Here is a 62,247-nt window from a genome sequence, read left to right on the forward strand (position 1 = left end):
TTAAACAAGGGAATTTTGAGTTGAGATTTGGTGTGTGGGCATGGATTAAGGTAAGGCGTCAAGGGGATGGTTCTGATCTGAGAATGAAATGGTTGATCTTGATTTTCTATCTCTAGTCATTCAGGATTGTTGAAAAGGAATCTTGGTGTTTTTAAAGTTGATTGTCGTGAATTCAAGGTGGGACTTAGGGGATAAGCGTATTTAGTGTCCTTGGGACAATGAATATTGCATAGATCATGGCCATTAAAGGGGAGATTAGCGTGATGAAGTGCAACTAAGATTTAATTTCCAAAGTCTAGGAGTTGTATCTAATCAAATGATATTGATTTCAATGTTCTCATTTGTTGTGTAAATTGCATCAAAAGAGGGAATTTTGGGTTTTGGCATGTTTTAGGTTGGTTTGATTGGGTTTTCCAAGTTTTGGGGTTTAGAAACACCTAAAGACTTTTATGAGGAATAAGAGGTTAGAGGAGGAAATTTTACTATAGAAATTTTAGCTAAGGTCAAATTTGATATAGTGCAATGCCTTTGCTTGGAAGGTGTAATATGATCCCAAGTTTATGAAGGCAAATACAACTATTAAGCAATCATGCGAGAAAACAAAGTGGTGTCGTCCGAGACATAGCTAGCATTAATTGATGTTCGACTTTGCCTTTTGATTAATGCTTGCATTAGTGGTTGATGTATCGATTTAAAGGGCTAAATACTTTCATGGGGTTGGTTATTTGATGAAACTTGTTACGTTTTTATAGATTTTGATTTTTGATAGATGTTGATGTTGAAAGAAATCTCATGGGTGTTTGATTTCAAAACCTTTTTGAAAACCATTTTGAAAGCTAATGAGGTCTTATGATTGTTATAGCGCATGCTGTCAGTTTGATAGGTAACAAGAGTCCTTTAAATGGGAGTAGCTTGTGCATTGAAACCTTAATAAATCAAACAATGAAAACTGTGTAGTGAAAAATGTTGTGGTGTGAAAATAAGTTTAATGCTCCTAGTGATGATTTGGGATTCATAAGGAAGGTTTGAGGATGAGGTGGATTGGTCACAAATTATCAAGCTTTTTACACTTATAGACATGATGCCATGTAACGTAATGATATCGAATTTAATGCCTAGAGATGTCTTTTGAATTTTATGATTATGCATGAATGGAAAACTTTTGAAAGATTTTTTTTTTTTTTGCATTTTTTGGATTAGGATGTGAAGTGATTGATTTTTTTTATTGATTTAAGGATTATGCTCGAAGGTGAGTTGCTTAAGACAGATGATTTTGATAGATTTTGCATTATGCTTGAAGGCGGGTCGCACATAATGAGAGATTTTGATAGACTTTGAATTGTGCCTCAAGGCAACTCGCATGAAGTGAGAGATTTCAATGGATTCTTTTGTATTTAAATGATTTTTGTATTTTGATTACTTGTATAGTTTTTGGATGATTTAGATGAAAGAAATTTGGATGATTAAAAAAATTTGGATTTAGATAAATTATATAAAAGTAATTGATGAATTTATATAAGAGAATTTTGGATGAAAGAAGACTTGATACAAAAATTTTACATAATTTTGGATTTTGATGAAAGAATTTTGGATGGATGTGCAAAGAACATTGGATGAGGTGTATGTCAAAATTTTGGATGAAAGAAAATTTGATTTTTGAATAATTTTGGATTTGGATGAAAGAATTTTGGATGGGTGATGCAAACAACTTTAGATGAGGTGTTGCCAAAATGATTTTTTTTTTTTGTGATAATTTTGGATTTGGATGAAAGAATTTTGGATGGATGATGTAAAGAACTTTGGTGATGTGTATGGCAAAATTTTAGATGAAAGAAAATTTGATGAAAACATTTTAGATTATTTGGATGAAAGACTTTTGGATAATTTTGAATTTGAATGAAAGAAATTTGTATGAAAACATTTTCGATGATTTGGATGAAAGACTTGTGGATAATTTTTTATTTGGATGAAAGAATTAGTTGATTGGCCAAGGTTGACTCCCAACAAAAAAATGGCATTCAAAAGGGGTCTGCTTATCCTTAATGGAGTGTGAGAGTTGACAATTGAAACACTAGTGATTTTAGAGATATTTGTCTTGAAATGTTAGATGGTAATTGTAAATTCATTTAAGGAAATATTGAATACTGATGAGTTGTTGAGAAGAAAGTATTACTTTTCCTTGCAGTGAGGCAATCGACTTGAATGTCATGTGTGTCCCAATTTTTTAACAATGTTTAGAAAATCGGACTGGCTGGTTGAATTGTGACTCATGACTTTAACCGATTCGATCATACCCCAATAACCAGACTTGCTTAAAATCCACTAAAACTGGTTGACTGACCAATTGAACTAAAAAACCGATGAATTGGTTCCAGTTTCATGAAACTACTTGGGTCCATAAGTGAAATTTTAAAATGTTGTTAACAAGATTGAACCAAGACTTCTTATTTTCACAGATTACTTAATTATCACTAATCCACCTCTTTTCTTGTATACATATTACATTATTATGCATATATTTTAAAGAAAATGTAAGTTAAAAGGCTTGAACCCTGGTAATTTGTTTTAAAATTTAAGAAACTTACCATCCATCCACCATATTTAAGTACATTAAAAGTTGTAAAATATATTATATATAGTATTTATATGAGTCATAGTGTATATATGTATATGCCACATCATCACAGTTTGAACCCGATCAAACCTTTGACCCATAAACCTCTCCCTTCTTCGGTTCTATGCCTGGTCTGGTTCTCCGAACATTGGTTTTGAAGTGCCTTTTTGCTTCACTTTTGCCCTTGGTTTAGCACTTCCATATTTGGATTGCCTTTTATTTTCTTCTTTTTCTTTAACCTTTAGAGGTGTCCTTGCAGGTTTTGACCATTGTACTTGGTTTTGTCATTATCAACGAAATAAGGTCTATCTAAGGCCATTTTTCTAATCTTTCAACGATCGAGGAGGTTTTATTAGATATGATGAAACACGGCTTAGGGTAAGGCTTAGAATCAAAGGATGTGGGGCTCAAATGCTTTTTTGATATGGGTTTCAAATGCTTGAGTCGACATATAAGGCATTTAGCATATTCCTGTCCCTTCTTCATTTTTTCTCTTTTTTTTTTTTACTTCCTTCTGGTTGTAGGGATTGAGAAATGCTTTTCATGTTTTTCAATGCCATAAGTCATACATTTTTCTTAATCTAAGAGAACTTTATGATGGAGTGTGAATGAGTAGGGTTAAGATGAAATTAGAGAATAAGTGTCATCTCGAAAAAGCCTTACTAGCTTAATTGCCCTTGTTTTTTCTTTCTTCCCCCCCCCCTTTTTTTAAATCACACTATTGCCCTAGTTTTCTCCTTTTGATTCATATTTTTTGTGTTTTGGTGTAAGGGCATTTTAACATTTGAAATCCGTCCCTTTAGAGGCTTGATAAGAAAGTGATTAGCATAAAGGCTTAAAGGTTAGTTAGTGGATTAAATGAAAGGCGTTGGAATGATTAAATGACTAACAAATGGCCTTTCTTCATCTCTTGATTGTATGCATGATTCATGAAAGGAAATACATGTCAAGATTTTTCTTTATTGGTTGCTTAAGGAAAATTATGGTTCATAGCAATGCTAGAGCCCTTTAGTGAGTTTGCATGTAGTTTCTCTCTACTTTTTTCTCATTTTTTTTGCCCATTGATTTTTATATTATTTGAAACTTGTGGGCTTTGTCAAAGGAAGGCTTTGACGAAATGCTTAAATGGATTAACTATTGTCTAAATGAATGATGAGGGACCAAGGGGAAACGATCAGCCAAAAAATGGCCTCTAGTCCTTTGTTTAGTCGATAGGTTTTGCCCTTCGAACGTATCTTCAATGTCTATGCTACCTGGGTTGTCCCCTTCTTTGAACATTTCCTTCTTTGAATTTCCAATTAGTAGTTAATTTTTCTCAAGAATATATTCATGGGACTTGATGCAAGTCCTTAGTTAAGTTCAGTTTCGATCATTAAATCTTGATATATTAGAAGGAAAAATGGGACTCAATTGAATTTACTGTTTTTTTGAGATTAAGCAATGGGACACAAACATAGATTAACAAAAGACACGAAAAAAACAAACTTTCATTAAGTAAAAAAACTAAGTACAATGATTTTTAAAACAAAGTTTAGTGTAAAGGTGTTTTAGGCAAATGTCCATAAGTTCGAACTCAAGGTTGTATTGGCCATCATCAATGAGGTGTTGGATAACATATTACAATTGCCAGCATTCATTAGTCTCACGTTGGGATGGCTAATAAGGTAACAAGGTAAACTTTTATATTACCATTTAGGATGGCTGAATTGATGATGTGAGCATTGAAACAAAGGGTGGCATAAAATCTGGTGGTGTTTCTCCTATATGAGAGATTATCCAATCAACTTTGAAGGTTCATTGTTTTTCGAAGTTCCTCAATCTCTTATTGGATTTTCAGCTGATCTCTAGCATGTGTGGTCATCTTTCCTATTAAGAGAATTAAACTTTAGATGGAATGTAATCACGTGTTTTATGAATGTAAAGTTTGTGTATAATGTGTGTGCATGTAATGTGAAGATGATGCAAACAATGCCTAAACGATATGGGTTGGTACCTATAAGGTGTCTAGGTAGAGAGCCTTAGGTTTTAGGAGAGGATATTAAATGATGTTTATTTGAGAGTCTTAGGGTTTTATTTCTATTTTATTATCTGAGTCACACCCAAATGCCATTGCCTAGACTACTTACATACCCTTCGTGAGAAATCAGATTGATCATAGTTATTGAAAATGTTATAAATTTAATTACATATTTTAGTGATGCTTTGAAGGATATTGTCTGGCGTCGATGAAGGCTTGGATGTTGACTTTGAGAATTGTGCAATCATTCGTTGAGTGCCTCGGTCCTTAATGATAAGCGTAATACTCATCTGACTTGAATATCTTTGATAGATGGTTAAGAATTGATTTTGGTGACAAATGTATTAAATATCCATTCCGGATCAGTTGAGAAAACAATTGAGATTGTAAAAGAGAATGAATCACCTCTTGACTCTTATTTCAAAATTATCAATTAAAGTTCGACATTTCTGTGTTGAAGGTTGACGTATAATGGCAACTATAACAGAAGGAACTCATGCCCTCTATGTGTACGGAGGAGTTTATAGAAATAAGATAGGGTACCTAGCAGAATTATTTTTAGGTCCTGGTAGTGGTGATTCTTTGAAGCCTAGAGTAATGGAAATTATGGAAGGGTAATCGGAGCAAAGGAGTTGAATGTGCACAAAATGATTGTAGGGAACTCATAGTTCGTGATCAAGTGGAAACTAAATAATGGGACTGATATATAGATGTGCAAAAATGAATATAATAAAAAGGGGGTGGATTATTTCTCTTTACAATCAACCAAAACAATGGTAGTTCACTTCATCATATAGATGCTTTTCTGATTAAATAGAAGTAGTCTTCCCTCATTATGCATGATAGAATCATACATGCTTCCTAGAAAGAATCTAAAACAATTAGGATCATCTTATTTTATTTTATTTTTTGTTTTTTGGTAACATTTAATCATCTAAAACCGGGCCATTTCCTGACTTTTAAAAGATGGAATTGAGTTCATGTCATGACTCCTGAATCCTGATACAAGGTTATTTCTATATTCTCCTCCATTTAAATGCTCAAGTTATGCTCTCATATGCAAGCAAGAATCGGACAGAAATATTCCCATATGACAATGCCTCTAATTTGATGTTCCTATTAACAATAAATCCCTTTTGAATCGGCCATTGAACGTCTTTCCCTGAGACAAAATTCTACGTGGAAATTAACCTGAGCAAATTCCTTAAAGCCGAGAGTTGAAAAAAGAAAAGAAATGGAAGAGACAAAGATAACATACAGAAGAGATACCTCTGATTGTTGTTGTCTCCACTAGCGCTTATGGTTTTGTTGGTGATGGTGCTTGAGCAAATTTGGCGAAGGGAGAACATCGTAACAATTCACAGCCAACCTAATACTATCCAACCAATACGATATTTGAGCATTGGGATCTCTCTCCACGAAAACATCTGAGACCGTGATCTGCAATGCACCTCTGTAAGAAGTGATCCGGCCTCGAACTCTAGCCAAAGCACCCAATTTGATCTCCTCAGCAAAACCGGCAGCCATATCGGCCATAAGTCGAACATCTGAAGGATTGCACCTGGAGAAGTAAGGTGAGTTGAGATGGTTGAGCCAGAGGATGCAAGGAATGCAACCGGTGCCATCGTCGACCAAGAATTTGAGGAACTTGTCTCCCTTACGCTCTCGGCTTACTACCACGCCCACTGTTTCGGCTCTCGAGACTGATCTACCCTTTCGATAGAAACAAATGGGGTCTGAAGAAGATTTCTGGGTGAGAGAAAGGAAGTCGAAGGCCAGGAGCTTTACATGAGTTCCGTAAGTCGGGTCCATAGACAGCTCTACCTTTTCTCAGCGTCTCTCTGCACTTTTCCTTTCGATGGATTTTTTTCCGTTTGTTCCTTTGGAGAGGTGAAGTTAAACTAGTCAGTCTGTTAGAAGTAGTTCTTGGGTAACGGGCTAAGAACTTCAGATCTTGCTCTGTAGAAAATAATAGGAAGAAAGGAATTAGGAAATAAGCAGAATACTAGCCCTTGGATCTGTAATCTCAACTCTCACCTGTATCAAACCCATCTGTTCTTACTGTTCTTCATTATGATATATGGGAAATTTCTGAGAAAGAAGAAAACTGAAAACAACAGAGAATAAACAAATAACCGCCAATCCAGCTGTGATAGTCCCCTATTTGAATTTGAATTGGGATATCGGCTACAAAGCCACTAGGAGAAAATCAAAGTAAACAGGATTCCAACAGAACTTGGAGCGTACACAACACAAAAGGGTTGAATAGGAAAGTATCCACTTACGATTTCCGTGTGTCTAGACTAACAGAGACACAGAAGAAGTTAACAAATGAACAAAACATGGAGTAGATCAGCTGATAGCACAAAAAGGCATCACCAGCCTTGGAATGATTTTTAGCTCAGGGAAAGATCAAACACTGCACTGAAATTTTTGGCATAGGATTTGTCATGGTCGTTCAATACTCCAACATCATAGGTTGGAAACAATGAACAATGGTGTGTAAAGCAGGATCGAAGAATTCCTCCATGCCATGAACAAGTGTACGCCCATCGTTGTTGCTGTGGCTTCCATTGCGTAGACCTTTGAAGTTCAGTTTCAACTTTCAAAAGCGCGAAGAAGAGAGAGATAAAAATAGGGTTCTCTGTCACCAGGAATAAGAAGGGAGTTTTGGACTGCAATACCCAAATTGATTTTGCAGCCCCCTCCTGGTCTATTATAGCCTCCCCTCTAAACTTTGCGTGAAGTTGGCATCAATCCACGGGATAGCCTCCCCATAAACGGCATCCTGTATGTGATTTTGGCATGAATCCACGGGAGGATTCAGTCCACCCCTAATCTACCTACTAGTAGCTCCACCTAGGGGTGGACTGAAGGGTAAAAACCCCGTAGAAGAAAAGGGGTTAAATACTTAACTTAGGGCTGCTGTTCATAACAAGACCCAAACTGATCAAACCGACCAACCCGGTCCGATTCAATCCGAATTGGCCAGTTTTTCTTCAGCACCGATCAGTTTTGGGTTACAGAAAAACATAAATCGATGGTTCGGTTTGATTTCGGTTTTCGTGTGTGAAAATGGAAACTGAACCGACTTAGATATATTATATATGTTTGATATATTTCAGTTTTAATATATATATATATATATAGATATATATATATATATATAATTTCATCTTTAATCCATCAAATCATTTTTAATTTCCAGGCATCCAGCCTTCGCTTCTTAGACTTGAACATTTACTGTTCACACCGGGAGAATCATTCATAAAACCGACCCAAATGAACTCAAACCAACCAGGTTGGTTTTACTTAGTATTGGGTTGATTTCGATTTCATTTCTAAGTAAACCAACCAGGTCGGGTCGGTTGGAAAAACGCCAATAAACCGACCCAACTCGACCCGTGAACAACCCTACTTAAACCTCCCTTCACATTTCTCATAAATACAAACCCCCACCCGTATGTTAATAATCTGTTATGATCCATTTGTTGGTAAAATTTTATAAGAATCCAATTTTGCCCTTACCCAAAACCGAAACCCCAATGTAATCTGGCTGTTTTACTTATGACCAGATTTTATAAGAATTCAATCTCAGTTATAAATACGTAGAGTGCAAAACCTTGTATTTTGTATTGTATTGTATGTATTTGCATTCTACATATTTGTATTTGTACTCCTTTCAAATCGAGCCTTATTCGTTATTTGTGTTGTTCTTTATTTTAAGCTAGAGGGACTCGTGCGATGCATAGGCTTTGTTAAAACCATTTCAAGCAATAAAGCCAAGGGTGCAAGTTGGGTGTATCCAATTCAAGCCAACTTGATTCAATCAAAGCTTTTGTACAGGTTGGATTTGAGTTTTTGAACTTTAAGATAGGCTTGAGCAAAAAAACTTGGGTATAAACTAAATTCAAATTGAACTTACATTGAGGCCTCAGGTATTGATTCGATTATATATATCTAGAAATTGAGCTACAAAGCTCAATATGCCCAAGCCTAGCCCAAGTAGGGATGGTAACAAAATGGGTTCAGGGAGGGTTTTGTAAATTTTAGACTCTACCCACTTAGCGGGTTGGATTTTGAGAATCCAAACCCTCTCTGCACATGAAAATGCAAAACCCTCCTCGTATTCAAGGGTAGGGGTGGGTTGAGTTTAAAATCTACACCTAATTTCTTATTATTTCTTGTTATCTAAATGCAATAAATAAGTAAAATAACATAAATAAACAACAAAATCTCCAAATTATTTGATTAAGATGTAAAAGAACACATAAACTATCAATTATCCTTTGCATTTAATTCAAAATTTTATTAAATTCAACACCTATTACATAAAGTTTATATACTTTCCAACAATATGCAAGTTGAAGGGGTTGGGTTTAGCCTAATATCGTACATTTCCCAACTTTCCCCAAAACCCATCATTCAAAAAAAAAAAAAAAAAAAAACCTGCCGCATCGAGGTGGGTAGGGGTGGATACCCATTGGGTATGGTAGAAATTGCCATTCCTAAGCCTGAGATGCTTAGTTAAGGTTGAGTTGGGCCTAGGTTGGTAAATTCCGGCTTAACCTTGAATTGGACCAAACTTGAGCTTGAGGTTTCAGACTTAGGATTGGATTGACCTTCAACCCGACCCAACCCAATCAAGTTGCACCTAGTAGGGACCCGTGCAATGCACGAACTTTGTTAAGCAAAAGCTAAACAATAAAAGCACATAAGAGTAGACAATTGTTTTATATTTTAAGCTTTTAAATAATTAATAATCAGTTATATTTTATTTACTACTTTTAATAAATTTTTACAATACAAAATAACAATAATTAATTTCAGTTAGGTTGGTCATTAGATCGATGAAACCGACCAACAAGACCCAACTTGACTCGAGTTGGTCAATTTTCTAGTATTTCTGGTGGGCTTTGGCTCAACAATTTCCCAACCTAACCAGGTCGAGTTAATTTCGGTTTAGCTGTTTTTAAATCAACAAAAACCAAACCGAACCAACCATATATATATAATTTTTAATATAAAAAAGTGGAAAAATTCTCATATTCCTTAGTCTAAAATATTTTATATTGTAAATTTAAAATTTTTAATAATACCACTGTAATTTTTAAATTTATTTCTTTTAGTTTAAATCTTTTGAGCCAACCAACCAAACCGAATATTGACCCAAACAAATATAACCAAAATTGGGTGGTTTTCACTAATGGTTGGTTGGTTTTAGGTGACCAACTCCCCAACCTGGCCAAGTCAATTTGGTTGACCAAACAACCTACAACTGAATTGAACCAACCAGTTAACACTCCTAATTTTAGTTAAACTAATAGTTTAATCTCTAATAAATAATAATATATTAATCTCTAATAATTATTGAAAATTTTCTATTAAATAACAAAACAAAAATAGATTTATACATAACTAATGAAAATATATTTATCACAAAAATAAATTATTACTAATAAATAACAAATATAGAATAAGATTTTAAAATTATTATTAATAAATATCAATTTTATAAAAGTTTTTGTATAGAATTATTAATTGATATAAATGAAATAATGCTTTTATTGTTAGTACATTAATAATTGCAATTATTATTATATTTCTAATATCTATTAAAAACGTTTTCGAAAGTTATTATGTATTTTTTATTTGAAAGCTTCAATACCTCTAACTTATTTAATCTATATTTTATAAAATTTTAAATTATTTATATTTTATATTTTTATTATCAAATATTATTAAATATTATAATTATTTTTGTTTTTCTGATAAAATATTTAAGGTTATTACATAATTTCTTTGTTTAATATATTTTATTTGTTTTTAAATAGTATTTAAAATTTTATTTAGTTATTAATTTTTTTAATTAGTTATTTACAATATTATTTAACTATTTGAATAACATCAGTATATAGTTTCGATATTACTTATTTATTGAATTTCATAATCCATAAATAATTTTGTTATTAATTTTGTAAAATATAAAATTATTATTAATTCAAATATTATGAAATCTATTATAACAATTTTCTACTTTTAATGATTTTTTTTAAGTTTATTACATAATTTCGTTATTTTAACTATTTAAAATTTAATTATGTTAAATATTTTGTTGTTGAAAATATTTAGTCATTTAATTATTTAAATAAAATATATAATATTTAAAAATTTCAATATTTAAATTTTATTTATTTTAAAGTTATTACATAATATTAATAAATTATTGTTGTTACATAATTTCGTTATGAATTTTATAAAGTACAAAATTATTAATAATTTTTATATTATTAAATCTTTGATTTTTTTTTTTGTGTTTTTAATAAATATTTTAAAGTTGTTACATAATTTCATTATACTATTAAAATAATTATTAAATTTTTTAATTCAAACTTTCTTTTGACAGATATAAATGAAAAGTGGGGGATAGGATAAATAGGAATTATAGATAATTTAGGAGAAAGTGGGAGAGAGTGGTGCCACTCGTCTAGATTAGATTAGATTTTGGTAAAGAGAAATTTGAAGAATAGTTTTAGGAAGGGATATCCAAAGGGATAAACATAGAGAAAAGAGTTATGAGTCATGCATGTTGAGATGTGAAAATGAGACATGGAGAAGAGATTGATGAGGTGGCTTCATAAGGGAGCAAGTAAGGCTAAAATGAAGAGGGACTGAGAGTTCTCGATTGGGGTAAGGAGAAAGCTCAAGCCATGACATGACATGTTTCTACTTTAGTATATATATATAGACTAGCAAGGATTTGTGTGATGCATGGGGTTTGTTAAAAGGAATATGAAGAAAAAGGAGTTGAGGGTGCAAGTTCGATCTAAGCCCAACCCAACCTTGCTCAATCAAAGCTTTTGTATAGGTTGGGCTTGAGTTTTTCAAACTTCAAGTTAGGATTGGAACAAAAAATTCAAGCATAACCTAAATTCGAATTGGGCGTAGGTTGATGGAGCTATAAATTCGTACTTGTCACAGCCCGCCACTATAGCACGTGAGCCGTGTCGAGCACGGCACGAAGGTATGGACTGTGCTAGGCTTGGGTTTTTAGGTCCACAGGCTAGCACAACACAACAAAAGTACGGCACATGCAGTCATGAGCCTATGGCCTAGCATAACATGGCCCGACATGACCCATATATGTTCTGTATATATTATATATAACAACTATACAATAATATATAATATATTAATATATAAATTTTTATTTTCAATGTTATTATTCCATTTATAAACAGTTGTATACGTCAAATTTCATATAAACCAAAATTTATGATTTTTTTCTCTATTTTGTTAATTTACTTTAAAATTTTCATTAGTTTTTTGAATATTTTCAAAAAATGTCTCTCATGGTCTGCCCCAACCCAAGGATCGATCTGTGACATAGGCTCGATTTACACCTCCATAGGTTGAGGCCTCAGGTATTGACTTGACCCATTCTAAGCCCGCCCAACCTGTGCAAATTAAATATTATCATATTTAATAATATTCAATAATTATTAAATTTTAAAACTTATGATGAATAATAATAAATATTGTCATATTAATATTCAAAAAAAAATTCCATGAAATAAACATTTTCAATACTTAAAATTTATTATTAATAATATAAATATTATTTTCAATAACAGTAATAAATTACCTTAGAAAAATTAATTACCAAGTATTAAGCATTTTCAATAATGATTAAATATTAATGCTTCTCAAGAATTATAATAAATATTATTATTTTAGTAATAAAAATAAATTTATCAATTAAATTATGTAAAATAATTTCCAAAAATTAAATAACAAAAATAATTTCCATGAAATAAACATTTTCAATAAATCAATGAAGAGCTCCTCGAGGAATGACTCCTCAGCACAACCGAGTGCTGGTCAGGATTAGTGCTTAGGGTAGAAAATTGTGGCAGGTCTATTGTAGAAGATATTTCATGAGAACCAGGACTTAACCGATGAGAAAATAATGTCACATTGGATCGGGTCAGATCGAAAAGCCACAGGAGATATGAGCCAAACGGCCCGAGCAAAACCCTTTAGAAATGTAACATAGACATGACATTCACATGGAGAATCTTTTTAAAAGTTAATAGATAGAGATTCAAAGCGGGCTTTTGTCCAAAATAAAGGATAAAGGAGAGCTAAGCATCACTACCTCCAAAGTAGAAGGTGGGAATTTGTAATTTGGGCTCAGTATGGAAAGAGTATAAAAACAAATTTATAGAGTGCAAAAACTTATATTTTGTATGTATTTGCATTGTACATATTTGTATTTGTATTATTTCCAAACTGAGCCTTGATGTTGCATATTTTTAAAAGCTCATTGCCGCATTTTATGGACAGATCCCACAACAAGGTAGAAAATAATATGGTTTTCCAACTTTCCATGCTAATCTTTTCTATTGTTTTTTGCAAAATGCCCTAAAAAAAAAATGTAGCCTGAGAACCTATCAGCTTAGTTCCATTTTACATCAGAACCATTATTTCCCCTAAAATCATTGATTTGGTCAGCAAACCATTGACTTGGGCGGTCAGACCATTCAAACTGTTTGAACTGTTCAACAGTTTGGCCGGTTCTTTTTTTTTTAATTTTTTGTTAGAACGGGACATCCGTTTGACCCAAGAACTAGACCCTTGACCAGTTCATTGTCCGGGTTGATTTTAAAAACCTTGGTTGGTTCTCATGCTAAGCAATTGATTTATGTACTTATAATATATAAGCTACATAAAAAGTATATAAAAAGGAATAAGATTGAAGCTCAATAACTAAAAGAAAAGGAAATTATTTTTTCTACTATTTCATATGTAAATAACTGGAAATACACAAAACCTTTAGTGAATCACTATTAATTCATTCTTTTCTTAAAAAATACATTTTTAATCAGGGCAATGCATCACATGGATCAACTACTAGATTCCTCCCCCACCCTTGACCCCATGGGCCAAAGAAAAGAAAAAAAAAACTGTGAAAAAAATGGTATTCTAAAACATAAGAACCATTTTATTTAGCCTACTCTAGCATATTAAAAGAAAATATCATTTGGTTTGGTGCATTGTTGGGAACTGGGTCACTGAAATTTTAAAGGAGAAGCTTTGAGGCACATTTGAAAGCATTGTCTTTAGAACATTATTTACTCCCACTCAGTTCCATTGGATTTGCTGTTGGGTTATATGCAAATTCGTTCCTATGATACAATAAAGCCTTGGGCAAGAATCTGCAACTAGTAAAGTTGAAGAGTCTTCGAAGAAACCTTCTATGAGATAGTAGTAGATCGGACTGAGAGAGATAAAAGTGATTTTCGAAACTTGCGTGTGCAATTGATTGATTCACGCTCCTTAAATAATTTTTGAAGAATAATGGAGCAGATGAAAATGCTAGTTCAGAAAAGGCTCATTGAACAGTCACAATTTAAAAAATTGTGAATGTTAAAATGTAACTAATAGTTAATGACTATTAACTTTGAATAGTGCCTCTTGATCACACCTGATCGAATCGTGACTATTGAAAACATCAATTGTCAGCCTTGCACCAAAAGTATGAGCAAAATGGACATCTAAAGTGCCTCATTGTGCCACACATGCATACGTGCGTGTTATACAGTAGCAAACCTCCATATTCTCCTCTTTATATCTAAGGAATGTAAATGGACTCCTATTTAAAACCCAAAACATGTCTTGTAATTTTCCAATATGGGAAAAGTTAAAAATTGGTTTTAGTAAGGGAAAATGTTATTTTGCCAACTGATGGTGGCTCAATTGGTAGATTCTCTGACTCATCAGAGTAGAGAGACCTGGGATCAAATCCCACTGCCACCAGGGGTTGGGGGGGTTAAGGGAAAGGGGATGGGCTACCCCCTCTTGTGTAGCTCCATGAAGCGAAAAAGAAAAAAAAATAAAAGCTATTTTTCAAGACGTGTGCAGGTGCATTTTCCATGTAATTGATCAATCAAACCCGATTAGATTTAGTTTCTAATGAGATTAAAATCCAACATGCATTATGTCATATTTAGTAGCAAATTCTCATGGGGAAATTTTAAGAGAATTGTGATTTTTCAGAATGAAAAATCAAAGGTTGAATATATTTTCAAGATGGGTAAGATTGGATCATTGGAGTATGTGCATGATATATTCCTATAAAAGGATTAAGTATACTAATTCATTGATTCCCATTCAGAGCTAATACAGATCAATTCCATTCATGGTCTCACTTCTGTCTGTAAAAGGCAATTTCTTGTCCCTGGGCTGAAATTTTGGAGAAAGGGCCGAAAGGCCATTTAGATATAGTCGATGGGAGGTTCACTCTTGCTCCTGCCATTAGCTGCTATTCTTCGTCTGTGATTCAAGTTGGGTTCTTTTCTAGCTTCACTATTGGTTGTGTCTTTCTTCACCTTGGAAGAATTATCAAGCTCTCTTTGGAAATTCATTAAGCTTACCAGTGCCTCCGCTCTGCAGCAATGTGTCTTCCTGGTTCTCAGCTTGCATTTGAATAGTTTCCAGTATCTCAACTACTTGACTCATGGAAGGCCTCCCTGTGGGATCTTGACTAAGGCATTGACATGCCAAATTGGCGACCTTCTGGGCAGCACTAACTGGGTACTGACCCTCCATTCTTGGGTCTAAGATCTCCAACTTATGATCATTCAAGAATGGGCGTGCCCACTCAACCAGGTTTCGCTCTTCGCTTGGCCTAGTCTTGTCCATTGCTCTCCTTCCAACAAGTAACTCAAGGAGCACGACCCCAAAAGTATAAATATCACTTCGAGCTGTTAGATGACCTGATGGGGCAATTATAAGCCTTACTTGAAAACTACTACAGCGTATAGCACTACCTAGTAGCGTGTCAGTAGACTCACCAGTCATTATGTACTCTGGAGCTGCATATCCATATGTGCCTATTATTCGTGTAGACACATGGGTCTGGTCTCCCGTAGGCCCATCCTTTGCAAGACCGAAATCTGAAAGCTTTGGATTGTACTCCTGTAGTTTATGACCAACATTAGTTGCCAGGACAAAAGGGCTGATTTAATAATAAAAAAATAATAAGGTCCCAGCAGAGCGATGGGATTCTCTGCAAGGAAAAACTCTGCATAGACTGTAAAAGCATGGGAATCCAGTTCTACATTGTAACATCTCCCCATGAATTTGGTATACATGTATGGGAAATATTCCCGATGTATAACTCGATGGTATGTGAGCAAAGTCTTTATCGGAAAGACCGACGGTTTGACTTTTTAAAATTTCTAGTTATAGATATAAATTTAAAACCAAAGGCGGTCAGTTTACTAACTTCATCCAAAAGAATGTTTGCACTCTTCAAGTCACGATATATTATAGATTTTTCTGCTCCATGAAGAAAAGCAAGTCCTTTCGCTGCGCCAAGAGCGATCTTCATTCTGGTGGACCAAGGCAATGTTACCGATGCCCCTACCAACGAAAAAAGGAATGGGATAAATGGGGAAGACCGGAAGAAATGCATTTCACCTTTTTAGGTTTCTCCACAATCAGATTAAGTTTCTTTTCTGACAAAAACTCATAATTTCCTATACCCCATTCTGAAAAATAGGCCATGAGTTTCTTTTACTTGGACAGGTAAAATATCCAGTAATTTTTCTCACCAGTATATTCAATATTTTTTCTCATTGTAGCCAAAGATTAGCAAGTAAAAGCTACCATTAAGTTTTGTAGACATAATCTTTTAAAACTGGGGGTATTTATACAAAACATGTTTGAAAAGAAAAAGGTCAGTGGTAATTTTTATGTGCGCATGCTTCTGAAAATATATAAATTTATGCTTAAGTATATGTTTGGCATCAATGCTACAGTTGCAGCAGGAAACGGTGCTGCTGATGTGTGGCTTGGAGCATCGTTTTCTCAGAAAACAATGTTTTGTTTTTTTTTTTATATGGAATTGTTGCTGTCAAATAGGACGTTTCCTGGAGCAACAACAACTTTTTCTGTTTGGAAGCAATGTTCCAAGAAACATTTTCTGCACTTTTATCCATTATCCACTGCCACATCACTGCCCTGTTGGCAGCAACGAGCTGCAGATCCAGGAAACGCCAAATTTGACATTGCTCCAAGCCATGCCTTCCCGATTTTCAAGGCATGGCTTGGAGCACCATTTTCTATGAAAAAATGGTTCCAAACAGAAGGTTGTTTCCTGGAGCACCATTTTTTCCTACATGGCACTGATGTGGCACCGTTTTCTGGAGAAACAGCAATGGTTCCAAACAGACGCTAAATGAATCCACCTAACTTTTCTACATTTTCTGTTTGTAAATTCTAAAATGTTGTCATCATTTTATGATATCTAGAATCAGAGTGGTCAGGTTATGCCAATGCCTAGCTAGTTCAGCTCAAACATCTCTCTCCCAGAAACCACACCAAAGCTTTTGGGGGAGGGAGGGGCGGTGTGCCAAAATTCTAATATGTTGGCATTTCAGTAACTGGGTGATGTAAAGAGTGTGGATCAGAGGGTAAGGTTATTCAATATTCATGATCTAAGAACACTGATCATAGCATAACTGGAGTAATATAGTGTGTACCATGTATGTAAGATATCTGTCAATTGTCAAAAGATTGTCATTGTTAAAGTCCAATACTCTTTAGTTTGACATACTTACGGCAAAAAAGATGTTTTTCCAGGCTCCCACAGGCCATGTATTCATAGACCAATAACCTGTGCTCATCCTCACAGCAGTAACCAATGAGTTTCACGAGATTAGGGTGATTGAGCTGCCCAAGATAGTTGATCTCTGCCTGCCAAAGGAACAGATTAGATATGCTTTATAACTGTAAAAAATGCTAAATATTACTGTCGAGTTATTCAGATTTTAATATGTACAAGGAGTAGAGGTAATTTAGGAAGAAAATATATATTCAGGGACATACATAATACTAGGCCCATCACTTTTTTCTTTTTTACTTTTGAAAATTTGAAAAGTTTTCATATTAATATAATAGGTTCTCATTATAGAGAGAGAGAGAAGAGATAATTATATATATGATATTGTAGCCTCAACATTTTCTCTTAACTTTTATCTCCTTGTTTTTTTTTTATCAATTTTTATCTCCTTGTTCTCTCTTCTCTCTTACCTTATTTATGATAAGATAGTAGAGCAATAAGAGAGGGTGGGCGTTGGTGCAATGGTTGAATTGCTCCATTGTGACCTGGGTGACGGTTCAAATCTTGGAAACAGCCTCTTTGTAGGTGCAGGGGTAGGGCTGCATACATCTATTCCTCCCTTGCGCACTGGGCTGCCCTTTTAGTAGAGGAAGAAAGAAAACTTCAACAATGATGAAAATGTTGATGAGGGTGTTTCAAGATCTGTTAGTTACATTGCTTTTCTGTCTAAGAACATTTATTCCACTAGTTTTGATGCAGGATTTTCGTGATTCGGCACTTTTCTTGCAAGTAAATTCAGGTTGTAGTTGTGTAGATGAGAAACAGATATTACAAAGAAGAAAGAAGAGAGGGGCAAAAGAAAGATGATCCTACGTAGTCACATCCTAAAATTGGCAATCCTACCAAAATTTGCAGAAAAAAGTTTCTTTGTTCATCATCCAAAAAAAAAAAAAATCTCCAGAGGAGCCTTGCAAGCTTAATAATAAGAGGTTACCCAAAGAAGAAACTTGCCCCACAAGATAAAATTACAAGATAAGCAAACTTAGACGACAAAACATGCTCCAAACAAAAAAAAAAAAAATGAAAACCAAACAGAGGAAAATAGAGTGAGACTTGTTCCTAAACAAAACTCTCAAGCAAATTACAAAAATATCCCAGCTGTCTAAAAATGCAGGAAAGCCAAATGAGCCCTGTCCAACAATTTACCTCAAGAACATCTTAAGGTGGGATTGAAGAATCTAGGATCTTCCCAAGTTGATCCCACAAATAATACAACTCCCATGTGGGCCCCATGTCATAGGAGCAGCTTTGGTTCCCCTTTGATATACTTTAAGGTGATTCCCATCATCTCTCCTTGGCTTGGAAAATCTCAGCTCCATTGAGCAAAAGGAAAGGTACCACCTATACAAGTCATGGTTTAGGCATTAGAACTCACTGACAATGTTCCAAATTCAATCAAATTGGGGACAACCTTTGCACTTGACGAGGAACTTGTGGTATCCCCTATTTTTTGTTGAAACAATTTGACTATCAATAACATCTTCAATCTCTTTCATGGAAATGAGGGCTAGTAAGTGGGCAACAGGCTGGTCTACATTGGTGGCACCACCATGGTACAACATCAAATCCTCCACACTGAACATATTACTAATACCCAAATCATATAGCAAATCAAGTACATAGGCATTAAAACTGATCTTGGTTTTAAAAGGACCCGAGTTTCTTGATTGTTGTTTAGAATATACGGAAAGTATTCTTCAACCTATTGACCTGCACTATTGTTCTATTCATTAGAATATACAGAATTACAAAAATGCCCCTGTTAAGTGATTCTTAATAAGAGAAATACCGTATTATAGCAAAAGATTAAAATACCCCTGTGGGCAAACATTTCAACACTCCCCTTCAATCTGGAGCATATATATCATAGAGCTTCAGGTTGTTACAAATATAATCCATTCTGGTATAGCACAAGCTCTTTGCAAACAAGTCTGCCAGCTGTTCTTTTGACTTGACATAAGGAGTCACAATATCATCATTTGTTACCTTTTCTCTTACAAAATGACAATCAACTTCTATATATTTGGTCCTCTCATGGAAAACTGGGTTTAAAGCAATATGTGTAGCAACTTGATTATCACAAAACAACTTGACAGGCATCCCTATAAAAATACATATCTCTTGAAGAAGATATTTTAGCCATATCAATTCACAGGTGGTGTGCACCATTGCTCTATACTCAGATTTAGCACTACTTCTAGCAACTACTCTTTGCTTCTTATTTTTCCAAGTAATGTGATTGCCACACAAAAGGGTACAGAACCTAGTAGTAGACCTTCTGTCCATTGAGGAACCTGCCCAATACTCTTACAGGTACCTCAATACTCTTATAGTAATCCCTGGCCTAGAACACCTTTCAGGTATCTCAATACTCTTACAACACCTTCCTAGTGAATGATTGTGGGATTCTGCATGAACTGACTCAAAAACCCCTACATTAAAGGAGATATCAGGACAAATGATGGTGAGATAAATCAATTTGCCAACTAATCTCCTATACCTTCCAAGATCATTGAATGGCTCCCCATGACTATCAATCATTTTCACATTAGGATTAGGGGTTTCAACTAATTTAGCCCCAAGTAGACTGGTCTCGTCCAACAAATCCAAGACATACTTGCGTTGTGACAAGGAGATTCCCCACTTCAAGCAGGCTACTTCAATACCCAAGAAATACTTCAAGGATCCTAAATCCTTGGTTTTAAAAGTGTGGTTGCAAAAACTGTTTTAGATTAGTAGAAATCACTATTTGCTGATTCAGTCAAGCTTCTTGTGAGAGAAAGAGGGGGAAGGTGAAGATTTCAGTAGTAGAGAAGGAAGGAAAAGAAGAAAAGAGTAGGAGGTCAACTAGGATTGTGAGAAAGTTAACCCTAGCCGCCTACCTCTCATTATATTTACAATTAACTTAAAGATGAGATATTACAAGGATGTTAGTAGGGCGGCTACTAAAACTGAACAGTTACAACTTCAAAAAATATAAACTAATGGGCCTAGGCCCTACAACTTCCTAACTAAATAAAAACAAACTAAAATAAAACCGGGCCACTCAACACTCCCCCTCAAGTTGGGAATAAATGTCACACATTCCCAACTTAAGTAGATCATGCTCCAGCTTGTTCTTTGCAACAACTTTTGTGAGCACATCGGCGAGCTGCAGATCAGAAGCAATGTATGGAAGACAAACTTCTCTAGAAGTTACCATTTCTCTGATAAAATGTCTATCCACTTCAATGTGCTTAGTTCGGTCATGCTGGACTGGGTTATGGGCAATATTAATTGTTGCCTGGTTATAACAGTATAACATCATGGGTTCTTCTGCCTGTACACCAATTTCTTCTAACAGAGAACGGATCAAGAGAATTTTTGAAACTCCATGTGCCATGGCCCTGTATTCGGCTTCAGCACCTGATCTTGCCACCATTGTTGTTCCTTACTCTTCCATGAGACTAGGTTACCCCCAACTTGTTAGACAGTTTTGTATGCCCTTAGCTTCAATCAGAATGATGTACTTTATGAGTTTATTGTAAATGAATAAAAGTGCATATTTGATTCATGTTCCCTTGGTATGTTTCTATGTAATACCCTTAAACTGGACACTAAATGAGACTCGTGTTAGTTTAGAATGTTCATAGCCAGTGGGTCGGTCTGGGGAGACCTATCCTGACAAGGCTGACACTATAGTGCCATCAAGTCGGTTGGGGTGGCCTGTCTCAGCTGCCAAGGTGAGACCCTAGGCACATACAGTGTAGGATTAATTGAATCTTTGAACTGGACTAGATTTCCAATATTGCCTTGGACCTTAGAGATTGATGGGCAAAACTGGAAAGTTACACCCGACCCCTAGACTCGATTGTGATACTGCACTAGGTGTCAGATTGGACTGTCTTTGATGTACCAATCAGTGAGATCCTTAGCGGGGGTCAAAACTTGGATATGTTGGAACAGTCTGAGAATTCATCTGAGTGGATGATCATAGTGACAGGATCAGCCCCTTTGTCGAACAAAGGTAATGATCGGGGATGCACTCTCACTGATGGAAACCAAGACTGCCGGCAGCCGATTTCAATCGTTGAGATTTGTTTTGCAAAATATATTTTATATGAGATATAAAAGTATATATATTATGGTTTCTAAAAGGTTTGCAAAAGGTTTTAATTCTCGGGATCCATATAAGAAAGAGTGCAACACTGTTCCTTGCAGTCGAGGGAGACGTTCTCCCTTGTCGAGCAGTGTATGATCATTATGGGCTGAGAGGTTAAGTGTAAGACCATTGAGGATAATACCTGATGGGTTAATCTTGCATCTGCCCACAATCCCTGGGTGTTACAAGGTGGCTTGGCCCAGGGACCACTTAGGGTAAGTGTTGGGCCCATAGAGACCATGAGATGGTTTTCAAGGGGTGCACTATCCATAACAGTGTATTCGGTCAGGCCTTGTAACAAAGGCTGGGCCGAACCCATGTGACTGATGTGTAGATTAATGTTAGGGTCCCATGCCATACAAGGAAACCCAACTAGGCAGCAGTTTGGAAGGCTAAATGAATACATAACCTTAAATGGGCCTTAAGCCCATTTCGAACTGGGCTAGTTTGATTAGTCACTTAAAGGAATGAATTCTGAGATGGATCAGCTGATAGGATTGGGCCTAGACCCTATCCACTTAGAGAGTCCCAGATCTAAATAAGATTTAGATCTGGAAGCCTCCTAATTAGATTAGGAGATGGCTGATCTAATCTGCAGATAGATGAGGTTTATCCCTTATCACTTAAAGGGACTTCTAATCCAAATATGATTTGGGTTAGCAACTCCTAATGGGATTAGGAGCTTATCCCTTTGAGATTATAAAGGAGGAGGGGCGGTAGCCTTTAGACATGCAACCAACACACCATTGTCTTCAGAACTGAGATCACAAGAAGAGAGAATTCTGCACCCTACAAATACTCTCTTGCCGCCTCCTTCCTGCAGCCGCCGCCTCCAGCAGTTCGATCTCCAGTTCTTGCGAGAAATCAAGATTTGATCTTGATACCAATCTTTTGGAGAAAAGATTGGTTGGAGTTGTATTCACAAGCCATCCATTTGATTCTTGCGAAGGGTCAAGTTCTTTTAGAAGAACACTGTTGATTCTGCTCTACCCTGCACTGCGCCATCTTCAGTGGGAGCAAATTTTGGATCCTTCCTTGGGCGTGAACACCTCCATTGGGAGATACTACTTCTCTGTATCAGGTATAATCCCTCCCTACTCCTTTTGGTTCAGATCTGATTCAGTTTATGATTCAAGAATGATCATAGAAAATATGATTTTCTAAATACGGAATTTGACTCCCAGTTGAAGGGAGAGAATTTTTTTTTGAAAATTGCGCCCTTATTCCACAATCTTTGGGTGTTGATGTGATGAATATCCTATCCCTTCAGTGGTATCAGAGCCATGGTTCAAATCTTGAACCATTCTGTTTCAGATCTGAACCTACATAAATGGGCAGAAGGCGTTCTATCCAATTTGCGCAGATATGGGTTTTGGGAAATTTGTTCCCAAAATTGATGGGAGAATAATCTGAAATTAATTTTATATAAATCTGATTATTGTTTAGAATAGTTCTTTATGATTTTCTTGATTTATGGGCAATTCGTACAAGAGGAGATCGAATTCTTGATTTGTGCAGGGAGAACTGCAAGATTTGTAGTTTCTTGATCTATTTATTACATTTGGTCTGTAAATAATTTTTTTTTAATTTTTAGACTCAATGTATAGGCATTCGGTCTGATGTAATTATTAATAGAAATAGGATATCTATTTATTTTTATTTTTGGATCGAAGACGGCGACGCAGAAAGGGAGATTTCGCAGAGAAGGAGATTTCACAGATGGGACATTCGCTATCTGCGATTTGTGATCTAACCTCTATTTTGCAGGATGGGTTGTGCGAATAGCCCAGTTTAACTGATTCTTGTTTTTCTTTTATCAGTTATTTAATTTCATATTATTTTCTCGAATTAAAGATTTAATTAAAGATCAAACCCTGGATCCATTCGAACCAAGATTGGTTCAAACTGTTTGGACCAAATCTAGGGTTTAATCAAGGCTAAAAGTCAGCCATAATTTTCTCACTAATGGGCCTAAGGATTGATATTTAATTAAATGGTTAATTCGGCCCAACCTGTAAAGGCCCAATTTTAAATAGTTAAAACTGCTAAAAGCCCACTTCAAAGGATAAAGCTATATGGGCCGAACTGGGCAACCCTAATTCAGCCCATATACCTAGATAATATTAATGGTTAATATTATGGATTTAAAACGGACTTCCAATGGGCCTTATAGATAATTAATTGATTGGATCGATTTATTCGTGCATGAGATGTATGGATGTGTGATGTGCTATGTACATGGGCCATAAGTGCTTGGCCCATGCTCATTCGATAGTGGCTCTTGCGCACACCATGGCTAAATGCACATCATTGCCATGGTGTCCCTTTTGGTCATTGGATGACCTCCCTCAGTGGTGGGCCCCACACCTCATCAAGAGGTTACGTGCAGAACCTAGCCGATTTAAGGCCCACCGAAATCTGACTTTATGAAAGTTAGTGGAAGCCACTTTGGTTTGACCTAAATCAAACTAGGGCGTAATAACTGTTCCCTCCAGCAAATATGAGTGCATGTGATAGGGAGATTCATATGATGAACTCTCTAAAGACCTTCCATCATTAGCATGAGGATGAGTCCTTCAGTAATGAGGAAACGCACCAGGAAAATGGGCTATCCATTTGCTGTTGGGCTTGTCTAAGTGTTTCATAAGATGATAGGGGCGTCATAGACCGATGTGGGAGGGGCTTCACCAGAAAATGGGAACTCTCTCACAGTACCTTGGCATTCACAAATATGATGGGTAAGCACTCACTGGATAGAATGGTTTACCTGAAAACGACTTTGAACCTTGTCTGATAGAGGCCAAAGGAGAGGCTATCAGGAATGGGAGGAGAAAAACTCCCTTGCCCGGTGTTGCATCATTGCCTCATTGGACAACCCAATACAGAGGCAGTTCGATCAGATCGAATTTGCAAGGACATATTGGACAGTCTCAGGACGATGTATGAAGAGCAGAATCGTTCTACTCGACAAAAGGTCTTGAAACAGTTCATGACCGCACAAATGACCCAGGACCAACAAGTTCACGACCATTGTCTTCGGATGATGGGATACATCAACGAACTGGAGGCTCTTGGATCCGGGCTAGACCTTGCAACCTAGATAGATGCTATCCTTAATTCTTTGCCTCCTTCCTTTAATCCATTCATCATGAACTATAACATGAACAAGCTGAATGTCAGCTTGCAAGAGCTCAGTAATATGTTGCAAAGAGCCGAATAACTGATTAGAAAGGATGAGCCTGTATCTATGCTTGTTGAAGCTAGCAAGATAGACATGAGAAAGAGGAAGGCAAAGAAGCCTCAGAAGAAAGCCACTAAGGGTAAGAAGCAGAAGAAAGACAAAGCATCAGATGCCTGTCACTTCTGCAAGAAGACCGGCCACTAGAAAAGGAATTGTCCCACCTACCTGGAATCCAAGAAAGGTAATTTTGAAACTTGTGTTATAGAAACCAATTTATTGGTAGCTTCTGCGCCCTGGTGTATTGACTCTGGGGCTTCAACTCATGCGTGTAACTCACTGCAGGGGTTCAAGGTAAGCAGAAGGCTGAGTGAAGGAGAAGTCACTCTCTACTTGGGGACTATTGCAACTGTTGCAACCGCGGCCATAGGAACCATGGAGTTATTTTTTAGAGAATAAACTATTGTACTGAAAGATTGTCTTTATGTACAAAATTTAAGGAGAAATTTGATTTCTGTCTCAAAACTATGTGCAAATGGTTATTCTGTCTTCTTTAGCAATATGATTACTATTAAAAGAAATAACAAATTCATCGCATACGAGGAACTAGAGAACGGTCTCTATGTTCTACATCCTTCTCTAGAAACTAACATAACCGAAACTACGTCGGCTGAAATCCCCAAGAAGAGAGCCCGTGATACAGTTAATCCCACGTGTCTATGGCATTACTGACTTGGCCACATCGGTGTTGATCGAATCACAAGGTTGGTAAATGATGGTCCTTTTGATTTTCTAACTGTAGAAGATCTTCCCACCTATGAGCCTTGCCTACAAGGCAAGATGACAAAACGGCCATTTAACAGTAAGCCTGAAAGATGTACAGGCACACTTGACCTAATACATACTGATGTATGTGGTCCCCTGAGTGTTAGGACACGAAATCAACACGTGTATTTTATCACCTTCATAGATGATTTCTCACGATATAGTTACGTGTACCTAATGAGACACAAGTCTGAATCCCTTGAAAAGTTCAAAGAGTTTAGACAAGAGGTTGAGAAACAGTTAGGGAGAGAAATTAAGGCCCTTCGATCAGATCGAGGAGGCGAGTATCTCTCTGACGAATTCAGGGACTACCTAAAGGGCAATGGGATAGTATCACAATTAGCTCCTCCTGCTACACCACAACTTAACGGTGTTTTAGAGAGGAGGAATAGGACCTTATTGGATATGGTCCGGTCACTTCTCATACACTCAGAGTTACCCACATCCTTTTGGGGTTACGCATTAGAAACTGTGATTTACGTGCTGAATCGGGTTCCAACCAAATCATTTCTGAATACTCCATATGAACTTTAGACCAGAAATAAGCCAAGTGTTAGATACTTAAAGATTTGGGGTTGTCCAACACACGTTAAAAGAACAAGTGCAGACAAGTTGGAATCCAAGACCAGCCGTAGCCTATTTGTAGGCTACCCAAAAAGCTCTGTAGGTTACCTATTCTATGACCCAAGTGAGCAGAAAGTGTTCTGCAGTCGAAATGCACAATTCTTGGAGACCGATTACATCCTGGACACCCATCGTCAGGAAATTGTTCTTGATGAGGAGAGCTCAAGAGCAGTGGGAGATGTCCCACAAGTTCCGGGTAGTGACCAACCTAGAAGATCCACTCGGGTATCCAGGCCACCGGTCCGTTATGGTTATGACCAGGATAGTTACCTGATGGTAACCTTGACTAGTGAGGAGGATCCCGTGACGTACGCGGAAGCTATGTTGGACATAGATTCCTAGAAGTGGGTGGAGGCCATGAGAGCAGAGATGAACTCAATGGAGGCCAATGGAGTCTAGATTCTGGTAGATCCGCCCTCCGGGGTAAAAACAATCAATTGCAAATGGATTTACAAGCGGAAGAATGGCCCCGATGGTAGGGTTGAGACCTTCAAAACTCGTCTGGTGGCGAAAGGGTACACTTAGAAAGAGGGCATCGATTATGAGGAAACCTTTTCGCCTGTGGCCATGCTTAAATCCATTAGGATCCTGTTAGCTGTAGCAGCATACCATGATTATGAGATTTGGTAGATGGATGTCAAAACTGCATTCCTGAATGGAGATCTTACTGAAGATATCTATATGCAGCAGCCGCAAGGCTTCAACTAGGGTGTACACTCCTGAATTTGATCTCTTGTCATCAAGGCATCCTGCCCAATCTGTATCTGTATAAGCCTCTAGTTTCAACTGTCCATGATCAATGAACAATATACCTCTGCCCGGGTGTCCCTTCAGATAAGCAAGAATCCTGTCAACTGCCTCCCAATGCTGGACTCGTGGAGCATGCATGTATTGACTTACTACACTCACTGCATAGGAGATGTTTGGTCTTGTCATACACAAGTATAGCAGCCGACCCACAAATCTCTGATATCTCCCAATGTCCTTTATTGGTTCACCTTCTGATGCATTGATTTTATGGTTTTGATCAATAGGGGTGTTGATTGCCTTTGTTCCAAGTTTCCCTGTCTCTCGAAGGAGGTCTAAGACATACTTCATTTGAGAGATAAAAATTCCATGTTTTGATCTTGCAACTTCAATGCCTAAGAAGTACCTCAGATTTCTAAGATCCTTAATTTCAAATTCCTTATGTAGGTCCCTTTTCAGAATATCAATCTCACTCATATCATTCCCAGTGACAACAATATCATTCACATAAACAATTAGGACTGACACCAAAGACCCCCTGCGCTTCACAAACAAAGTGTAATCGGATTGAGTCTGAGTGTATCCAAAAGCAATCAAGTCCTTTCTGAATCTGTCAAACCATGCTCTAGGAGATTGTTTCAAGCCATAGAGTGACTTCTTAAGCTTGCACACCTTTCCCTTTTTAGTATCATTGTAAAACCAGCAGGAAGATTCATATACACTTCTTCTTACAAGTCCTCATTTAGAAAAGCATTCTTCACATCCAGTTGAAACAAGGGCCAAGAGTATTAGACAACAAGAGAAAGAAGTATCCGAATGGAGGTCATCTTTGCAACTGGCGCGAAGGTCTCTAAGTAATCAATGCCATAGGTCTGTGTGTACCCTTTTGCAACAAGTCTTGCCTTGTACCTTTCTATACTTCCATATGCCTTATATTTTACTATATAAACCCATCTGCATCCAACTGTCTCCTTGCCTTCTAGTAGGTCCACAATGTCCCATGTCTGATTCTTAATCAAAGCTTCCATCTCTTCCTGCATAGCTGTCTTCCACTCAGGTTTGGAGATAGCCTCACTAACACTCTTGGGTATAGACACTGAATCAAGAGAGGAGAGAAAAGCACGGTAGGAAGGAGAAAGTCCACTGTAGGATAAATACTGTGAAATACAATGAGTAGTACACTTTCTCTTCCCTTTTCTGAGAGCAATAGGAAGATCAAGATTATCTGTAATAGAGTTAGTAGGATCAATGGGAACTGAAATAGTAGCGAGACCAAGAGGAATGCCTGAATCCATGTCAGCCGAATCTGGAGTCTCCAAGGGATCGACAGGAAGTAGTGTGAGTTCTACTGTAGTGGAATCAATCGCCTTGTGAAGTCCCTATTGTGAGTAATGCTGAGAAATAGAACACAAAGGAGGTGGCAAGGTAGGTGCCACAAGGTGGTGGTCAAGCATAAGAGTAGACACAGGGACTGGAATTGAGAGAGGAATAGATTGCTGACTTACTTCCCCAAAACACTCCCCCTGAAAAGGATGGGTGACCTCCTGGCAAGGATTCTTTGAGAAGAAGTACGTGGATTCAAAAAAGGTGACATCCATGGTAACATACTGGCTCCCAGAGACTGAATCATAGCAGCAGTACCCTTTCTGCTTCTCTGAATATCCAAGGAAGACACACTTCTTTGCCTTGGGATCAAACTTCGAGCGTTGAGGACCAAGGATATGTGCAAAGCAGACACACCTAAACACCCTGAGAGGAATATGAAACATCTCCCCCTGAGGAAAAAGAAGACTGAATGGAGTGTTGAATCCAAGTATACGAGAGGACACCCTGTTAATCAGATATACTGTTGTGAAAGCTGCATCACCCCGAAAATGAATCGGAACTGTAGATGTGATCATTATGCTTCTTGCAGTCTCAACAATGTGTCAGTTCTTCCTTTCTACAACACCATTCGACTGTGGACTATAAAGGCAACTGTTCTGATGGACAACACCATATTTTAATAGATATGAGGCAAGATGTCTTTCAAAATATTCCCTAGCATTGTCAGATCTCAACACCTTTATCCTTGTTCCAAACTGTGTTAGTACCATCTAATGAAATTGCCTCACCAAGGATGGTACCTCATCGCGGGATTTCATTAGGTAAATCCAAGAGTATTGAGAGTAATCATCCACAAATAAGAGAAAATAGCGATAACCTCCCATAGAAGGAACATGGTAAGGGCCCCACACATCCGAATGAATAACATCAAAAGAAGAAGAACATCTTTTATTACTAGGTTTAACTGAATGTCTACAATGCTTTCCAAGTTGACAACCTTCACACTCTAGACTCGACAGACTAATAGACTCAAAAAGTTTTGGGAACAAAGAACTCAAAGAAGAAAAAGGTAAATGACCCAAACGATTCTGCCAAAGCATAATTTGACTCACAGGTCCTGACTCACTATCCCTGCTGACATGGATGACTCTGATGAGGAGGAAGTACATCCAGGAGGTAGATTCCATTCACTTCACGACCACTCCCAATCGTCCTCTTTGAATCCAGATCCTGCAAAATACAATGCCCTGGAAAAAAAATTACAGAGCAGTTCAGGTTTTTAGTCAAACTACTAACATATATGTTGACAGTTGTTTTGTGTACTGTTTAGTACCACAAGGGTACTGTTGTAATTTCTCTCCTATTTATATTGTATGACTGGGCTAGTATAAATAATAACTCTTTCACTCGCCTCCTTGATCCTGGAGGGTTTTAGTCCACTCGACTCTCCTCTCTTCTCTCTTCTCCTCTCTTCTCTTGCTCTTGCTCAACATGGTATCGGAGCAAGTTCGTCCAGGCTTGAAAACAAGTTAGTTGAGGTCATTATCCAATGTCGAGTTGGTTGCCTCTTCATCTCCTGGAAGTTGTATCCCTGATGCTTGACCTCAAGAAGCAAGAAGGTGCCGGCCTGACTGTTCAGCTTCCTAGCGCAGAAAAGAGTTCTGGTATAGAGTCTTTTCATATTCCAGCCTAGATGTTGTCTTCCTTGATTGCTCGACTGTAGAGTGGCTGCCATCTGATGTATGAAGAGGAGATTCTGGTTTGCAGAGAGGCTGGTATTCAAGAAGTGACTGTTCGGCTCCCCTGAAGTTGGTGTCAACCGATTAGGTGTATGGTGAACTATCACCTTGTGTCTTCCTTTCTACTAAGGTGTTGTATGAAAACTGTGAAACCATAGGTCATACAGAACTTGTTATGTACTGCATTGCAGTGTTTGTTTTGTTCTTTGGATTCCTACAAATTGTAAGTCATTCAGACTTGTCCAAGTACTGCAGCAACAGTGTTTGTTCTTGGCTCTCTATGAAGTTGTAGGTCAGAAGTACCTAGTTGTATGCTAAAATAACAAGTGATTCTTCTTTTGTGGACTGAAGGACATAAGCTCCTTTTTTGTAGCAGCTCTGTGAGGCAGTGTGCCTTGGTTGTTGTGTGTTCTTAAAATCGGAAATCATGAATGCTGAATGGAATGAGTGGAGGTGGTGACCTATCTTTTCCTATGGCTGTTGTTCCTCTTGATGGATTAAATTACCTAGAATGGTCAAGAGGGATAAAATTATACATCACTGCAAGGGGGAAGATAGGCTATATAAATGGGAGGATAAAAGAACCTTCCTCTGGAAGTGTTGAATATGATAGATGGAATCAGGAGAACAGTATTGTTATGTCTTGGCTCTTGGTTTCCATGCAACCTCAAATAAGGAAGAATTTCATGTGGGCTGAAACTGCAAATGAAATCTGGGAACAAGCAAAGTCTATATATTCAAAATTGCGACACTATGCCAAAATTTATCAATTGCAGGCAGCATCATCTACTTGTAGACAGAGGGAGAGGTGTTTATCAGTGTATTACTTCGACTTGACCTCTGTCTGGAAGGAGTTGGATCACTACCGAAGTGTGGATTGGAAGTGTAATGAGGATGCAAAAAAGTACAAGCAACTTGTCTCCCAACAAAGGGTGTTTTCATTCTTACATGGTCTGAATCCTATGTATGAATCTATCAGGGTTCAGATTCTCAACTCTAAGGGTCTCCCATCTGTTCAGGAAGTCTATGCTCTTATACAGTCTGAAGAAAGTAGAAGAAATTTGATGAACAGCCCTGGTGGGGATGCAATTGTGATGGTAGCAAAAGGGGGTGTCTCTACTGGTGTGGGATCTTTCTCCAAGAAAGGAGATCTCCAAAGAAAAACAGAAGATAAAGAAAAGTTGTGGTGCACTCATTGCCAGAAATCCCGACACACCAAAGATACCTGTTGGGATCTTCATGGGAAACCAAAATGCGCTCAATATCTGACTAAGAAGCAAGGTTCAAAGGTGAATAAGAGGTCCGGACAGCAAGGTACAAAGAAACATCACATGGCCAACATGACTACTCAGGAGAATCAGCCCCCCATTTCTACTGTGACTCAAATACATCTCACTGGATCTGACCTGAGGGAGGATATTATGAATTCCTTCTGTGACCATTTAGAGCTCTATGGTAGAGCACTTCGTCAGATGGATGCTCCTCCCTCAACCTCATTTGCATCTACATCAGGTAACCCTGCCACTGCTTTCCATGTTGCTTCTCACACTCATGACTTTCCATGGATCATTGATTCTGGAGCATCAAAACACATGGCTGGTACGTCCTCTTACTTTCAAACCTATCACCCTCTTTCTGGAAGAGATAATGTGAGACTAGCCGATGGATCATACACTTCCATAGCTGGTCAAGGAACTCTCTCTCTTCCTCTTGGTCTTACCCTTTCTGATGTCCTTCATGTTCCAAAATTTCCCATTAATTTGTTCTCTGTTAGTAGTGTTACTAATTCCTTGAATTGCTCAGTGACCATTTTTCTCTTCTCATTGTGTGATTCAGGATCTGGCCTCGGGGAGGATGATTGGTAGGGGACGTATGGCTGATGGACTTTACATGCTGGAGAATAAGGCTAGTCTACATGTTACAGAGACAATGAGTCAGTCCTGTAAGAAAAAAGTCTATTTATGGCATTGTCGTCTTGGTCATTTGTCTTTTGAGTCTTTGAAAGTTGTATTCCCAGAACTGTTTAAGTCAATGCATGTTTCTGATTTTTCTTGTCAGACGTGTCAGTTAAGTAAGCATTGTAAAACTCATTTTCTTCAAAGAAATAGTAAATCTGAATCTCCGTTTCACATTGTTTATTCTGATGTATGGGGCCCTGTTACTTTACCATCTGATAGTGGCTACAAGTATTTCATTACCCTCATTGATGATTATTCTAGATATACTTGGGTATACCCGATGCGAACCAGGGAAGAAGTACCAAAAATCATTCAAGAATTCCAGTGGATGGTCTTCACTCAATTTCAAACTGAAATCCAAAATTTTCAATCAGACAATGCAAAAGAATTTTTTCATAGTGACCTCACAGAGTTTTTTGCTTCGCGTGGTTCCCTTCACCGTAGCTCTTGTGCCCGTACACCACAACAAAATGGTGTGGCCGAATGGAAGAACAAACATCTTCTTGAAGTGGGTCGGGGTTTACTACTTCATATGAATGTTCCAAAATGGTTTTGGCTTGAAGCAGTTCTTTGTTCCACTTATCTTATTAACCATATGCCCTCCCGTCGGTTAGAGTATAAAGCCCCACATCAACTTCTCTTTCCTAAAACTCATCTTCTTTCTATTCCTCCTCGTGTCTTTGGTTGTTGGTGTTTTATCCAAAATCTGTCTCACATCCATGGGAAATTGGATTCTCGTGCTATCCCTTGCATATTTCTTGGTTACCCCTTAACTCAAAAGGGATACCGTTGTTTTGATCCTGCTTCTCATAAATTCTATGTCTCCATGGATGTGCCATTCTTTGAAGATGAGCATTTCTATCCTTTTTCTCATCAGGGGGAGTGTAGGCATGAGGAGAAACTAGTTTATCTTCCCTCTCTCCCTGACCCTCTGCCTTTTCGTGTCTTTTCTCGTCATCGCAAAGGCCAACCAAATTCAAGAGCTGTAGAGAATCCGGAAGCTATACCTCCAATGCCACCAGACTCCTCAGGGGAGGATCATACTCACTCAGGTATTTTGGCTCCCAATGATATCTTTGAATCTATTGAAAATGATTCCTCTACTGCTAATGATCTTGACCGCCCTATTGCTCACAAGAAGGGTGTTAGGTTGTGCACCACTAAACATCCTATTTCTAACTTTGTCTCCTATGAGAACATCTCACCCTCATTCCGTGCTTTCCTTACCTCTATTGACAGTGTCCCTATCCTTAAGAATGTGGCAGAAGCTCTTTCAGTTCCTGAATGGACAAATGCCATGAAAGAAGAAATTAATGCCCTTCACAAAAATGGCACATGGGAACTTGTTGATCTTCCTAAGGGAAAGGTTCCAGTTGGATGTAAATGGGTGTTCACAGTCAAGCATAAGGCTGATGGAACAGTGGAAAGGTATAAAGATCGCTTAGTAGCAAAGGGATTTACTCAAGTGTATGGAGTTGATTATGCAGAAACTTTTGCCCCTGTTGTGAAGATGAACTCCATTAGAGTCATTTTCTCTCTTGCGGCTAATTTGGATTGGGATTTACACCAGCTCGACATCAAGAATGCATTCTTGAATGGTGACCTTGAAGAGGAAGTCTACATGATTCAACCTCCTGGATTTTTGGCTTAAGGAAATGAACAAAAAGTGTGCAAGTTGAAGAAGTCCTTATACGGACTGAAACAATCACCAAGAGCTTGGTTCAACAAATTCCATGTGACAGTTCAACAGAAAGGATACAGGCAATGTCAATCAGATCACACACTATTTGTGAAAAGAGGAGAAGGTAAAATTGCTGCTCTAATTGTATATGTGGATGACATAATTGTTATTGGTGATTGGGAGGATGAAATTCAGAGGTTGAAGTTTTTTATTGCCACTCAGTTTGAAGTAAAGGATCTAGGACTTGCTAGGTACTTCCTTGGAATTGAAGTCGCCTGATCAAAGAAGGGTATCTTCATTTCTCAAAGAAAATATGTCCTAGATTTACTTCAAGACACTGGGAAGATGGAGTTGAAGCCAGTTGACTCTCCTATTGACCCCAACCATAAGTTAGGTGACAGCCGCGGTGAACCTTTCAAGGATGTCAAACAGTTTCAGAGGCTTGTAGGGAGATTGTTATACCTTTCTATGACTCGCCCAGACATTGCATGCGCTGTTGGTGTCCTCAGTCAGTTTATGCATGATCCTAGGTCCTCTCATCTTGAAGCAGCAGAGAGAATTCTCCGATATTTAAAGAAGTATCCGGGTACTGGTTTGTTATTTCAAAAGCACGGACATTTGAAAGTTGAAATTTATACAGATGCAGATTGGGTTGGATCCCAAAGTGATAGAAAATCTACCAGTGGCTACTACGCCTTTATAGGAGGGAACCTTGTTACATGGAGGAGTAAAAAGAAAAATGTGGTGGCTAGATCCAGTGCTGAAGCTGAATATCGTGCTATGGCCCATGGGGTTGCTGAAGGCATGTGGATAAAGAATTTGTTGGGTGAGTTGGTTTTTCCAGTGACCAAACCTATAACTCTATTCTGTGATAACAAAGCAGCTATAAGCATTACTGCCAATCCGATGTTTCATGATAGAACAAAACACATCGAAGTTGACAAACATTTTATCAGAGAGAAAGTTATCACAGGCGAAGTGTATACTCCCTATGTCACTTCTGAGAACCAGCTTGCAGACATCTTTACAAAGGGTTTAAACCTTTCCAGACATCATGATCTTTGTGACAAGTTGGGCATGATTGATATCTATGCTCCAACTTGAGGGGGAGTGTTGACAGTTGTTTTGTGTATTGTTTAGTACCACAAGGGTACTGTTGTAATTTCTCTCCTGTTTATATTGTATGACTGGGCCAGTATAAATAATTACTCTTTCACTCGCCTCCTTGATCCTGGAGGGTTTCAGTCCACTCGACTCTCCTCTCTTCTCTCCTCTCCTCTCTTCTCTTGCTCTTGCTCAACAAGATAACAAATTAGTACTCAATCTGAGAACATGAAGGATAGAGGGTAGACAAATAGAATCATTAATCTTGACAGATCCCTTCCCAGCAATAGGAACATGGGATCCATCAGCTGTGGAGACCCAGTCTCTACCAAAACAGAGCTGGTAAGAAGAAAAAATAGTGGAGCTATGGGTCATGTGCTCTGAGGCTCCAGAATCTATAATTCAAGGAGGTCCCTCCTTACCTGAAGTGGAAACATAATGTGAAGTGGTGTGTGAACTACCTGTGTGAGCAAAGGAGGTAGAGTGGACTCCACCAGTGCCACTTGTACCTTGTTGTCCGCTTGCGGCTGAACTGGAACTGGCTGTATCCCGTTGGTTCAGAAGTAGCCCATACCTCTCAAGTTCGACCCTTACTGCGACAACTGCAACAGACTCCAGAGCAGTTGTAGTAGGAGGGACCGGAGTGTCACCAGTAACTGCCACATGTGCATTTTCCTTCTTATTCTTCAATCTAGTAAGCACAAGATGTGGGTGAAGCTTCCAACAAGTATCTCTTGTATGTTTAAGCTTCTTACAGTAGTCACATATCAGATCTCTTTTGTCTTCTTTCTTGATTTCACTGCCACTTTGTTTAGGTTTCACAACACTTACCATGGCAGACTGATCAGGAATGAGGTTTTTCATCATCACATCCCTCCTGCACTCCTCCCCTGACACAAAGGCATATGCTTGGGAGAGAGTGACACTATCCCTAGAAAGTAGATGTTGTCGTATAATATCATACTCAAGATTAAGGCCAACAAGGAATTCAAACACCCTATACTCCTCTAGATGTTTCTGATAGGTAGCTGCATCCTTGGTGGTTTCCCAACCAAATGTCTCTAAATGGTCAATCTCCTGCCACAGGGTTTTAAGGACTGAAAAATAGGCTGCAACAGATCTATCTCCCTACCTTGTAGCAATAATCTGATTTCTCAATTGATAAGCCCTAGCAACATTCACCCTTTGTGAATAGGTTTCTGCAACCCCATTCCATATCTCCTTAGCCATATTTGCCCATAAAAATTTCTTACTTATATGTGGCAACATGGAATTACACAACCAAGTCATCACCATATAATTCTCCTGCACCCACTGGGAGTTGCTAGTTTCGGGTTTCACCTCTTCACTAGTGATGTACCCTAATTTCCCACGAGCACCAATGGCCATCTTTGCAGATTGTGACCATTCCAAGTAATTTGTACCATCCAACCTAACTGTAGTAATGGTCCCGGCCCTGAAGGGGTCTCCAGCACCTCCTCCCACTGGTCCTATTTCACTCTCAGGCTTATTTTCAACTCTGTGGCCCTCCATGCTTCTTAAAAAAGGTAAAGAAAATAACTAAAAGTTGCAACAAGATCAAACAAAACATCTTTGGGAACCAACAACACTTTCTTGGTGTCCTGGACTTTTTTCCCACAAAAGATTCCTTTTATGTGGGATGGGAGAAGAGAAAGGGGAGGCAGCCGCCCTCTCTAGAAGCCTCCAAACCAGGCAAGACTTGAACCGCCCCTTACAAAAAACTCCAAGGAACCCTAAAAATTAGGGCACCACTTCCTAGGTCAAAAATGAAGAGTCCAACAAAAACAAGACTCTTCCCCTTTCTCTAGGTTTCCTGATTCTAATGAGAAACCCTAGACCAGCTACAGGGCACACAAATCCATCAAGAAAATCCAAAAAATTAGGCTTACCTGAGAGCTTCGATCAGCCTCTTAAATCACCATGCAGTTGGCCGATCTAGGGCTGCATGAGAGAACAACTTCAAGAACCTTCGACCTGTTCTGATACCAAGTAGAAATCAAGAAAATCCAAAAAACTAGGCTTACCTGAGAGCTTCGACCAGCCTCTTAAATCACCATGCAGTTGGCCGATCTAGGGCTGCATGAGAGAACAACTTCAATAACCTTCGACCTGTTCTGATACCAAGTAGAAATCACTATTTGTTGTCAAGCTTCTTATGAGAGAAAGAGAGGGAAGGTGAAGATTTCAGCAATAGAGAAGGAAGGAGAAGAAGAAAAGAGTAGGAGGTCAAATAAGATTGTGAGAAAGTTAACCCTAGCCACCTACCTCTCATTATATTTATAATTAACTTAAAGATGAGATATTACAAGGATGCCCTTAGTAGGGCGGCTACTAAAACTGAACAATCACAACTTTAAAAAATATAAACTAATGGGCCTAGGCCCAACAACTTCCTAACTAAATAAAAACAAACTAAAATAAAACCAGGCCACTCAACAAGATCATTAATCCCACTAGCATCACTACTAGTAATGACTATGTCATCAACATACGTTGTCAAAATGATCTTCCCAGATGTGGTATCCTTGTTGAAGACTGAATGATCAACTCCACATTGCTTGAGGTCAAACTCCCATACAACACTGGTAAACCTACCATACCAAACCCATGGTGACTGCTTGAGTCCATAGATTGCCTTGCACAACTGACATACCAAATCAGCCTCCCCTTGAGCAACATACCAAGGAGGTTGCTCCATGTACACTTCTTCTTGAGGATCACCATTAGGGAAAGCATTCTTCACATCAAGCTGGTACAAGGGCCAGCCAAAGTGGGTAACAAGAAAAATAATAACCCATACAAATGACAACTTAGCCACTGGGGAGAAGGTCTTAGAGTTGTCAACACCGTAGGTCTATGTATAGCCTTTCGCCACCGCCACCAATTGGGCTTTGAGCCTCTCAATACTACCATCTTGTCTGTGTTTGATCATATACATCCACCTACATCCAAATGTTAATTTCATAAGGGGTAGGAAGGTAAGGTCCCATGTGTGGTTGATTGGAGAACTTGAAATTCATTATCCATTGCTTTCCTCCAATCAGGTGATGCAAGAGCTTCCTAAATAAACCTAGGGACAGATATAAAAGACAAAAGAGACACAAATTTCTGAGGGGCAATGGATAAATGAATAAGAGAATAATAACAAGAGATGGGATGGTCAATACATGCATGTTTTCCCTTACATACAACAATGGGAAGATCAAGATCTAACAGTGGAGGATCTGTTGATGGCTTTGATGCTAGTGAAAGGGTAGAAGATTGAGTCTTGAGCACGTCCGATGTACACTCTGTGAATTGATGGTCGAATGGGCTCATCAATAATGAGAGGAGGAATAAACACATCACTTGAAGCAAATGGGTGAGGAACAGAGGGAGAGGGTTCCCATCTAGAGAAATAAGGAAGACTCTCAAAGAATGTGACATTAGGAACAACAAATGATTTATGGAAGATAGGATCATAACATTTGTACCCATTTTGTGTGCGAAGGTAGCCCAAAAAGATACATTGGATTGCTTAGGACTCAAGTTTATCACGTCTAGGGCCAAGTGATGGACAAAACAGACAACCGAAACACGCGAAGGAAGAGAGAAAGGAGACTTTGAAGGAAACAAGATAGAGAATGGAAAGTCCCCAACAAGGACAAATGTAGACATATGATTAATCCAGAAGCATAAAGTGAGAACAAAGTCACTCTAATAGCTTTTAAGAATAGACATTTGGAGTAATAAGGCATGAGTTGTGTCAATAATGTGTTGATTCTTCCGTTTTGCCACACCATTTTGTTGAGTGTGGGAACAAGAAGACTAATGTATAATACTATGAGTATCAAAATAGGCTTGAAAGGAATTGTGAAAGTATTCATTTGCATTATGAGAACAAAAGACTTTAATACAAACACCAAGTTGATTTCGAATTTCAGCATGGAAGGAAAGAAAAATAGAGAATAATTCTGAACATTCTTTCATTAAATATATCCATGTCATTCTTGAATGATCATCAATAACAGTTACAAAATATCAAAATCCATTGTAATATGGCATACAACTGGGACCCTAAACATCTTAGTGGACTAGATCAAAAGGACTTTGGACTCTATTATCTTTCCTGGGAGTAAAAGTGATTCTATGATGCTCGCTAAGTTTGCATGATTCACAATCCAACTAAGACACTAACACCAAATTAGGGACTAATTTCTTCAAAATTCAAAGTGAAGGATGACCCAAGCAGAAATGCCACTTAGAGGAGTAAGAGATTAGTGAAGAGCTCTCAGTGGACCATCAAAATCTAGGCAATATAGTCTTCCAACTTCACGACCTCCACCGATCATCCTTCCCCGTTATAAGATCCTAAAAAACACAATAGGATGGAAAGAAGGTTTAGTCTAATGACTCAGTAAGTTTACTTACAGATAAAAGACAAAAAGGAAACTTAGAGATGTAAAAAACATAGTTAAGACTAATATCAGAATGAAAGGAAACATTATCAATACCATTAATGGAAGAATAAGTGCCATCAGCTACAGTAATAGTCTGTACAGTGGAGGGTGGAGACAAGGACTCAAAAGGATTTGAAGATCAAGTCATATGACCTAAAGCTTCAGAATCAATTACCCATGGTAAATGGTTAGAATTAGAAACTCAATAAGTTATACCTGGCTTAGCAAGTGTAGTAGTGGATTTGGAGGGCAAAGAAGAGGTCTGACAAAGTCTCTCATATTTTTCATGAGTGATGGAAATCAGCTCATTACACTTACCAACTCCTGTGGCAAGCAACTCATTAGTAGAATCGTTCATACTAGTGTCATCCTCAAAATTAGGGCATTAGCTAAGGCTTTCCTAATTTTGTAAAAGGCATCTTCTTGCTCAATTTCCCACCTGAAGGAGTTATTTTTCTTTGTCAGTTTCAATAAGGGGATTATAGCTGCAACAAGGCTTGGGATGAATCTTGTTAGGTGAGAGACTTTTCTCATAAATGTCTTTAATTGCTTCTCATTCTTTAGGCTGGACATCTCTAAGACCGCCATAACTTTGGTTTCATCTGGATGGATTCCATTAGCATCCACCATGTACCCTAGGAATTTTCCTAATTTGACACTGAAAGTACATTTTGTTGGGTTCATCTATAGATTATACTCTTTGCTTCTTGTGAATACCCTTCTCAATACTTCTACATGATCTTCACGTTTCACTACTTTTACCACAACATCACCTGCATAACATTCTATCTTTTTATGTATCATATCGTGGAAAATGCAAATCATTGCTCTTTGATACTTGGCTCCTTCATTCTTTAGACCAAATGGGATTTCTCTAGTAAAAGTTGTCTAATAGTGTTTTGAAGGTTGTATGTGATGCATCAACTGGGTGCATCTGAATTGAATTTGATTGTATCCACTATAAGCGTCCAGAAAAGAGAAGAGTTGGTGTCTTGCTGTGGAGTCTATCAAGATTTCCATGTTGGACAGTGGAAATTCATCATTGGGGAAGGATTTGTTGAGATCTCTGTAATCTACACAACACATATATAGGGCAAGGAATTTGTTATTTAAGGAGTTTGTTGTTATTTGCTTCATGCTATTTTAGGAATTATTTCAATACTAACCTGAGTTGTCCATTCTTGATTCTTCTTCTTTACTAGAACCATGTTTGCAAGCCATTGTGGGTGGGCAGCTTTATGAATCCTACTCTTAGGAGTTTCTCTATTTCTTCTCTTCCTTGATTTCAATTTCTATTTCAGGCTTGAACACTCCTGGTGGTTGCTTAACCGGTTTTTCTATAGGATCTATGTGTATTGTGTAAGGCATGGATGACTAGGGCGAGGTCAAGTTCATGCATCTCATTGTAGGACCAAGCAAATACATCTTTGAATTCTATTAAGGCAAAGTTTGAGGTTCTGTTAATACAAGATCTAAAATTTGTTAATTTGCAAGGTTATAAGTGAAGTAGTTGAGTACATTTGAGTAAATTTATTAGCCTTTCATGCTCTTCCAGTTTTAGGTTCGCCAAAATGAATAGAGGCTTTTTCTCTTTTGGATTATCTGAAACATAGATTTCCTCTAATTTCTATTGCCTTGCCCCATTATTCTCCTACAATTGTTTTGGTGTGAGGTGGACCTCGTCTATGTATTCCGGAGTGTCTACTTGTGTATCTACAATATTTTAGTTTATTAAAGGATTAGTTTAAGGGTCAGTTTCGTATTGAGTTTAGTTTTTTTTTTTTTTGATAAATAATAGAATTTTTATTAATTCAGAAACTGCTCTAGAATTGTAAATTCATACAACATCCCATGGAGAGGCACGACCTGCATCCTCTCCCAATAGCTCGCAAGTAATCTAGTAATAAATTACATAAATCACAGTTGAACCAAAACAAAATTTCCCTATTTGCCCCTTGTTTGGCTAACGCATCAGCTATAGCATTTGCTAATCTCCCCATCCATTGTATAGAAACTAGCATATTCCTTATCAGCCAATTAAATTTCTTAATTTCATTCTTGGAACACCATATAGTATCCTCGGGGTTTTTCAGCCAGCCCACCACCACCTTGGAGTCCCCTTCAATGGTTAACTGCCCTACCCCTAAAGGACCCAAGTAGAGCAATTCCACCTCTCCAAACTCATTCCTTAGAACACCCCCCCATTCCAAATAACCCTAGATTTCCCAAGCTACTTCCATCAAAGTTTAGCTTTAATGAACCTTCAGACGGAGGAAACCATCTTGTAATTGTCTTATTTTTAATGGAGGAACACCTCTCTACTGCTGCCCAGTTTCTCCAAAGGTCATTATCTGAGAATTGATGGAAAATTTCCAAAGTTTTCAGCCACAGTATTGCCCTATTCAACAGACAATCCTTCAGTTCTTGCTTGCTCCTTTCCTTCTCTTGAAATATTCTACAATTCCTTTCTTCCTATAAGGTCCAAATCAATGCAGCTCGAGCACATCTCCAAATTCCTTTCTTCCTATAAAGTAGACTGTTTAAAGATCATGCGGAGTTCTACTGGCAATCTCCAATTACCCCCAAACAACGAGAGTAGCCAAGCCCATAAATCTACAGAGAATGGACAAGATATTAGTAGATGATAACAAAGGAATACAAAGGAAGGGTCTCCACTTTTGTAGGTTATCTAGAGTGTTTACTTTCCTATAATACACTTCCCAACAAAAAGCCATGACTTAGGGGGAACTGGCCTGCACCAAATTTCCTTTGAGGGAAAAGGTTGTTAGACAGAGGAATGAGAAATGGATTTGAAGTAAGAGGCACAAGTAAAAGTCCCTTTGGGTCTAGGAGCCCACACCTTTTTATCTAGCTTTGAAGGATCTAAATAAACTTGATTAAGAAGACAACGCAAGTCAAATAGGGAGTCAATTTCCTCATCCCTTGATCCCCTATGAAAATCATAATCCCAAGTAGGAGCCATAGGTGTTCCCGAGGATGAGACAAATTTTGAGACCACCTCTTTTTTATACAATGAATCAGAAAATAATGAAGGGAAAAGGTCCTTTCGAGGGGTGTTTCCAATCCAAATATCTTCCCAAAACCGGACAGCATCACCAAAGCAAACTTCATACCTGTCACACCTAAGAAAATGAGGAAGAGTGTTGTGAATGACCTTCCAAGGTGCTGCCAAGTTAGCTTGCCTTGAAACACCAACATCCCACCCACTTGTCAAACTACTAATGAACATCGCTGTAGTCATTTTCCTACCAAAGCTTGATGTTTTTCAACCACCCTCCCTACACACAGTTTCCCACTTAATTAAATGATCATTTTTCCTTGTCCTGGTTCCCACAGGAAACCTCTCATTAACTTCTCCAACTTCCTAGCTTCCCTATGTGGTATCCTAAAGATATACTCTTCTCAAACTTTTCTAGCATTGGATTCTAGAATTTGCTCTCCCTAGGATTTGCCCCTAATGGAAGCCTTAAGTAGGACATAGGCCAAGAAGAGATGGAACACTCAAGACACTCTGCAATAGTCTCAAACTCCCCATGCTCCAAGTTGATACCCACTATGCAACTCTTTTCCAAATTTATTTTTAGATTGGAAATTCTTTTGAATCCTTTGATTATCTCCTTGTGGTTTGCTACATTCTTACTAATACCTCCTTCACAAAAGATCATGAGGTCATCTGCAAACTGAAGACGGGTGACTAGGATCTAGTTCCTCCCTACTCTCCACCCCCTAATAATATCTTCTTGATGTAAGCCAATAGGTATAAGGAAGACTTAGAGTCTTGAAAGCAGAAAGGAAGATGTCACCAAGGGGGATGGAACAAGACTTAGCTGGTAAATAGAATGAGATTGGATCCCCCTCAAAGAAGATGGTCTCCCTATTTATAGAAATAAGGAGATAGGTTACATTGCATGAAGCAAGAGTTCTAGAAATTCACCAGCTCATGTGGTATCAAGGAACAAATCTTATCTATTTCTCCCCTTAGGACATGTGTCCTTTAGGACCACAAGGTTGTTAGAGCATGATCTTGAGCCTTCTCAGAGAGCAACACGTGTCAGTACGACACTCAAGTACAGCTGGTTGTGGTTTCCTTGGGGCAATAGTCACGTGCCTGACACTCTCAACATGACTCCTACCACACTACTTGTTCTAGCCTTGCAATGTTTGATCGATGAGAGATTAATCTACCTCACAAGGAAAATCTATCCTAATTCTGAGTGCCTTGCGAGGCCGAATTGGTGTGGTCCCAGGAAGCGAAGTTAATATAGTCTTGCGTGGTAAGAAATAGTTTAGCCTCGCAAGGTGACTCACAAAGTCGAATTAGTACAGCCTCACGAGGCAAAATCTGTTTCACGGGACTCAATTCACAATGTGTCTTTACTCGCTCCTGTGAGTAAACTTTTCTTCGGCCTCATGGTGTTCTGTTTCTTGATATGATGCAACACATCCACTCCATTTACTGTAAGTCTTCTCATGTACAATTTAACAAGGTCATTTGACAAAACTATAGAGAAACACCCATCTTTTTAGAGAAAAAAGAAAAAACAAATGAGACAAATTAACTCCTTTTCTTTAAGAAATATCAAAAAGCAATCTTAATGAGGAAATAAAATAATAGAAAGTTTCATGGTATGGCGTTAAACAATATTTACATGTTGCATATTAACTAGTGATATGGTTCATTAATTTTACATGACGGGGTGGAGGGAGGGGGACACATCTACACACATATATGTTGCAGTTGCATAGTGCATTGTCACTTAGACATCAGTAATCTTATATTATCCCCCCAGCCCAAATACACTTGCAATGACATCAGTAAGGCGATTCATTAAAACATGTTTCACCATATTTTCTGTTCCAATAAATCTTACAAACTTATACACAAGGACCCCCAATCTCATTCTATAGGCATCTCATCATTATGTATCACCATAAAGTTGATTCATAAACTAAAGGGGAATTAAATATAAGATATGAAAGTAAAGATGGAGAAGAACAAATACCAGCCATTCTCTGTCGCCTTGGAATCCTTCTGGATTAAGCTTCTTAATTGCAACTTGTGTGGTCTGGTAACCTGGTCTGACATTCTCATCCAAAACTCCGTTGTACACCATCCCAAATCCGCCCTGACCAAGAATCTGATCTGACCTGAAGTTCTTGGTAGCCCTTCTCATCTCATCATATGTAAAGATGTAAACATTACGACATCCAGGGGTCTGGCGGAGATTTTGGATTGTAAAAGCTACTGGTTTGTTCGGTTTGACTGAAGATATAGCTGTGGGCTGGGGTATCTCAACTGAAATTTTATACATGAAAGACATGTTGCAGGTTTGATGTCAGTTTTTCCTTGGCCATGGATGATTAACACTTCTAACAGTAAGAGCATTGCATTTACATTACTCAGTGACAGCATTGGCAAAACTAGTTAATCCTATGCTTGCCCTAGGTTGTTGAAACTTGGAAGTTGGAACTCTTACTAAAACAGAAACATCCTCTAACAGTGGAATTTATTTTACAAATTTCCCCACATTACAGTATAACTTCAACACCATGTGATGCAGATTTCGGGCTTAATTCATCAACGTGGTCAAATTCTAACATCTTGGCCTTGGGCCAGTTAATTTTGACTTCTAATAGAAAAGCTGATTTTTTAAACTAAGGCTCTATTTGGATAACCCTTTCTTTTTGAGCTTCAAAAAAACAAATTGAGCCAAAAAGTATTTTGAATGTTTGGTAAGAATTGCTGGCAACATTATAATATGATACCAAAACACTTTTGCCCGTTTGGGATTGCATGAGCCATGAAGCCTCGTCTGTTAAAAATCAAGAGAGTCGAAAGTAGGTTTGCATGAGTCCAAAAAACGACTTTCCCTGACTTATAAGAAGCGGCTCACTGGCTCCGTCAACCCAGTTTAATACGCATAAACCCTCCCAAACGGCTCTAAAACTGGGGCTTCGTGGTTTTGGACTCTTGTTGCACAAATCCCGAAGCTTATCCAAACACGACGTAAGGAAAGCTTTAACTGAGGGTTTGGACATGCTGACCCAACATTAACGCGGGTGAAAGTTAAATTCCTACATCCTAGGTGCGCATGTTAGCGATAAGCTGTCCATCTTGTTCCCAGGATTATTGAAGTAATACCATACACACTCATCACATAATCATGAAAGAACAATAAAAAATTGGAAAGCAATTTGTATAAATCTGATACCTGGCTTCTTCCTAGGTCGTTTCCCTTCGGAGGTTAAACAGTTCCCCATCGATTAACTATCGAAAGGAGATGAGGAGACCTCAATGTCATCGTTCCATTGCTGATCCAACAGGCAATCTTGCCGTGATCACCACCTTAACCAAAATTGGCTTCGGACATTCCTATTCAAGCCCAATATCTCTTCACCTGGGTTGATTCTCCTCAGATAACAATGTAGTCTGGTCCCTGTGTCTCCTCCACAGTGAATGTCTGCCTCAACTTCCACCATGCGCTTGTGGGTTGGTGACAACATCCACCAATCGGAATTGAAATTTCAGCTTCTCGTGGGAGATCCTTTTAACAATGTGAATGTGACTCGAACTGGGCACGTTAAAATCCTTGATGGGTGGCGTCAACGGCAGATTTCTCAGTGTGGGTTGAAAGCCGATCTGGCCGCCGGACAATGCAGGTTTCGACGACCAAAAATTTGTCGCGCAAAGGGGGAAAAAGAGGAAGACGATGGCATTTGGATTTGTGGAGTTCTGTCAATTCAAGCTTTTATTAGCCCTTTTTTAGGAAGGGAACAACAACCGTCGAAAACGCCAAAGGCCAAACCCATGAAAGATGTTCTACATGGCCGATTTGTACGAGAACAAAGCTGAGAGATTCATTTTAATTAAGAAAATAACACTTGGACTTAGTTGTGTTCACATCTATGCGGTTTTATATATATTATTGACGTATAACTACACTCCATCTAATCGCGTAAAACTTAAATAGAACTGACACGATCCAAATGTAGCTTAAATGTCAAATTAACCAAACTGGCCCGATCCAATCGGAGTTAGTAAGTTTCGGTTTGTGTGAAAGAAAAAAGAAAATAGAAAAACCATAACTGGGTTCAGTTTTGGTGTATAAAAATCAAAATCGAATTGAACCGATCCTGTGTATTTAAGTAATTAATAATTAATCCCTATCTTATATATTAAATATTGATATATTTTATTTGTATTTTGTTTGAACTTAAAAAAAACAGTGGTTTTTTATGTTAGAAACTAAAAACCAAAAACCAATATAAATATAATACAATGATACAATATTTAATTTAATTTTGTATAAATTTAAATATATATTGACAAAAAATTTTCAATTTTGCATAAAAACACTAATCTATTTAAATATAGATTGTAAAGATCTTGGATTGTATTGGATTGGATTTAATCAGATTCTACTTCATACTTTTAAGATAAAAAAATAATTACCTTTTAACTTATTTATCATTCATTAATATAAACATAAAAATTGAAATTATCATATATAAATTTATACATTAAATTAATATATTATAAAATAATCCGATTTGAATAATATAAATGTATCATATAAAGGAGGTCTATCGCACATATTCAAAGTATGAGGACAAAACATCAAATGGGTGTTAGAATGAGCATCAACTGGGCAAGAAATATCCCATGAAACATAATTGCAACTCCTGACTTTTATTGAATAAACTGGAAGGTAGGAAATAAAACTTGTACCAATACAATCTTCAGAAGTGATGTAGCATAAATTTGTCAATGCTTTGAGTTTTACTTGCTTCCTCCAAGCAAATTCTCTATACATTGAGTTCAAGAAATGGAAAAATGGTGAATTAGAAAATAAAACCTAACTACTTGAAATAAAACAAAAAAGACTGAGAAAATAGTAAGAAAAAAGATTTTAAATTAACAAAAAAGAAGGCTAAAAATGTTGCTTGTTCACAAATACATAGAGGTCTAATGACTAAATTTAAGTAATACATGATGTCCATGTTCAACTTTGTGCATCTGCAAAATTGAAAACAAAACAAATCATTAGTTAGATCTAATGGATAAACCAACCAATTTCAACAAAAAGAAAAACAAAATTAACATTCATAAGTAGCTATGATTCTCCTAAAGAGTGGTCAATAAAGTCTTCCTGAGGACCCACCTGGTGTTGTGGTTCTTGGCTGGGGGTTGTCCCACCAGGCATCAGTAAGGAACTTTGTATTGGGTCTTGTTGATAAAGCTGAATAATCAGTTGGACCATAACCACTCTGCGCTCCAAATAGGTAACATTCATAAATGAACAGCAATATTTAAAAAGCACAAGGAATTCGGTATGTTTAGAGTAATAAGGAAAATTGAATGACTGAAGGGAATGAGGAGCAAGACAGTACCAAAACAGTAGCAAAGAGATGGTTATGCTAGAAGGGCGAACCAGGAAGTCTATGTGCAGGATGTAATGAATATATAGAAAGTGATTTGGGGAAGAGAAGGAATTATTATAGCTGTAACCCAGTCAATCAAACTGACTGAAATGGAAATCACCCAGAAACAGAAACAAGTTAGCGGTATAAAAAATAAAAATAAAAATAAAAAATTTTAAGAAATATGAAGAGGTTAGAAAGAGTGAGAATGACACTTGTTACACACTTGACTTGATGTGCTCGGTAAACCAAATCGATAGCTAAAAAATATAATTATTTTCGACATTCAAAAAAGTGCAAATAAATAAATATCAAACTGAACTACTGACGGTAGGATTCATATGCTTGGTAATCATAGGCTCATAGCCTCAGCTAAGTGAACCATCAGATCTATGAAGCGACGACCAGCAATACACGTGTCCACCTTGCAAAATATAATTAATAGGTATGATTAATTAAAATTCATTATGTTATAATTAATTACAACTAAAAGATTAAGGGATTGATTACTTACCCACTTAATTTCTTGAACGATTGTCAGATTGATTACTTATTGATGTAATCTCCTGAACAGTCGCCGGTAATTCGATGAAGCGACAACACTATCAGCTCAGCTGGTATGAATTACAAGAAGTGTAGGAGAAGAAGAGAGAAGGGGGTAGGGTGATAGAATTTCGGGGTAACACGGTTGAGCATCGAACGAAGACAAATCCATTTTGTAGAAGAAGGAAGGTAGGGTTTGGGACTTTGGGACCGAGAAGAAGAGGGAGGGGGGGAAAAGAGGGTTGCAAAGATCGGACAAGAGAAAATATCACTTTAGGAGCAAAAATCCATACTGTCCGAGGGGAAAACAACAGGGTCTCCTTCGCTTTTCTTCGCCGGAGGGAAAAACAATAGGGTTTCCTTACCTCTTGTTCTCGGTTAGAGTAGAAGGAGATACAGAGTTGAGGGCAAAACAGTAGGGTTTCGTTAGCTCTCATTCTTGGTCAGAGTGAGTAGATGGAGAGATAGAGTTGAGGGAAAAATGACAGGGTCTCCTTGTTCTCCCTCACCGGAGGGAAAAACGACAAGGTAAAATGGCAGCGCTGGAGGGGAAAACGGCAAGGTTTCCCTTAGCTCTCGGTCAGAGGGAGAGAGAGATTGTATTTAAAAATGAGCTTCATCTCACGTGGGATTCTTGATCTACTCGCACGATTTGTGAAGTTCGGAAGGCCCCTTCGTTTTCTCTTCCAAACGGATGAAATTTTTGCAATTGATACAGGCATGAAATATTTGCACGTGAGACGCGAAATCTACTTGCACTAATAGATTCCGTTTCTTACGAGGAGAAACCACCAGATTAATTAATATATATATATATATATAGATAGATATTTAGATATAGATATTTCAGTTTAAAAAATAGAGAAAATTCCTAATCAATATCCTATATTTTGGTTTGAATGATAATTTGGTCCATAAATTTTAAAATGCAACAATCCAATACCCGTACTTTCAAAATGTAACAATATAGTATCCAAACTTTCAAAATATGACAATCCAATACTTATCGTTAACCAATCCATTAATCAGTCGTTAAGTGACATTTGAAAAGTCAAAAATACCCTTTAAATGCCATTTAATTCTCTTTAAGTCAAAAATACCCTTTAAATGCCATTTAATTCTCTTTATTAATCATCTAAAAGTTGACAAAAAACTAAACAATCCCAAACCCTAGCTTCTTTTATTTAAAAAAGTTGGTGATTATTTAGAAGAATCTAGAATTTGGGACTATTCATTTTATTGTCAATGTTTGGATGGTTGATAAAGAGAATTAAATGGCATTTTTGACTTTTCAAATGTCACTTAACGACTGATTAACGGACTGGTTAACGGTAGGTACTAGATTGTCACATTTTGAAAGTTCGGGCACTGAATTGTCGCATTTTAAAGTTCGGGAACCAAATTGTCACTCAAGCCAAAGTGTAGGGTACTAATAAGGAATTTTCCCTAAAAATATATATATAAAGCGACTAAACTAATAAACCAACCTTTCATGTTTGGGTCGGTTTTGCTTTAAGGTCGGTTAGTTTCAATTTAGTTAATAAGTAAACCAACTAGGTCAGGTTGATTGAAGAAAATGACTCAAATCGATGCACCTAAACCCATGAACACCCCTAATAAGAGGCACTCATGTAGAACACAGCAAAACTAGACAATTACTTTTGAATAGGAAAGGCAATGGGGCGGGGCACCCCCTCACCATCTCTGCCCCATATCCAAAATCCCTTATCTTCTCCCACTCTGTTCCCTTATGGTGGGGCGGGTTTAGGGCAAGCACCCCTCCCATCATGGACGAGAATCTTTCTCACCCGCCAGGCAGTCATCTAAAATTACATTAAATTTGAGGATATTTTAGAAATAGAATTTTGGGAATTTAGGGTATTTTAAAAATAAGATTATGGGATTTTAGAGATTTTAAGAATTTGGGAGAAATTCATAAATATTTTAGAAATTAATATTAAACTTAGGAGAATTTTAATAATTTACCATTAGGTTCCGGGTGGGCTCAAGAAATTATATCCAAACCCCATTCATGTCCTGTCCCTGGTTCAAGACAAGAATAATTTCCCCATCGACACCTTGTCCCCGTTTAATGTTAGGGAAAACCCACCCCATTTGGGGCGAGGCAGGGGCGTGATTTTATTGAGAAAATTTGCCAGTCTTACTTTTGAATGCAAATAATTAAAAGGCAATTTTGTAATTATAACATTACGGGGAGGATATTTGTAGGATTAGATGTTTTAAGTTTGGTTTTACAATTAGGTTGTACAATTAATGTGAAATTAGTTAAAAAAATCCATAAGTCTCCTTATAAGACGATGCGATTAGTCATTGCCTTCCTTCCACTAGCGGTGTGATAAGAGAATGGCACAGCAACACTAGTGCAATCAATTTCAAACTCATAGAACAAGATGCAATGGGAATCATATTATTGTTTTAAGCCTCTTAGCAAAATATCACATAGTACGTCCATTGCATATGCATGAATCGACTTTTAACTCCATGACATTCAATCCTCACCACACTCCCATTAACGACATAAGAAGGGTTATAGCAATTCATGAAAAAGGATCATTATATGCAAAAATTTCAGAAAGGTCCACAAACTCTTATGTTAAAATTGCATAATACGAGAAAATCGATTTCTCTCTTGAATTGTTTAAGTCTACTGGACCATGCAAGATCAAATATTTGGATGAGGGATGAGTGTAGTATCTGATATTTGATGTCCACAAGGGTAGAAATCGAAGTATTAATTCATACCCAAACTCTAATCCTCCCAATAAAGTTTGCAACAAATTGCAAATGGCACAACTTTGGGTTTGAAGCTTCAATGGATCTCTGAAATTTTCAACAACAAAGGTGATGTCATTATTACGAACTTGGTGATCTTTTTCACTCAAAATGTTTCTAGAACAAAGGTGTATTGGATGCTCAAAGGTGGTCTGGGGTTCTAAAACCCTAGGATAAATCTCTCACAAGGCTAGGCCAAATTCAACAATGCATGTATCAATCTCCTTTTCTTGAATTAAGAGATGTGTGACTCCAATTCATGACGGGCAGAAAATGGATAGGAAAAATTCGTAGTAAATCTGGGCTCTTATATAGACATGGAAAGATTCCAAAGACATCGATCTCCCTTCACATAAAATTCAAAGCGTTATTAGTTCAAGGATAAAATAATTAAACTACCCCTAAGTTTTATGAAATGCATTAAAAGTTACCAGAATCCCTTTAAAGTACTCCCAAGTTTGCTAAACAATTGACAAATTCTTTCCCTGCCATTAGCACACCATTGCAATTGACTTGCATGTAATATAATGATTTTTGATATCAAAACTATCCTTTTGTAGTCAGAAAATACCCTTTTGATCTTAGCTGAAATAACAATTTTGTCCTTTACTTTTCTTCAAAATTTCAAAATAAAACCATATAAATTAAAATTTTCAATAGGTAAACCTACCATGTTGGGAAAGCAACATTTTGGTTCAGCCTGGCCACTTCTTAGGTTTTATAAGCAAGTCTCCATGGTCTCTCGGTGTCCGAGGAGGAAAAAGCCATGGAAGGGGTTTTACTTGCACCCATCACTATTGAGTACTCCAGGCAGGAGGGTAGAGCGGCCCGAGCTTCTACAGTACTACCACTACCTTTGTTTTTGTTGTATCCTCCTAAACAACAATCTTAGAATCCATGACAACTTTAAACAACGATAGGTAGGGGGTATTTTTCAGTTCTTTCTTTGATTCTTTATGTTTGGTGTTAGAAAATAGGTGTAGTAATATGGTTAACAGATATCAAACCAGAAACCAAACAAGCAAGTCCAAACTATAGGAAAATGTAAAGTAAATTTGTGAAAAACTTATTGATAACAGCTGAGTTGTGGCAAGTGTTCGCTCTTCTTAAAATCGATTTCGTCGCCTCTTGGAGTATTCCGTTGGTGTACAAGGTTTTCGGTGGTTGGTCTCCACGATATAACAGCTCTAAGCCTTGGGTGTTGTGTGAATTCGCATTCCAAAGCAGCAAATCAGATTGTTATGTGTGCCCAAAACGAAGAAAAACACTGTGGGAGAGAACAAAAGACGTGTATAAAAGAAAAGAGCAATAACATGCTTTGAAAGACCAAAGTTCAGTTCTATATAAATACAAACAAATATTGGCCAAGATGGGGCAAGGGACCTGGAGGCCTGGGCTTATGCATGCAACACAGCATAGAATGGCACGACGCAATGGGCAGGCAAGCTGGCACGTGTTAACCCAACCTGACCCAGTCCACCATGGTGCGTGCGTGTGAGACGCAAGCTACTCCACTTTGGACTCAAGCTACTCCATTTTGTGTACAAATGGACTAGTCCATTTGGCACTCAAACTACTCCACTAACACACAAAGTAGAAAAGACAAAAAGTCAAAAAGCAACAGCAAAAGACAAAAGGCATTAATTTGAATCACACAAAAACCAAGACAAAGTACCAACATTTGGAATTCAAACTAGTTTTTTCTCTAATTTGCTTCAAATGAGCGGTCCAAGCAAGTATTCTAATTGGTTTTTTTTTTTTCTATTCAAATTGAATAAAATCAAGAAGCATAAGCCATGAATAGTATTGGGTTTTCAGATTTCTTTATTTGAATTTTCATTGAAGCAAAATTCCGAATAGCATCCAAAGAGACCGTGCACATTTGCCACCTCATTTGAGAGGATGCTTTTCGCATAGCATAGTCTATAGACAAATGCTCAAATGAAAGACATGAATGCTCCTTAACTTTTTTTTTTTTTTTTTGAAATAGGTAACATATAACTTATTAAAATTTAAAAGAAAAGCAGAGCAAACAAAAAGTATACAAAAGAAAGAGGCTCAAGTTGAGACCAGCCTTGCAAAGAAGATAGAAAAACCAGCAAAACGCCCAAGCCTAAAAACGACCAAAACCAACCCAAGGGGACCAATAGGGTTGTTCACCGGTTGGGTCGGTTCAGTTGGCAGCTTTTTAGCCAACTGAACCGACATCGTCAGTTTGGCAAATAGAGAACTGAAACCGATCAACCATAAGGGGGAAGCGACCCAAACTTGAAGGGTTGGTTTGAGTTAGAGAGAGAGAGAAAAAGATTAACATGCAATGTTTAAGAAAACAAAATACAAACCAGATTTTAGAACAACAATCTTAAAAACTTCAAATCATTTAATCATTTATAGTTTGAGATTTTTAAGTTAAAACACAAACAAGTATGTTTAAGTTTTACCACATTCCAGACTTGCAACGTTGAGTGTTGCACCACCACCATTTCAGCAGTTCAGGTGATCAAGTCCGGCATGATCCTTTATAATTCACATCACACCTTGCTTGAGGAGAGACTAGAGAGGACTAAGGAGAGGAAGACGTAGTAGACTTGCAGTGGTTCCACTTCCACACTTTCACAATGAGGAGTTTTGAAGAAAAACAAGAAAATGTTGGTAAGAGTTGTAGATGAGAGAGTGAAAGAGTAGAGGATGAAGGAGAAATGAAACAATTCATTAACTCACCACATTCCAACTTCCAAGAGAAAGAGGAGTCCAATGTCCAAAAAGGTTGACTTGATGTGATTTGTGAGGCTTAGAGGATTTGCCTTGGCAACCTTGCCAACTACCGAGGTATCCCAAAGAAGCAAAACTTTTAGTTGCCATTCTCTTTCCCTTATTGGCATTGCATGTTTTACACTTTGGTTCAAACTTGTAAAACTGTAAATGTTTAATAGTTTATAGTATAGTAAGTTAAAATCCCAAAAAGTAAGGAACTTTTTCTTTCTCCCACTTTTCCATGTTTCCTTTTTTGGTATATAACTTTCCAACTCCAACAATAATGCAAAAAAGTATTTAAGTTTAAGGTTCAAAGTATGAGAAATGCTAAGTGTATTGAAAAGGCAATTTTAAGAGACATATTGGGATACACGTTGGATACGCATGTGTATTGGAGAAAAACTAAGATATGTATAGATATGCATGAAAACACTATAAATAATTCAATAAATCATAAAAAACATCAATAACACTAAATATAAGACCTCTTCCTCCTCGATCCCCTTGTTCGATGATGTCACCGGCCTCAGAACCCTTGTAGCAACAACTCTCTCTAGTAACGATGGAAGATAATCTGTTGGAAGTGACACCCATTGCAATCATGAGGACTGAGGAATAGATTGAAGATATGGCTAACAGCCTAAATCAAACCAAGGTGTTGGAAAAGGGTAAGAGGAGTTTTATTCTAATGAAGCAAAGTGGAGAAGCTCACTTGAAATCCAATAAGGGAAAAACAACTATCTCGGCAATCCAGGAAGGAAAATCCATTAATATTTCTGCCTCATTCTCCTCTTGGATCTCATTGAAGCTTTTGGGGCTCGGGAATTTTCTAGGGCTTTCGATGAAGGGGATGGAAGCCGAAACAATAAAATTTTTGGAAGGGATTGGGCAAAGAGTTCTTGTGGAGAGAGGGAAAATGGTGACATAAAAAGGGAAACAAACTCTAAGAGAAGCAGAGAAATGATGAGGCTTGCTTGTGGACTAAATGACAAGGCAGTGAGTAGTGAGGGGGCATCAAGAGGGTCCAAGAAGGCCTGAGGAGGAGGGGTTTGTTTTTACTGACAGTGTTTCCATGGACTTAAAAATTTTATCCTGGAAAGTAAGAGGTCTGGGTTTTGGAAGGAGAAGATTGGTGGTGTGTAACCTTCTAAAGCATTCAAAGTCAAAAATTGTTTTGCTTCAAGAAACAAAATTAGAAAATTTGGACATTGCTATTGTTTGAAGTATATGAGGGGAGGGTTAGGTTAGGTGGAAATCAAAGGCTACTTCTAGCAGTGCAATGGCCTTGTTAAGTCTTTGGAACCCCTCTTTCTACAGCTTAGTTTCTTGTCGAATTGGTAATTTTTCAATTTCTTTAGTTTTGAAACTTCATAATGGGAATACTTGTCAAGTGACAAAAGTTTATGGACTAACGACTTCAAGTCACCGTGCTGATTTCTAGGAGGAGTTGGTAAATATGAGGGGCTCCCTGACCTACCCTTGGGTCATAGGTGGTGATTTCAATGTGACTCTATCTATTGAAGAAAAAAATACAAGGGGTGGAAGAACTAGTTTGATGAGGTTATTTGCTGATTTTATTAATAATATGGAATTGATGGATATTCCTCTATATGGTAACAACTTTACTTGGACCTCAAGAAAACCCCACCCTTGTGAGACTAGATGGATTTTTGGTATCTTCAAATTGGGATGAAATCTTCCCTAATTTTGGTAGGTTTCCCTCCCTAGACCAATTTCTGATCACAACCCCATTCAGCTTATCTATGGTTACCGAGAGAAAATCAAAGCTCCATTTAAATTTGAAAATGCATGGTTTGCAAAAGACAACCTTATTCCTTTAATGTAGTCTATGAGGAGTGAGCTTTAGGTGAGGGTTCAAGTTCCTTTATTTTGGCAAAAAAATTGGGTGCTCTGAAAGAAAAGCTAAAAATCTAGAAATTGGAGAGTAGTTTGAACTCGAACATCAAAAGGAAAGCATTACTGAGCTTCATTGAAGAAATCAATAAAGTAGAGGAGGTGGGTCCCTTATCAGAAGAAGTGAGGCTGAAAAGATTCTAGGCAAAAATCAGCTTTGACAAATTGGTTGTAAAGGAAGATATTAAATGGAGACAAAGAGATAAGGTCACTTGATTAAAGGAGGGTGACAAAAACACACACTTCTTTTACAAAATGGAAAATGCTTGATCTAGAGCCTCCTCAATAAATAAGTTGGAGTGAGAAGGTAGAATTGGGGAATCATTTGTAGAAATTAAGTAAGTAGCAATCTCTTTTTATAAAAATCTCTACAAGGAGAGTTGGACTCATAGGCCCCTCCCTATGGATCTGCCTTTCAAGCAGTTAAATGAAAAACAAAAACTCTTGCTTGAGAGACCCTTCAGTAAAGAGGAAGTTAGGGCAGCAATCAACAAGATGGGTGGTGATAAATCTCTAGGACTGGATGGTCTAACAAACATTTTCTATTTAAAATGTTGGGACTTTGTGAAACAAGATTTGATGAATGTTTTCTAGGCGTTTCACTCAAATGCTTCTCTGCAAAGAAGCTTAAATGCCACGTTTATTACCCTTATTCCAAAACTTGATGGGGCCATGAATATCAAGGATTTTAGTCCAATCATCCTTTTACACAGTTTCTGTAAAATCCTGGCTAAAGTGTTGGATGAAAGAATGAAAGGAGTTTAGATGGTGTAATTTCTAATAATCAAAGTGCTTTGTCTCGGGGAGGCTGATGCTAGACTCAGTTCTCATCACTAATGAACTTATTGACTCCAGAAGAAGAGAGGAAACTCCAAGTTTGTTCTATAAACTTGATATTGAGAAATCCTATGACCATGTTGGTTGGAGATGCCTAGATTTTATGTTGGAAAGAATGAATTTTGGTCAACAATGGAGAAATTGGATCAAAATTTGCATTAAGTCCCCTAAATTTTCAATCCTAATTAGGGGTGAGCAATTCAGTTTTTGGTTAAATCAGTTTGGCTATTTCAGTTTTTGGTTATTTCGGTTTTCGGTTTTGGTTTTTAGAATTAGAATTTCAGTTAACCGAATTAACCAAACTTTTTATTATTATATATAATATATAATATATAATATGTAATATATAATATGTAATATGTAATATGTAATATATTATATATTTATATATTAATATATAATATACTGAAATTTGATTTCATAATATATAATATATAATATATATTATAATATATATAATAAAGTATATATTATTAAAATTTGGTTTTAACTGAAATAACCGAAAATTTCGGTTTCAATTATTTCAGTTTTTCTAAATTTTGGTTTCGGTTTCGGTTTTTATTTTTTTAGTTTAATTTTTTAAATTTTGGTTTATTCGGTTCGGTTTTTAACTGAATGCTCACCCCTAATCCTAATAAATGGGCAATCTGTAGGGTTTTTTTTGGTAGTTCTAGAGGCTTGAAACAGGGTGATCCCCTCTCTCCCTTGTTCATATGTGTCATGGAAATCCTCACCCTCTTTGGCAAGAAGGCCACAACATCTCATTGTTGGGAAGACTTTGCAATTTCTCCTGAAAGGGAAAAGGTCAACATCTTCCAATTTGCAAATGATACCTTATGTTTTGTTGATGCCTCTCCGAATCAGTTAGAAATGGTACTTGGACTTCTTAGTTGGTTTGAAGTGATGTAGGTGATCTTGCCAAGTCGAGTTCCTCCCAGTGAAGTATTTGGAGATGCCTCGTGGGGAAAAATGGTTTTCCTCTTCGGTTTGGGTTCCAATTATTAAGAGAATGGAGAAAAAAATTGGCGTCTTGGAAGGCAAAATATCTATCCTTTGGGGGAAGAGTGACTTTGATCAAGAGCACCCTCTTTAATCTACAACTTACTTTCTCTATCTCTTCCCTACCCCAAACAAAATAGAAAAAAGATTGGAACAATTACAAAGGAATTTTTATGGAGGGGTTGGGAAGATGAAAAGAAAATTCACCTTGTCAAGTGGGATCAAGTGTGCCTCTTTAAGGAAGAAGGGGTCTAGGAGTAAGAAATCTGAAGAAATTTAACTCAGCCTTTCTTAGTAAATGGTTATGGAGATTTGCTTTTGAAAGGAATGCATGGTGGAGAAACCTAGTAGCTGCTAAATATGGGGTGGAATGGGGTAATTGGAGATCGAGGGACCCTTCTCTAAGTTGGGGCAGCTCTCTTTGGATAGGCATAATGAAGAATCTTCCTACCCTCTTAGAAGGGATCGGTCTTAAGGTGGGTAAAGGAGATAGAATAAAGTTTTGGAAGGACCCCTGGTGTTTGGAGGGCCCTTTGGTAGGTGCTTTTTCTCTTCTTTTCCAATGCTTTGTTAATCAAGACTCATAATCAAGACTCATCAGTAGTTGAGAATTATAATTGTTCTAGATGTTCCATTATTTGGACCCTCCCTTTGCAGAAAAAGTCTGTTTGATTGGCAGCTAGAAGAGCTTGTGGAGATGTTGGGCTACTTTAAAATCAGAAGATAGATATGAATTTGGAGGATGAATGGAGTTGGAAATGGTATTCCGATGGTTGTTTCTCTGTTAAGTCCTTGGCCCTAAATCTAAACAATTCAGCTCAGTCGGATTTTCCCACAGATCTGACTTAGAATCCAATTTGCCCCTCCAATGCTAACTTTCTTGTTTGGACAATGGCTCTTGATAAATGTTTGACTAGAGCAAACCTAGAGAGTTATGGCATTCAGATTTTGGACCCCTCTTGTGGTCTATGTGGTTCTCTTTCAGAAACTATAGGTCGCTTGTGCATTCATTGCCCAACTTCCTCCATGGTTTGGGGACATTTCCTAAAAGCTCTAGGTATCAGCTGGGTAATGCCAAGATCATTCAAGGATCTGTTGTGCTATTGGAGAGTTGAAAGCCTCGACAAGAAAGGAAAATTAGTGTGGAAAACCATTCTTATTGCTGTTTTGTGGTCCATTTGGGTTGAGGGAAATAATAAAATGTTTTGTAGTAGAGTTAAAAGTCCTAAATAGTTAGTGCAGCGAGTTGTGAGCAAGTTGATCTCTTGGGTGTCGGTTACCAAGGAGTTTAAACATCAGAATTTGGCTCAATTGTTTTGTTCTCAGTCTTGGATGAGTCTATAATCTGGTTTGCGCTTAGGTAATCTTTCTAGCCTAGGTTTTGTTGTAATGTTCTCATCTTCTGTCAAAATAAATTTACTTTACCTTTAAAAAAAAAAAAAGAAATATATTGTAGTTAATTAATTTCATTAAAAAACCTATGCTTAATTATAATTTATAAACTAAAATTCTTAAGTTTTATGGGATGGGAAAAACCCAACTCTGCTATTCAACCATAAAACATGCATTGGCACAACATCTAAGTGAAAATATAATTAATAATTTTTTATTTACAAAAATTATAAAAAATAAAAAATAAATAAACATTATACAATATATTCAAAAAAATAGTTACTAAAGAAGAAATTTCAATTGCTTTGTTGACATGATAGATCATCCATAGAATTATAATATATTCAATCATTGTGATCAAATGATAAAATATAATTAATTTTTATTTATTTTAATTCTAAAAATGTAAAAATAAAACAATTATTAAAGAAATTTTCAATTGCTTTGTGGATATGATAGTTCATCCATAGAATTATAATATATTCAATCGTTGTGCTCAAATGATAAAATATAATTAATATTATTTATTTTTTAATTCTAAAAATATAAATATAAAAAATATATTAAAGAAGAAATTCCAATTGCTCTATGGATATGATAGATAAATCCATGATCTAAAACATATTAAGTCTTTATAGGTTTAGAAAAAAATACATATTCATTTTTTTTTAATTTATGTTTTCCCCAAATGTCTTCATGAAATTTCCATAGGTCTATTCATAACACAAAAAAAAAGTGATTTTGAATGTAAGAAATGTAGATCAACATAGTTTTAAACATTCAAGAAAAAAAATAAATCTCAAGATATTATAAAAATTTGAAAAAACTAATATATTTTTGCAATATTTTTTCAAAACTTGAGAGATCTTAAAAAAAAAAATAACGATTCACGCTTATTTCTTGCAAACCTTTTTTTGAATATCTATCACTCTAGGAATGAAGTTTGGAGTTTTAGATTCATTTAGGGAAAGAAAGCTTATTTTAGGGGAAAGAAGCTTTGTTTCCCCCTTTTTTTTCAGTTTTTGGCTGAATCTTTTTCATAGCGTATTGATTGATGCACCCCTGTTACACCCCAATACACCCCCGATACACCTTGGTATGGTGGAAAAAAGACGATACCGTCAATTTTACATTGTATCTCATATCGGTTTTTTAAAGATATGATACGATACGCCCCATATCGGGCGTATCATGTTGAAATTTGAAACCTCATTTAAGTTGACTAATAAGTATAGATTTAGAAATTAGAATGACCAAAGGGTAAAACAGGTTGACCAAAGTAAAGAACTCTCTGTCGGGTCAGGTCAGTTCTAGTCTTCAAATGTGAAAACCGATACAAAACCAAACTCTCGGTTTGTTCAAATTTGAGAATCGAAACCAACCAATACCTTTGAAAAACAACCAAATCGAGTTGGATCGACCCAATTTGGTCAGTTTGATTCTCCTTATAAACATCCCTAGGGACTATAACCTCAATGCAAAGCACTACAAAACAATAAACAATCCCAGCCAAGTTAAGACAAAAGGGCCAAAAACTAAGGAAAACTACAAGAAGTGCTTAATCTCTTGCTCCCCTTCCTCTCCTGCCCCTTCCATGTGTTCTATGGGACCCCCTAACAAAGGGTTTGACCACTACATTACCATAAAGATCTGCAAGGTCTTAAACCTTCTACTACTAGTAAGGCAACCCAAATTGCCAATGGAATATCCAACTCACTCCTTGTGTTGAGGCCTAAAGAAGAAGTCTAACCTTAAATGTTGAGCTCTCCTTATAACTCAACCACTCACAAGCTTGATAGTCTTGACATTTGGCAAAAAGACACACCAAGAAAACTCCTAAAAGCTAACAAACGATCCATGTGTTGCTCCAAATTGCTAGTTTGGGAAGAGGGGACTTGTTGGGGTTGGACGTCTTCACTACCCAAAATTGGGGATATGAATGGCACCTCCAAAGGACCCAGCACAGGTTGTGTAGTTGACCAAATTCGAGGTCCACAAAAAGTGGATCAGACCATTGCATCTAGCATGTACATGTAAAAGGGCATCCTCACAACCAATCTTGCTAGAATCAGGGTGTGTTTCCTATTTCCTAGTAGGCCTAAGTAAAGCTCATTTGAAAACACAGGCTTAGGGAGACAAACTGAACTGAACATAGGTGGAATCAAATGGGCTGAAAATGGGTCATAGAAAGTATTTGATTTCATTTTTATCTGAAATCTAATGCAGAAACTTATTCAACCAAATATTATTGGGGGCTCCTCTAAAATCTCTTTATTAGTGGTGCTGAAAGGAGGTTGGACATCCTTGTTGGAGACACTCAATGTATAAGTAAAGGTTTTGTTGAAATTTTAGATATGTTGAGTTTTATTTTAAAAATTTAAAGAAAATGAATGGAAAATTTGATATTGAGTGTAGATTATAATAGCATGCTAATGACATGGGAAGAATTTGGTAATTTCCAGAAAACTTAAGGATACTTTAAGGCTCAGTTTGGAAAGAATACAAATACAAATATGTACAGTACAAATACATATAAAATACAAGGTTTTACACTTTACATATTTGTATTTGTACTCCTCCCAAACTGGACCTAAGAAATTTTTTCAAATAATAGGTAAGTTTTAGTCCATTATGTAAAACTGAAGGGATAGTTTAAATATTTTACCCAAAGTTCAACACTTCATACATAAATTTGCATGCCTTTCCACCAACATGCAGGTTGGCAAGGGTTGGGTTTAACCTAATACCATATAACCTACTCATATCCGTATGGGTTATAAAACCCCAAAGTCCATCCCCACCCCAAATCCATTTTGGAGCAAAGAATAACCCATCCCATTGGTGTGTGGATAGGGGCAATCCAAATGAATATCCACTAGGTAGGGTAGAAATTGACATTCAATTTTAATCTACTTATACTTATGTGAGTGAACTCGACACCGATATAACTAACTTGCCCGTCACATATCTAATATATCTTCACTCAACCAAACCTACAAAAATAAATATTTTAATGCTCCAATAGTCAACCAAACTACAAATACAAGTATTTCAATATAGATTGACTCTACTTCGGCTTGAAAGTATTGGATCAATGCGGGTTTAGCACTTTACCTGACCCATTGGCATATGTCTTACTCTCTATTTATGGCATAAGGTTTACCACTTTCTAGTAGGGGTGAGCAAGAGAAACCGAGAAAAACCGAATCAAACCGATAAGATTGAACCAAATTTTTCAATAACCGAACTAGTCGGTTCAGTATTTTTGAAAAGGGCAAATTTCTTAAGCTATCCCTACTATTGAGCTAATTGACTAACTATACCATTACTGTTTAACTATTGTCTTAAAGTACCCCCTAAGTTTTTTAACAATTGACATTATCGTTAAGTATTAATAGAAAAAAATGAAATATCAAATTTGCCCTTCACTATTCCTCAAATTTTCAAAATAAAACCTAACAGATGAAAATT

General features: G+C 37.2%; 2 protein-coding genes across 7 annotated transcripts; both read right to left on the reverse strand.

Moving 5' to 3' along the window:
- Positions 1-5,579: 5,579 nt before the first annotated feature.
- STN1 (Nucleic acid-binding, OB-fold-like protein) lies at positions 5,580-7,519 on the reverse strand. 5 transcript variants are annotated; one of them, XR_016099879.1, is made up of 3 exons: positions 6,669-7,519; positions 5,901-6,590; positions 5,580-5,793 (listed from the first exon to the last, which is right to left on the reverse strand). XR_016099879.1 is itself a non-coding variant. In XM_088947633.1 (2 exons), exon 2 carries the CDS (start codon positions 6,441-6,443, stop codon positions 5,922-5,924), a length of 522 nt encoding a protein of 173 aa, XP_088803759.1. In that variant the 5' UTR covers positions 6,444-6,511; positions 6,669-6,807; the 3' UTR covers positions 5,580-5,921. The 5 variants fall into 5 exon arrangements, 3 of the variants coding, with proteins under 3 accessions (XP_088803759.1, XP_088803761.1, XP_088803760.1); XR_016099878.1 differs by having other exon boundaries at positions 5,580-5,806; XM_088947633.1 differs by having other exon boundaries at positions 5,580-6,511; positions 6,669-6,807.
- A 7,222-nt stretch (positions 7,520-14,741) lies between these two features.
- Positions 14,742-48,692, reverse strand: LOC148853070 (putative serine/threonine-protein kinase PBL17). 2 transcript variants are annotated; one of them, XM_088943565.1, is made up of 10 exons: positions 48,059-48,692; positions 47,874-47,968; positions 47,286-47,391; positions 46,853-47,140; positions 45,336-45,856; positions 44,127-44,419; positions 17,258-17,393; positions 15,922-16,058; positions 15,488-15,611; positions 14,742-15,409 (listed from the first exon to the last, which is right to left on the reverse strand). In XM_088943565.1, the coding sequence occupies exons 5-10, from the start codon at positions 45,382-45,384 to the stop codon at positions 15,036-15,038; spliced, it is 1,113 nt and encodes a 370-aa protein (XP_088799691.1). In that variant the 5' UTR covers positions 45,385-45,856; positions 46,853-47,140; positions 47,286-47,391; positions 47,874-47,968; positions 48,059-48,692; the 3' UTR covers positions 14,742-15,035. The 2 variants fall into 2 exon arrangements, with proteins under 2 accessions (XP_088799691.1, XP_088799692.1); XM_088943566.1 differs by lacking the exons at positions 46,853-47,140; positions 47,286-47,391; positions 47,874-47,968; positions 48,059-48,692 and having other exon boundaries at positions 14,742-15,397; positions 45,336-46,018.
- Positions 48,693-62,247: the final 13,555 nt, after the last annotated feature.

Source organism: Nelumbo lutea, chromosome 5 (assembly GCF_056320005.1).
Source record: "Nelumbo lutea isolate HS-2025 chromosome 5, American lotus-T2T, whole genome shotgun sequence".
In the NCBI taxonomy this organism is placed as follows: domain Eukaryota; kingdom Viridiplantae; phylum Streptophyta; class Magnoliopsida; order Proteales; family Nelumbonaceae; genus Nelumbo; species Nelumbo lutea.

Coding starts and splice junctions, on each gene's coding strand:
- STN1 (XM_088947633.1), bottom strand. CDS start 6,443: ATGGACCCGACTTACGGAACTCATGTAAAGCTCCTGGCCTTCGACTTC.
- LOC148853070 (XM_088943565.1), bottom strand. CDS start 45,384: ATGGGGAACTGTTTAACCTCCGAAGGGAAACGACCTAGGAAGAAGCCA. Junction 44,420..45,335: donor ACGACCTAGGAAGAAGCCAG/GTATCAGATTTA, acceptor ATAAAATTTCAG/TTGAGATACCCCAGCCCACA. Junction 15,410..15,487: donor TCCAGAGTACATAATGACTG/GTGAGTCTACTG, acceptor TTGCCCCATCAG/GTCATCTAACAGCTCGAAGT.